Source organism: Ranitomeya imitator, chromosome 1, assembly GCF_032444005.1.
Source record: "Ranitomeya imitator isolate aRanImi1 chromosome 1, aRanImi1.pri, whole genome shotgun sequence".
In the NCBI taxonomy this organism is placed as follows: Eukaryota; Metazoa; Chordata; class Amphibia; order Anura; family Dendrobatidae; genus Ranitomeya; species Ranitomeya imitator.
Genome location: NC_091282.1, coordinates 1,205,120,595 through 1,205,192,683, shown reverse-complemented (window position 1 = coordinate 1,205,192,683; position 72,089 = coordinate 1,205,120,595).

Below are 72,089 nucleotides of genomic sequence, written 5' to 3'. Positions count from 1 at the left end.
CAATCAGTGCTGCCGCACACATAATACACATTTAAGCCCATCTCTATGTTATATATAAGTAAAATAAGGGTGATACGTGACCTGCACACGCTGTGAAGAGCCCCAACGCGCGTTTCGCGTTAGCCCCGGACGAAGCTAACGCGAAACGCGCGTTGGGGCTCTTCACAGCGTGTGCAGGTCACGTATCACCCTTATTTTACTTATATATAACATAGAGATGGGCTTAAATGTGTATTATGTGTGCGGCAGCACTGATTGACTACCAGCATTGGGCTAACACTTGAGAGACAGACCTGATAGGGCTCTTTGAGAACTTCATCTGTGTGCACTGGCATATAATGTGATGAGGCACAGCATTGTTCTGGCCTCATTTGCAGATGTAGATGAGATGTTGATATAGCCTATATATATCATTCAGTTCAACTTTTTGTATTTATTTTGGATGGTATGTGTAATAACTCTATATTCTCTATGTATACTTATATTGAGACTCACCAATAGATGTGATACTGTTTCTGTACCTGCTGTGATGTTGCATGTGCATCTCCATTTTTTAATACTATTTTTTACCATTTGTGGATAAATTTGTTATCCTTAATAAAATTATTTTTTGGATTATATTTATGACTAGTGCTTCCGTATTTGGTACATGTTGGATTTCCAGAGTAAACATCGGGTTACTAAGCGCAGGGCCGCGCTTAGTAACCCGATGTTTACCCTAGTTACCAGCGTAAACGTAAAAAAACAAACACTACATACTTACCTTCCGCTGTCTGTTCCCGGCGCTGTGCTTCTCTGCTCTGGCTGTGAGCGCCGGCCAGCCGGCCGCTGTGCTCACAGTCAGTGCAGAGAAGCACAGCGCCGGGGACAGACACCGGAATGTAAGTATGTAGTGTTTGTTTTTTTTACTTTTACGATGGTAACCAGGGTAAACATCGGGTTACTAAGCGCGGCCCTGCGCTTAGTAACCCGATGTTTACCCTGGTTACCGGCATCATTGGTCGCTGGAGAGCGGTCTGCGTGACAGCTCTCCAGCGACCAAACAGCGACGCTGCAGCGATCGACATCATTGTCGGTATCGCTGCAGCGTCGCTGAGTGTGAAGGTACCTTTAGTGTCCGTGAGATAAAGCTGAATATGAAATGTCTAAAGCTAAAGCTGCAACTTAATGTCACCGGTTGGTGCCTATTGAGTTCTATGAAGTGTATATGATGAACTATGCATAATCAGGTTTATGATGCCATAATAAACCGTGCGGACTGTTTAAGTAGAAAAAACGTGAAAGTGCTTGAATCCCGTGCCAAGCGAGTGTCCCCCAATACGCTCAGTAAGTGCAATCTTACAATATATATATATATATATATATATATATATATATATATATATATATATATATACTGTATATACCCTTTTTTATACAGGTCAATTGGACCCACTCATATGGCTTCAGTTTACAGAGGACAAGGAATGGGGTTATTAAATGTTTTATAGTTAATACGGAAAGGTAGCCAGGGTTTATAACAAAAAATATGAAAAGATGTTAGAAGATGAGAATAAAACACTATGGTATATACAATCACACAGAATAAAAGGGATAGCAAAAAAAAGGTAGTAAATCTATGTCACAGACGTGGCTCAGTGCTCAGCAGAGGGAAGAACTCTTTTTAGGAAAACTAACAGAACCACAGCGAGCTGAACCTTCCAGGACTGACAAAATACAAAAACCCAAACTGAATTTTATTCGATGAAGGTTACGCCAACATACCACCCCTTGGTGGTTAGATGATGTGTTAGGTCTTTAGAAGATTATGAGATCCCAGACTTTCAGGATATCTTCACCCCTGGAGGTCCCAGGTGTGGGATATTGTTGTCATATTTTCTCTCACGATTTTACCTTTCTATAGAGATGAATTATTGTATGGATCCATCTGATCGATATTAAGTTGGAGGTGTTCAGCTAGACTTACAGTGATGTGAGTGATTGTGTTATGTTCGTCCCTTCGCTACGATGCCAAAAATATATCTACCATAAATATTGGATCGATTTAAGCCTCAATTTTCATCAAGACCACTAGCTCCAGAGTGTCATAGATAATTCTTTAGAGCAGAGTAAGTCCCTGTACTGAGTATATGAATCCTATACTTGATGGCTGGTTCTCAGCAGATACGTTGTTGTAATTACCTGCTCACAGCAGGAGGATCTACTGCAACAGAGGTTGAAGTGTCAACTTTTTCTCACTTTGTCAGTTATATTTAACTTCATATGTTCAATGTGAGGGTGATATGTCTCCCCTCCTGCAATGTCTTTATAGATTTTACAATTTTTCTCTATGACAGAGGACTATGTGGTGCCCATAATACTATATTGAGGACTTTGTGGGGCCCATTTTGCTGTATGGAGGAATATATGGGGCCCATATTACTGTATGGAGGACTATCTGGATTCCATTATACTATGTGGAGGAATACATGAGGTTCATTATACTGTTCGGAAGAATATGTGGTGCACATAATACTGTAAGGAGGACTATGTAAGGGGTCATTATATTATTAGGAGGACTATGTGGGGGGGGTTGTTATACTGTTTGGAATACTAAATGGGGCCTTTATACTATTGTGAGGGCTATGTGGGGGTCATTATACTGTATGCAAGCAATTATACAGTGTGAGTTTTTTCAGGGGTCTATCATACTGAATAGAGGGCTGTGTAGGGGTCAGTGTGCTGTTTGGAGGGCTATGTAGGGGCCAGTATGCTGTTTGGAGGGCTAGTGGAGGCCATTATACAGTGGTGATGATTGTGTTGAGATCATCAAGCTGAGTGAAGTGGTGTAGGGGTCATTGTACTGTATGGAGGGTTGTATGGAAGGTTTTGGGGTGACCGCAGTTGGGGCATCATACTGTGTTGGGGTCACAATACTTTGCTGGGGGAGGGTTAAGGGTGATGGGGGGTACAGTAGGGTCATCATACTGTGTGTGTGGAAGGTAATGTAAAAGATTTCACGGTTGGGGTATCTTAAAGTGTTTCGGGGGGACACTATTGTTGGCATCATACTTTATGAGGGCAATGATAGGGTAATCTAGGGGATTCAATAGGAGGAAAATTCCTTTGAGGGCAGCAAAGTTGTCAGATTTGTTCTTTTTTGACGTCACCAAATATTTAGGTGTTTTTTTGTTGGGGGGGTGGCAATTAGAACTTCTGTAATGGGGTCCCATGATTTCTATGTACGCCCCTGGGACACAGCCAATCCTTGGTTGAGATGGGTCATTTCTGTGGCCACTAATTGGCTGGTCGAGCATTTTCAGTCACTTCTGGTTCAAAATAATTAGATATCCACAGATTGGAAATCGCTGGGCGAGATTGGAATAGACTTTTAACTGCTTGGCTCAACAGCTGACTATCCCATACAAAGGAGGACATGCTTGCCCAGCGAAGAACAATGCAATCATCAGTCTGAAATCAGACATGCACAATCAACATTTTCCCTGACCATCAGTCGGCCGGTGACGCCAACACATTAGACTGTGGACCGAACCTGTCAATATCGGTGGTTTCACCCAACATTAGTCTAATGTGTATGGAGACCTTTAGTGTTGGGCATGGGGAGCTGGAAGCCCCTGTATGGAGGAGGCCCCCGGATAATTGCTACCTTTGCCCATACTATAATATGGTTGCGCAGACAACATACGTCCTCCATACATAGTGTTTGACCCATGATCCCAGTCAATAAGGTAAATCTTCGACCTACTGAGCTAAATGAGTTATAATCAAATATTTTCCGTGGTGTAGTGCCTTTTACTCACCGAGCTCTACACAGAGGCTCTATGTGCCCCCTTTATAGCTGCAAGGAGTAATCGACCGGTGAAGAACATGACCTCATAGACAAGCGGAGCTCCGAGCTCATTAGGTTGTGGTTATAATCCCAGATGTGACCATTCCGATTTAGGAAAACTATAGATGTCATTGTTCCCGACCCCCTCCCTCACCGCACGTCTGCAGCTTTATGAGGTTCTACTTCTTACAGAAAAACAAATATTTAATGGAGAAGGCGGCTGTCACCGTCCACACACTGACTTCCATAAAGAGGTCTTCTCAAATAGGTGTTTTATGACGCGTCAGTAGGACATCATAAAACAATGATTGGCCGGGATTTGGTCCTGAATTAGCAACACTGGTTGAGCTACTCCCATTTTCTCTTACCTGACTGAACCTGTAGCTCTGTTAACCATGGACATGCTGGTTGATGAATAGAATGCCATGGCTACCGTGAAGACTGACTCACAATTCTAAAGACAGATGGAAAATGGGTCCATAAAAATGGAGGTTTATATCATATTGATCAATATATTTGGATAATTACTTACTTTTCTGCATGTTTTAAAGGGGTTTACCAATTTTACAAAAATGTATTTAAAGTGCACAAAAGTGTCCAATTTTTGCTCCTATTATTTTCCTGCATCTCCCTTGATTATTCTGTTTTTTTTCTTCAATGGTTCCAGAGATATGGGCCTTCTGATTTATTGGTAATTTTTATGGTCCATACAAAGGAGGCGTGGCTCGCAGGACAATAATGTAGAACTGCCTAAAGACACGCCCCAGAGGATCCTGCGAGCCACGCCTCTCTTGGTAAAAACCATAAAAAATTACAACTAAATAAGAAGGCGCATATCTCTGGAACAGTATGGCGGATTTAAAAAAAAAAACACAAAAAAAAACAGAATACTTAGGGAAGCACAGGAAATAAGAGCAAAAAGAAAATATGTTTGATCTGTCGAAAGGTCCTTATTAAGTGATACAATTTTTCCTGCATGCAGTCACTGTTAGGGGGGCCCTCTGCTAATGAATTTATAAAGCTGGTATTGAACTCAGTGGGGAAATCTACATGCAGTAAGACCACTATGGTAGCATCTGCAGGCATGTAATGGGGTCCAGTCACAAATCCCTTAACAATCACATTGTTTTCCTTAAAGATAGGTACGCCACTTACAGGAGTAATACCAATATTTATAGTTATCTATATAAGGGATAACTTGAGTATCTATGGGGGTCCGGGATCCTCACTGATGCTGAGAATAGTGCTCTGACATGCCACATCAGAATCTTGAGACAAGAGAGGGGGTCCCATTGATAAGAACGCCATACACCTGTATATTCTGTGGATTATTATTATTATTATTATTTATTTATATAGCACCATTGATTCCATGGTGCTGTACATGAAACCAATAATAATATATTATAATATAATAATAAATAAAAAATAAATAAATATCGTATATATTTACTATATATATTATTTATATATATATATATATATATATATATAGATATAGATTATATGTAACCAAGTGGTAAATGTAAAAGGGATTAATGGGATGTAAAGATGGGATGAAGGGGCGACACCAGGAATGTTCTGATGTTAGTGATGGACATCTGTTATCTGTAGCGCCCCCCACTGTTAGGCGGCAGATAACACTAACCTCTCTTATCTTCTTAAGTAACCCATGGAAGATAATGCAGGCAAACTATCAGACACTTGTCACCCAGGACACTGAGGTGTCAGCCACCTCCATTAAATCCTCATTAATCACTAAGGTAATCATAGCTGCCTGGGATCAAAGGCTTCCTGACACCAAGTACTCAACTATTTGGGGATTGAATTATCCCCGGTTGGGAAGCTTTCATTTTCAATATGATAAGCATGGTATAAAGGTAAGTTTTTCCAGAAGCTTTTAAGGCACTTCACATTAAGCGACGCTGCAGCGATACCGACAACGATCCGGATCGCTGCAGCGTCGCTGTTTGGTCGCTGGAGAGCTGTCACACAGACCGCTCTCCAGCGACCAACGATGCCGGTAAGCAGGGTAAACATCGGGTAACTAAGCGCAGGGCCGCGCTTAGTAACCCGATGTTTACCCTGGTTACCATCCTAAAAGTAAAAAAAACAAACACTACATACTTACCTAACGCTGTCTGTCCCCGGCGCTGTGCTCTGCACTCCTCCTGTACTGGCTGTGAGCACAGCGGCCAGAAAGCAGAGCGGTGACGTCACCGCTCTGCTTTCCGGCTGACCGACGCTCACAGCCAGTACAGGAGGAGTGCAGAGCACAGCGCCGGGGACAGACAGCGGTATGTAAGTATGTAGTGTTTGTTTTTTACTTTTAGCATGGTAACCAGGGTAAACATCGGGTTACTAAGCGGGCCGCGCTTAGTTACCCGATGTTTACCCTGGTTACCAGTGAAGACATCGCTGGATCGGTGTCACACACGCCGATCCAGCGATGTCCACGGGAGATCCAGCGACGAAATAAAGTTCTGGACTTTCTTCAGCGACCAACGATCTCCCAGCAGGGGCCTGATCGTTGGTCGCTGTCACACATAACGATTTTATTAACGATATCGTTGCTACGTCACAAAAAGCAACAATATCGTTAACAATATCGTTATGTGTGAAGGTACCTTTAGACTCCATCTTTGCATTATGAAGTCAGGACTGGAGAAATCTTTACCTTTTCTCAAACCTGCTTAGATAATACAATCACTATGAGGCCGGGGTCACACTAGAGAGAAATACGGGCGAGGGAGAGGCGCAAAAACTACGCATTGCACACGGACCAATGTTTCTCTATGGAGCAGCTTCCATCAGCCGTAAATTTCTCAGCAGTATTTTACGGGCTGAGAAAATGGCAGCATGCTGCGTTTGTCAGGGTATTGCGCAAAAAATCCACCAATGAAAGTCTATGGGGGTAAGAAAAATACGGATTACACACGGACCACACGTGTGACTTGCGAGAAATACGCTAGACTTTTCCAGGTGACAGGTAATGTGCCAAGCCCTCGATCAGGAAGCTTAGACATGCTAATTAGCTCAAAAACCGCTCCAGACATCGCAGATGAACTCCGCACGCCTCCACGGAGTCCTGCAGCATGGCTTCACTGATTAATGTGGAAATGCTGCTGGTTCTGGGGCAAGAAAGGACAGATATCTGGGATCAGAGAGATGCCCACTATTCAAGCCAGGCCAGAAAAGAGGCGCATAGAGGAGCATATGTGGCCTCCTTTTTCAGGATTTTGGACAGCGGCCACGTGAGGGACAGAAGCAACGAGGTAAGTTCACTCATGTTTCTTAAATAATATTCTAAACTGCAGTAACTAACATGTTTTCACACTATCCCCTTAAATCCTATTCTGATGTTTGTAAGCAAATTATTATGAAGATAATGTTTTAAAAATCCACCTTACTAGGCCACATGACTATGTAAAATCTCTGTAAACTTGTCGTCCCACTAAAAACCTGGGAGACCTATTAGTGCATAATAGATTACCAACAATGCAAAATAACTGGTTAACAAGAGATATACCTAAGGGAAATTTTAAATGTAAAAATTGCAGATTTTGTCATTTGCGCATACTAGATAATCCATTAAAAATCGGAAGTATATCCCACCATATACGCAATTTCGTTACATGTTAGGCTGTGTTCACACGTTGCGGTTTTTTCACGGTTTTTCCCGATAAAAACGCTATAAAACCGCAAAAAAAACGCATACAATAAGCATCCCATCATTTAGAATGAATTCCGCATGTTTTGTGCACATGATGCGTTTTTTTCCGCAAAAAAAACGCATACCGCACAAAATCCAGACATGCTCTATCTTTTTGTGTTTTTTTTGCGGATTTCCCACTCCAAACTGCATTGGGAAGTGTCCGGAAAAAAACGCGGCAAAACCGCGGCAAAATCGCGGCAAAAATGCACGCGGTTTTCTTGCGGATTTCTTGCAGAAAATGTCTGGAATTCTCAGGAATTTTCTGCAAGAAATCCTGAACGTGTGCACATAGCCTAAAAGTAGTTTTGTCGTCTATGTGATTTTTTGTCCCTGTAATTATTTCTATATTGGAAAAACAATACGTTCTCTGGCTACTAGATTTAGAGAGCATTATCACTCAATAACGTCAGGCAAGGGCTTCATGCAGCTTATTAAGCATATGCAGGAACAGCACAATAGTAACCCCGAATTATTGCGATTCGCAGTCCTAGATATCATTAAAATCCCACCTCAAGGAGGTAATCGTAACAGACTCTTATTAAGGGAGGAAGGGAAATGGATTATTAAGACGAACGCCCAGGGACCATTAGGCCTGAACGATAAATTAGACATGGCCGTTTTCCTCTAAATTATTTCGTCACTATGGAGTTAGCATCTGATTATTTATACTGACATGATAATTGGAGTATAATTTCTGTACTATTTGTAGCAATATGTCAGTATTTTGTTTGTTTGTTTAACTGTTGATGTGCATACAGCCTGTATAAAAGGAAATGACATCATCTTATCCCACATGGACCCGTAGAAGTGCTGATTGCACGAAACGGCCGTCGTCCACATGCACTCCCCGCACCCTCGCTACTTCTCAGTATGTGTTTTGAGATAATCTGCATATTGGATTAAACACATCGAAATCAGCAAACTGGTGAGTGCCGCTGTCTTCTATGTTTTCGTTTGATATTTCTGCGGAGCATCTTATGGGGCCATAATCAACGTTTGTGCAGTATTATATGGGGCAAAAATCTCTATGGAGCATCTTATGGGGCCATAATCAACGTTTGTGCAGTATTATATGGGACAAATATCTATATTACTATAATGAGCGGTACCATGTGACCGCTCAACTCTGGAAGAAGCTGTCAGTGCCCGGAGACTGGAGATGCAGGGACCTCACCAGGAGCAGGTGAGTATGTCACAGCCGCCGCTCCCCCCTGGGACAATGACTCGAGTATAAGCCAAGAGGGGGACTTTCAGCCTAAAAAAAGGGGCTGAAAATCTCGACTTATACTCGAGTATATACGGTAAATATTCTCCACAGAATAAATCCTCCTCACAGAATACATTTCCCCCCACAGAATAAATCTCACCTCAGAGTAAATCCTCCTCACAGAATAAAGTCCTTGCCCCTGAATAAATTTCCCCCACAGAATAAATCCCCCCCACAGAATAAATAAATTCCCTGCCACACAGTAAATTTCCCCCACAGAACAAATCTCACCCCACAGTTACATTTAATCTTTGGTGTCTTCAGCTCCAGAGAGGAGCACTTACCACCGATGCTCTTCGCACTTCTGGGTGCCGATGAATGACGTCAGCAGCGTGATCACATGACCTGATCACGCTGCCGGAGTTGCTCTGACCCGGCGGTCAGAGCTTCAATTGTACTTGTGTCTGAAAGATGCGAGTACAATTGAACACTGGGAGCCAGGGCTGTCACTAGGAATTTTGGGGCCCCACTCTGGTGAAATTTTTTGGGCCCCCTTGAGACTCCGCCCAGGCTCCTCGAACTGTCCACAACCCCACCTCTCTCTCTTGGAAAAGCTCCACTTCTCACCAATCACACATTAAGGCTGGGATCACACTTGCGAGTTCAATGCGGGAAACTCACGCGAGTCTCTCGCATCAAGTCTTGGCACTGCCGCCGGCACTCGGGATCGGAGTGTGCGGCTGCATAGAGTTACATGCAGCCGCAAACTCTGGTCCAGAGGGCCGGCGGCAGTCCCTGGACTTGATGCGAGTTTCTCGCATTGAATTCGCAAGTGTGACCCCAGCCCAACAGTTTCCCATCACGAGATCACACACATATAGCCAGTAGCTTTTGTTTTGGCCAAAAGATTTTTTAAGCTTCCACCATGACAAGGTAGACTCTTTTGGCCAAGCTCTACTCTACTCTAACCAATTAATCATTTGTTATAATATCTAATACAATTTAGGTGTATTTTTATTTATTTTTCAATTTTTAAAATGACCAATAATATCACATACAAGGGACAAATACCACCGCACCATGACCAGATGCCATATTACCACCACATAATGACTATAAGGGTATGTGCACATGTTGCGGAAAGGTGTGCGGATTTTTCCACACTGATTTTGGTAAATCCGCAGGAAATCCACACTGCGGATTTACTGCAGAATTACCGTGGATTTACCGTGTTTTTTCAGCGGATTCCACCTGCGGTTTTACACCTGCGGATTCCTATTGAGGAGCAGGTGTAAACCGCTGCGGAATCCGCACAAAGAATTGACATGCTGCGGAATGAACAATGCAGCGTTTCCACACGTTTTTTCCACAGCGTGTGCACTGCGGATTTTGTTTTCCATAAGTTTACATGATTCTGTAAACTCATGGAAAACTGCTGTGAATCCGCAGCTGCCAATCTGCTGCGGATCCACAGCAAAATCCGCAGCGTGTGCACATACCAGGAACAAATACTGCCAGACAATGTTCAGACCATCTGTCCCATTTGTCCCATGATCCTGCCCCATCGTATCCATCCTGCCCCATGATTTTGTACCATCTTTCTCCATCTTGCCCCATGATCCTGCACCATGTGTCTCCATCCTGCCCCATGATCCTGTCCCATGTGACTCCATCCTGCCCCATGATCCTGCCCCATCTGTCTCCATTCTTGCCCCTTGTGTCTCTATTCTTTCCCATGTCCCTATTCTTGCTCCGTGTCTCCATTCTTGCCCGTGTCTCCATTCTTGCCCCGTGTCTTCATTCTTGCCTCTGTGTCTCCATTCTTGCCCCTGTATCTCCATTCTTGCCCCGTGTGTCTCCATTCTTGCCCCTGTGTCTCCATTCTTGCCCCTGTGTCTCCATTCTTGCCCCTGTGTCTCCAATCTTGCCCCCTGTGTCTCCATTCTTACCCCTGTGCCTCCATTCTTGCCCCCTTTGTCTCCATACCATTTGTCTCCATTCTTGCCCCCTGTGTTTCCATTCTTTCCCCGTGTCTCTATTCTTGCCCCCTGTGTCTCCATTCTTCCCCCTGTGTTACCATTCTTCCCCATATATAGTTAAATAAATAGGGCAGCACACTGCAGCGCCAAAACATGCAAACTTGAAAAAACGAAATTTGAACTGCATTACTGCACTAGAAATATGAAAAATGAGAGCTTTTAGCGCACAAAAATGGCCAATTTTATGTGTACCTCGTAGCCACGTTAAGGCATCTCTCTTATACGAGGTCCTACGCTTGACCTACCTCACTGAGAATAAACGTCTCCATCTGAATGGGTACATGTAAAAACCTCTTCTTGGACTCAAATTCTCTCTCTATGTGGAGGGGTATTGGACCTACTATAATTAAAACACCTGAAGCTAGGAGGCGGGGAGTGCACGATCAGAAGGCTAGAGAATACATTTCAAAAACCTGACCTGCACATCCAAACATAGACTGAGTGTGAACAGGTGCTGAACCCAGAGTCGCCAACTCGTATATAGTTAAATAAATAGGGCAGCACACTGCAGCGCCAAAACATGCAAACTTGAAAAAACGAAATTTGAACTGCATTACTGCACTAGAAATATGAAAAATGAGAGCTTTTAGCGCACAAAAATGGCCAATTTTATGTGTACCTCGTAGCCACGTTAAGGCATCTCTCTTATACGAGGTCCTACGCTTGACCTACCTCACTGAGAATAAAGTCTCCATCTGAATGGGTACATGTAAAAACCTCTTCTTGGACTCAAATTCTCTCTCTATGTGGAGGGGTATTGGACCTACTATAATTAAAACACCTGAAGCTAGGAGGCGGGGAGTGCACGATCAGAAGGCTAGAGAATACATTTCAAAAACCTGACCTGCACATCCAAACATAGACTGAGTGTGAACAGGTGCTGAACCCAGAGTCGCCAACTCGTATATAGTTAAATAAATAGGGCAGCACACTGCAGCGCCAAAACATGCAAACTTGAAAAAACGAAATTTGAACTGCATTACTGCACTAGAAATATGAAAAATGAGAGCTTTTAGCGCACAAAAATGGCCAATTTTATGTGTACCTCGTAGCCACGTTAAGGCATCTCTCTTATACGAGGTCCTACGCTTGACCTACCTCACTGAGAATAAAGTCTCCATCTGAATGGGTACATGTAAAAACCTCTTCTTGGACTCAAATTCTCTCTCTATGTGGAGGGGTATTGGACCTACTATAATTAAAACACCTGAAGCTAGGAGGCGGGGAGTGCACGATCAGAAGGCTAGAGAATACATTTCAAAAACCTGACCTGCACATCCAAACATAGACTGAGTGTGAACAGGTGCTGAACCCAGAGTCGCCAACTCGTATATAGTTAAATAAATAGGGCAGCACACTGCAGCGCCAAAACATGCAAACTTGAAAAAACGAAATTTGAACTGCATTACTGCACTAGAAATATGAAAAATGAGAGCTTTTAGCGCACAAAAATGGCCAATTTTATGTGTACCTCGTAGCCACGTTAAGGCATCTCTCTTATACGAGGTCCTACGCTTGACCTACCTCACTGAGAATAAAGTCTCCATCTGAATGGGTACATGTAAAAACCTCTTCTTGGACTCAAATTCTCTCTCTATGTGGAGGGGTATTGGACCTACTATAATTAAAACACCTGAAGCTAGGAGGCGGGGAGTGCACGATCAGAAGGCTAGAGAATACATTTCAAAAACCTGACCTGCACATCCAAACATAGACTGAGTGTGAACAGGTGCTGAACCCAGAGTCGCCAACTCGTATATAGTTAAATAAATAGGGCAGCACACTGCAGCGCCAAAACATGCAAACTTGAAAAAACGAAATTTGAACTGCATTACTGCACTAGAAATATGAAAAATGAGAGCTTTTAGCGCACAAAAATGGCCAATTTTATGTGTACCTCGTAGCCACGTTAAGGCATCTCTCTTATACGAGGTCCTACGCTTGACCTACCTCACTGAGAATAAAGTCTCCATCTGAATGGGTACATGTAAAAACCTCTTCTTGGACTCAAATTCTCTCTCTATGTGGAGGGGTATTGGACCTACTATAATTAAAACACCTGAAGCTAGGAGGCGGGGAGTGCACGATCAGAAGGCTAGAGAATACATTTCAAAAACCTGACCTGCACATCCAAACATAGACTGAGTGTGAACAGGTGCTGAACCCAGAGTCGCCAACTCGTATATAGTTAAATAAATAGGGCAGCACACTGCAGCGCCAAAACATGCAAACTTGAAAAAACGAAATTTGAACTGCATTACTGCACTAGAAATATGAAAAATGAGAGCTTTTAGCGCACAAAAATGGCCAATTTTATGTGTACCTCGTAGCCACGTTAAGGCATCTCTCTTATACGAGGTCCTACGCTTGACCTACCTCACTGAGAATAAAGTCTCCATCTGAATGGGTACATGTAAAAACCTCTTCTTGGACTCAAATTCTCTCTCTATGTGGAGGGGTATTGGACCTACTATAATTAAAACACCTGAAGCTAGGAGGCAGGGAGTGCACGATCAGAAGGCTAGAGAATACATTTCAAAAACCTGACCTGCACATCCAAACATAGACTGAGTGTGAACAGGTGCTGAACCCAGAGTCGCCAACAACAAAAATGGCTACGAGGTACACATAAAATTGGCCATTTTTGTGCGCTAAAAGCTCTCATTTTTCATATTTCTAGTGCAGTAATGCAGTTCAAATTTCGTTTTTTCAAGTTTGCATGTTTTGGCGCTGCAGTGTGCTGCCCTATTTATTTAACTATATACGAGTTGGCGACTCTGGGTTCAGCACCTGTTCACACTCAGTCTATGTTTGGATGTGCAGGTCAGGTTTTTGAAATGTATTCTCTAGCCTTCTGATCGTGCACTCCCCGCCTCCTAGCTTCAGGTGTTTTAATTATAGTAGGTCCAATACCCCTCCACATAGAGAGAGAATTTGAGTCCAAGAAGAGGTTTTTACATGTACCCATTCAGATGGAGACTTTATTCTCAGTGAGGTAGGTCAAGCGTAGGACCTCGTATAAGAGAGATGCCTTAACGTGGCTACGAGGTACACATAAAATTGGCCATTTTTGTGCGCTAAAAGCTCTCATTTTTCATATTTCTAGTGCAGTAATGCAGTTCAAATTTCGTTTTTTCAAGTTTGCATGTTTTGGCGCTGCAGTGTGCTGCCCTATTTATTTAACTATATACGAGTTGGCGACTCTGGGTTCAGCACCTGTTCACACTCAGTCTATGTTTGGATGTGCAGGTCAGGTTTTTGAAATGTATTCTCTAGCCTTCTGATCGTGCACTCCCCGCCTCCTAGCTTCAGGTGTTTTAATTATAGTAGGTCCAATACCCCTCCACATAGAGAGAGAATTTGAGTCCAAGAAGAGGTTTTTACATGTACCCATTCAGATGGAGACTTTATTCTCAGTGAGGTAGGTCAAGCGTAGGACCTCGTATAAGAGAGATGCCTCAACGTGGCTACGAGGTACACATAAAATTGGCCATTTTTGTGCGCTAAAAGCTCTCATTTTTCATATTTCTAGTGCAGTAATGCAGTTCAAATTTCGTTTTTTCAAGTTTGCATGTTTTGGCGCTGCAGTGTGCTGCCCTATTTATTTAACTATATACGAGTTGGCGACTCTGGGTTCAGCACCTGTTCACACTCAGTCTATGTTTGGATGTGCAGGTCAGGTTTTTGAAATGTATTCTCTAGCCTTCTGATCGTGCACTCCCCGCCTCCTAGCTTCAGGTGTTTTAATTATAGTAGGTCCAATACCCCTCCACATAGAGAGAGAATTTGAGTCCAAGAAGAGGTTTTTACATGTACCCATTCAGATGGGGACTTTATTCTCAGTGAGGTAGGTCAAGCGTAGGACCTCGTATAAGAGAGATGCCTTAACGTGGCTACGAGGTACACATAAAATTGGCCATTTTTGTGCGCTAAAAGCTCTCATTTTTCATATTTCTAGTGCAGTAATGCAGTTCAAATTTCGTTTTTTCAAGTTTGCATGTTTTGGCGCTGCAGTGTGCTGCCCTATTTATTTAACTATATACGAGTTGCGACTCTGGGTTCAGCACCTGTTCACACTCAGTCTATGTTTGGATGTGCAGGTCAGGTTTTTGAAATGTATTCTCTAGCCTTCTGATCGTGCACTCCCCGCCTCCTAGCTTCAGGTGTTTTAATTATAGTAGGTCCAATACCCCTCCACATAGAGAGAGAATTTGAGTCCAAGAAGAGGTTTTTACATGTACCCATTCAGATGGAGACTTTATTCTCAGTGAGGTAGGTCAAGCGTAGGACCTCGTATAAGAGAGATGCCTTAACGTGGCTACGAGGTACACATAAAATTGGCCATTTTTGTGCGCTAAAAGCTCTCATTTTTCATATTTCTAGTGCAGTAATGCAGTTCAAATTTCGTTTTTTCAAGTTTGCATGTTTTGGCGCTGCAGTGTGCTGCCCTATTTATTTAACTATATACGAGTTGGCGACTCTGGGTTCAGCACCTGTTCACACTCAGTCTATGTTTGGATGTGCAGGTCAGGTTTTTGAAATGTATTCTCTAGCCTTCTGATCGTGCACTCCCCGCCTCCTAGCTTCAGGTGTTTTAATTATAGTAGGTCCAATACCCCTCCACATAGAGAGAGAATTTGAGTCCAAGAAGAGGTTTTTACATGTACCCATTCAGATGGAGACTTTATTCTCAGTGAGGTAGGTCAAGCGTAGGACCTCGTATAAGAGAGATGCCTTAACGTGGCTACGAGGTACACATAAAATTGGCCATTTTTGTGCGCTAAAAGCTCTCATTTTTCATATTTCTAGTGCAGTAATGCAGTTCAAATTTCGTTTTTTCAAGTTTGCATGTTTTGGCGCTGCAGTGTGCTGCCCTATTTATTTAACTATATACGAGTTGGCGACTCTGGGTTCAGCACCTGTTCACACTCAGTCTATGTTTGGATGTGCAGGTCAGGTTTTTGAAACCATTCTTCCCCATGTCTCCATTCTTCCCCCTTGTCTCTATTCTTGCCCCCTGTGTCTCCATTCTTGCCCCTTGTGTCTCCATTCTTGCCCCTTATGTCTCCATTCTTGCCCCATGTCTCCATTCTTGCCCCCTGTGTCTCAATTCTTGCCCCTGTGCCTCCATTCTTGCTCCGTGTCTCCATTCTTTCTCCCTTGTCTCCATTCATGCCCCCTGTGTCTCCATTCTTACCCCTTCTCCATTCTTGCCCCCTGTGTCTCCATTCTTGCCCCGTGTCTCCATTCTTCCCCCCTTGTCTCCATTCTTGCCCCCTGTGTCTCTATTCTTCCCCCGTGTCTCCATTCTTGCCACCTGTGTCTCCATTCTCCCCCCTGTGTCTCCATTCTTCTCCCTGTCTCCATTCTTCCCTGTGTCTTCATAATTCCCCCCTGTGTCTCCATTCTTCCCCCGTGTCTCCATTCTTCCCCCAGTGTCTTCATTCTTCCCCCATGTCTCCATTCTTGCCACCTGTGTCTCCATTCTCCCCCCTGTGTCTCCATTCTTCTCCCTGTCTCCATTCTTTCCTGTGTCTTCATAATTCCCCCCTGTGTCTCCATTCTTCCTCCGTTTCTCCATTCTTCCCCCAGTGTCTTCATTCTTCCCCCGTGTCTCCATTCTTTCCCCATGTTTCCATTCTTCTCCCCTATTCTCCATTCTTGCCCGTGTCTCCATTCTCGCACCCTGTGTCTCCATTCTTGCCCTGTGTCTCCATTCTTGCCCCATGTCTCCATTCTTGCCCCTGTGTATCCATTCTTGCCCCTGTGTCTCCATTCTTGCCCCGTGTCTCCATTCTTGCCCTGTGTCTCCATTCTTGTCCCCCCATGTCTCCATTCTTCCCCCTGTGTCTTCATTCTTCTCTCTGTCTCCATTCTTCCCCTGTGTCTTCATAATTCCCCCCTGTGTCTCCATTCTTCCCCCGTGTCTCCATTCTTGCCCCATGTTTCCATTCTTGCCCCCTGTGTCTCCATTCTCGTACCCTGTGTCTCCATTCTTGCCCCGTGTCTTCATTCTTGCCCCGTGTCTCCATTCTTGCCCCGTGTCTCCATTCTTGCCCCGTGTCTCCATTCTTGCCCCTGTGTCTCCATTCTTCCCCCGTGTCTCCATTTTTGCCCCGTGTCTCCATTCTTGCCCCGTGTCTCTGTTCTTGCTTCTGTATCTCCATTCTTGCCCCCTGTGTCTCCATTCTTGCCCCCTGCATTTCCATACTGTTTATCTCCATTCTTCCCCTGTGTCTCCATTCTTGCCCACTGTGTCTCCATTCTTCCCCGTTTCTCCATTCTTCCCCCCATGTCCCCATTCTTTTCCCGTGTCTCCATTCTTCCCCCTTGTCTCTATTCTTGCCCCCTGTGTCTCTATTATTGCCTCCTGTGTCTCCATTCTTGCCCCATGTCTCCATTCTTGCCCCGTGTCTCCATTCTTGCCCCTGTGCCTCCATTCTTGCCCCCTGTGTCTCCATTCTTGCCCCCTGTGTCTCTAGTCTTGTCCCTTGTTTCTCCATTATTGCCCCTTGTTTCTCCATTCTTGCCCCTTCTCCATTCTTGCCCCCTGTGTCTCCATTCTTGACCGGTTTCTCCATTCTCTCCCCTGTCTCCATTCTTGCCCCCCGTGTCTCCATTCTTCCCCCCGTGTCTCCATTCTTCCCCCCGTGTCTCCATTCTTGCCCCCTGTGTCTCCATTCTTGCCCCCTGTGTCTCCATTCTTGCCCCCTGTGTCTCCATTCTCCCCCTGTCTCCATTCTTCCCCCTGTGTCTCCATTCTTCCCCCCGTGTCTCCATTCTTGCCCCCTGTGTCTCCATTCTTCCCCCTGTGTCTCCATTCTCCCCCCTGTCTCCATTCTTCCCCCTTTGTCTCCATTATTCCTCCCGTGTCTCCATTCTTCCCCGTATGTCTCCATTCTTCCCCCTTCGTCTCCATTCTTGACCCTGTGTCTTCATTCTTGCCCCCAGTGTCTCCATTCTTCCCCCGTGTCTCCATTCTTCCCCCTGTGTCTCCATTCTTGCCCCTTGTGTCTCCATTCTTGCCCCTTGTGTCTCCATTCTTCCCCCTTGTCTCCATTCTTTCCACCTTTGTCTCTATTCTTGCCCGTGTCTCCATTCTTGCCCCCTGTGTCTCCATTCTTGCCCCCTGTGTCTCCATTCTTGCCCCCCGTGTCTCCATTCTTTCTTCCTGTGTCTCCATTCTTGCCCCTGTGTCTCTATTCTTCCCCGTATCTCCATTCTTGCTCCCTGTGTCTCCATTTTTCCCCCTGTGTCTCCATTCTTGCCCCTGTGTCTCCATTCTTCCCCCTTGTGTCTCCATTCTTACCCCTTGTCTCCATTCTTTCCACCTTTGTCTCTATTCTTGCCCCCTGTGTCTCCATTCTTGCCCCCTGTGTCTCCATTCTTGCCCCCTGTGTCTCCATTCTTTCTTCCTGTGTCTCCATTCTTGCCCCCTGTGTCTCCATTCTTTCTTCCTGTGTCTCCATTCTTGCCCCCTGTGTCTCCATTCTTTCTTCCTGTGTCTCCATTCTTGCCCCCTGTGTCTCCATTCTTTCTTCCTGTGTCTCCATTCTTGCCCCTGTGTCTCCATTCTTTCTTCCTGTGTCTCCATTCTTGCCCCTGTGTCTCCATTCTTTCTTCCTGTGTCTCCATTCTTGCCCCCTGTGTCTCCATTCTTTCTTCATGTGTCTCCATTCTTGCCCCCTGTGTCTCCATTCTTTCTTCCTGTGTCTCCATTCTTGCCCCTGTGTCTCCATTCTTTCTTCCTGTGTCTCCATTCTTGCCCCCTGTGTCTCCATTCTTTCTTCCTGTGTCTCCATTCTTGCCCCTGTGTCTCCATTCTTTCTTCCTGTGTCTCCATTCTTGCCCCCTGTGTCTCCATTCTTTCTTCCTGTGTCTCCATTCTTGCTCCCTGTGTTTCCATTCTTTCTTCCTGTGTCTCCATTCTTGCCCCTGTGTCTCCATTCTTTCTTCCTGTGTCTCCATTCTCGCCCCCTGTGTCTCCATTTTTTCTTCCTGTGTCTCCATTCTTGCCCCCTGTGTCTCCATTCTTTCTTCCTGTGTCTCCATTCTTGCCCCCTGTGTCTCCATTCTTTCTTCCTGTGTCTCCATTCTTGCCCCCTGTGTCTCCATTCTTTCTTCCTGTGTCTCCATTCTTGCCCTGTGTCTCCATTCTTTCTTCCTGTGTCTCCATTCTTGCCCCCTGTGTCTCCATTCTTTCTTCCTGTGTCTCCATTCTTGCTCCCTGTGTCTCCATTCTTTCTTCCTGTGTCTCCATTCTTGCCCCCTGTGTCTCCATTCTTTCTTCCTGTGTCTCCATTCTTGCTCCCTGTGTCTCCATTCTTTCTTCCTGTGTCTCCATTCTTGCCCCCTGTGTCTCCATTCTTTCTTCCTGTGTCTCCATTCTTGCTCCCTGTGTCTCCATTCTTTCTTCCTGTGTCTCCATTCTTGCCCCCTGTGTCTCCATTCTTTCTTCCTGTGTCTCCATTCTTGCTCCCTGTGTCTCCATTCTTGCCCCCTGTGTCTCCATTCTTTCTTCCTGTGTCTCCATTCTTGCTCCCTGTGTCTCCATTCTTTCTTCCTGTGTCTCCATTCTTGCCCCCTGTGTCTCCATTCTTTCTTCCTGTGTCTCCATTCTTGCTCCCTGTGTCTCCATTCTTGCCCCCTGTGTCTCCATTCTTTCTTCCTGTGTCTCCATTCTTGCTCCCTGTGTCTCCATTCTTTCTTCCTGTGTCTCCATTCTTGCCCCCTGTGTCTCCATTCTTTCTTCCTGTGTCTCCATTCTTGCTCCCTGTGTCTCCATTCTTTCTTCCTGTGTCTCCATTCTTGCCCCCTGTGTCTCCATTCTTTCTTCCTGTGTCTCCATTCTTGCTCCCTGTGTCTCCATTCTTTCTTCCTGTGTCTCCATTCTTGCCCCTGTGTCTCCATTCTTTCTTCCTGTGTCTCCATTCTTGCCCCCTGTGTCTCCATTCTTTCTTCCTGTGTCTCCATTCTTGCCCCCTGTGTCTCCATTCTTTCTTCCTGTGTCTCCATTCTTGCCCCCTGTGTCTCCATTCTTTCTTCCTGTGTCTCCATTCTTGCCCCGTGTCTCCATTCTTTCTTCCTGTGTCTCCATTCTTGCCCCCTGTGTCTCCATTCTTTCTTCCTGTGTCTCCATTCTTGCCCCTGTGTCTCTATTCTTCCCCGTATCTCCATTCTTGCTCCCTGTGTCTCCATTTTTCCCCCTGTGTCTCCATTCTTACCCCTGTGACAATGATGTCTCTGACACAGGTTCAGTTACTGAAGCATTAGGGCCCTGCCGCTGGGGCCCGATGACCAGAATGCCACCGTTAGGGGAAACTCTTTGGACCACCGCATTAGGCAGCCCCGGGACACATGCCCCGGCTGCCCCCCTAGATACGCCTCTGTACAGTGGGGAAATAAGTATTTTATGCACTGCCAGTTTTACAAGTTTTCCCACCTACAAAGAATTAAAAGGTCTGCAATTTTTATCGTATGTACACTTCACCTGTGAGAGACCAAGACAAAGGAAGATCAACAGTCATCTTGTGTTTCTTCCATTTTCTAATAATTGTGTCAGCAGTTGTTTCAGTCTCACCAGATTTCTTGCCTATTGTCCTATAACCAATCCCAGCCTTGTGCAGTCATACAATTTTGTCTTTGGGGTCGTTAGACAGCTCTTTGGTCCTGGCCATGGTGGAGAGGTTGGAGTGTGATTGAGTGTGTGAACAGGTGTCTTTAATACAGGTAATGCGTTCAAACAGGTGCAAATAATACAGCTAATGAGTGCAGAGTAGGAGGGATGTCCATCGAAGGAAGCAGAAAAAAAAAAAGTTACGGATCACAGAAAGTGACAAGTCATTTTTTTGTTGTTTTTTTTTTTTACAGTTCAGAACTTTTGTTCGCATACTAAAAATATAAAGAAACCTCTAAGTTGGTATCTCTGTAATTGTAGTGACCTGGAAAAATCACTGTAGAATGAAAACAATAGGGCAATGAAAGGAATTGTTTGTTGCTGTTGTTTTTTTAACCCTTTCACCACATTGGGATTTCTTTTTCTTTTTTTTTTGCAATGCAGTAACAGGTGAAGTGAATGATGTCAATCACAACATCTTGAAAAAAAAAACAAAAAAAACCCCCCAGAAAACAAAAACCATCATATGGGTATGTTGATGGAAAAATAAAAAAGTTATGGCTCTTGGAAGAAGGAAATGAAAAATGAAAGCTCGAAAGGGAAAAAAAGCCCGTTCGTCAGCCTTGTTTTTGTTTTCTTTTTGTATACAGAGCTATAAATCTCCTTACAAGGGTATAGAGGTTACAAATAAAAATCTTCCTGCCGGCAGCCGACACTAGAGGTAGCTCGTGAACCATTTTATTTTTTTTTTGTTTATTTTGTTTACATTTTGTTTTGATTTGATTTTATTTATTTTTTGTTTCTATTTTATTTATTTGTTTATCTGTTTTGTTTTATTTTGTTTTTATTTTATTTTTTTTTTAATTTTGTTATTTTATTTATTTATTTTTTTTAGAAAAAGCTCTTTTATTATCTTGCGCTGTTCACACTGGCATGCGCAGGGATATTCCGATCCCCACAACCTGGACACAACCCTAACTGATCGCATTATAGCTAAAAGTATCTGTCGTAGCTGTGAATGCGCCAAACAGTGACACGAGAGCCTTTAGGGGTTTGTACAGAATTTAGAAAAAAAAAATGAGCGTCACACCTGTCCACAGGTTGGTGTAGTATTGCCATTCAATTATAGAGCCAAGCTGCAATACCACACACAGCCTGTGAATTGGGGTGGTGCTGTTTCATGGAAGAAAGCAGACTTTTTTTTCGATGAACTAAAGAAAAAACTGACCAATTCAGCATAAAGGGATATTTGAAGGTGGGGCATTCCCTTTATTCATTATATGATTTTGTTTCTATTTTCCTTCATTTTTCTCACATTCGTTCCCTGTTTTTTTTTCCATCTTTCTTTCTGGAAAGCTTCTCCTGTGAGACATATTTAATCTGAAGACAAGTCCTGCGCAGATTCTCCGCTTCCTTCCAGCCTTGGCTTGGGTTGCAGAATCCCGCACAATAACACATGTAACATAAACAAGGGTGAGATTTTATAGCCGGCCGTACAATATCTAATGGAGAAATGTTCTAACATCTGTTATTGTTTGCAGCCTTCCCCGTGTCTGCGGGATACACTTGTTCTCAGTCGTCGCTACTCTTAGGCCTTCGCTCCCCATATACGTGAGGTTTCTAGCTAGTAGACATCATAAAATTGGACTTTTACATTTTTCAGATTTTCATACAGCTGCCAGGTTTTATAGGAAATATGATTATTCTCTCCAGCATTCAGTGGGGTTTGTGTTAGGATATGAATTTCTGCTTTCATAGAAACGGAATTGACAGTGCAAATTAGACTCTATCTGTATTGTAGGCTGAGGATAAGCAGGGGTGGGGCTTAGATAGGGTGTGACTTAAAAGGGGGTGGTCTCAAAGGCATAAAATACAGTTGTGCTCAAAGTTCACATACCCTGGTGATTTTGGCTTGATAATATGCACAGAAGTTGACACAAATGGGTTTGAACGGCTACTGAAGGTAACATACTCACCTGCGACCTGTTTGCTTGTAATCAGTGTGTGTGCATAAAAGCTGAGTGAGTTTCTGGGATCCAGACAGACTCTTGCATCTTTCATCCAGCCACTGACGTTTCTGGATTGTGAGTCATGGGGAAAACCAAAGAATTGAAGTAGTGAAAACACGGCACTCATACAATATAAGATGGGAGGTGCTCAAGTAGGGTTGTCCAGCCCAAAATTGTCCAAAAATTACAAAAAACTTGACACTCAAATAGTATTGTGGTTTGAAAAAAAACAAATTATTTATTGTGCATCCATAAAGCAAAAGGTTTAAACGTTTTCGGTCCACATCCGGACCTTCATCAGAACAATTTTACTGGTATAGAGGATTTTATCAATCTCCTGCCGTTTGCAGATCCAAAGGTTTTAAGTTGCCTGGATGCCTTGAAATGTCCTGTGTGCAGCACTGTATACTGGTATGTGACCGAAGTCGCGGAGGGGAGCGCTCCCCTCTACTGTGGTATGTAAACTTTTGAGCATAACTGTAGTTGCATTTTTGAGGTGTTAGGGCCCACTCTCCAATTAAGTCCCACCCCTACTTTTCTTTAGCCTACAATGGAAATAGAAAAAAATTGCTAGTACAAACAGGATTATAACGTATTACCATTGTAGGTTGAAGATAACCAGGGTTGGGGCTTAGATAGGATCGAGACTTAGGTTGGAGGTGCACTTAAAGCACCATTTCTACGTTTTGTTTTTTGCTACTTTAAGAGTTAGGCCAGGATCACACATGCGCAAGATATGGCCGAGTCTCGCAGGTGAAAACTCAGCTCTGGCGCCAGCACTCCGGAGCGGAGCGTGCAGCTTCATGTATTGCTGTGCGGCTGCATGCTCCGCTCCGGAGTGCCGGCGCCAGAGCTGGGTTTTGACCTGTGAGACTCGGCCATATCTTGCGCATGTGTGATCCCGGCCAAAGTCCCCTGTCACCGGTCATATACTCACCCTTTGGCGTCTTCATTTTTTTTTTTTCGGGCTTGTCTTGCGGCACCATCTTGTGAGCGCAGCTTCTGACTGGCAGGAACTCAGAAGCTATATCACAAGGTCTCAATGCTAGTCTATAAGAGGTAGAACGAGGCTCTCATAGGAGCAGTGGACTTGGATTTTAAGCACCACTCCAGCGGTGAAATAAAAAAAAATTGGAGTGGTGCTTAAAAAAGAAAATACTGTATCCTTAAGGCCTAAAATAGTTTCATCATTAAGGTGTTAGGGCTATTGTGAATTCTGTTATCGAACTCCCTCCTGTGGTCATGAATGGTACTTCGGCGAGTTCTGTCCATGGACTCTCTCTGGTGGTTGTGAGTGGAGCTGCTGGTTCTGAGATTCCTTCCACAGGTGACCTAGTTTATTCTTAGGCTGGCTTCTCTATTTAACTCCACTCAGATCGTTACTCCATGCCAGCTGTCAATGTTCTTGTACTGGTTCAGTTCGCTCTTGGATCTTTCTGGTGACCTGTCTATTCCAGCAAGAAGCTAAGTCCCTGATTGTTATTTTCTGTTTATTGTTTCCTTGTCCAGCTTGCTTTCATGATTTTGCCTTGCTAGCTGGAAGCTCTGGGATGCAGAGTGGCACCTCCGCACCGTGCGGGGGTCTTTTTGCACACTCTGCGTGGTTTTTTGTAGTTTTTTGTGCTGACTGCAAAGTTACCTTTCCTATCCTCTGTCTGTTTAGTTAGTCTGGCCTCCCTTTGCTAAAACCTGTTTCATTTCTGTGTTTGTGACTTTCATCTTAACTCACAGTTAATATTTGTGGGGGGCTGCCTTTTCCTTTGGGGAATTTCTCTGAGGCAAGGTAGGCTTTATTTTCTATCTCTAGGGCTAGCTAGTTCTTAGGCTGTGACGAGGCGTCTAGGTCGAGTCAGGTACGTTCCACGGCTATTTCTAGTGTGTGTGATAGGATTAGGGGTTGCGGTCAGCAGAGTTCCCACATCCCAGAGCTTGTCCTGTATCGGCTTAACCATCAGGTCTTTTCAGGTGCTCCTAACCACCAGGTCCATAACATAGGGCCCACCCACAAGCAATTTCCCACCCCTCCCTAAGCCCCACCCCTGCTTATTCTAAGCCTGTAAGAAAAATAGAAAAAAACCTGTAAGTACAAGCAGGATTATACTACCATTGTAGGCTGAGGATGAGGAGGAGTATGACTTGTGTAGGGGTAGATCCTAACACTTCAATTATTTTAGGTCTTTAGGACAAAGTATTTGCTTTCAAGGACACAGTGTTTTTTTTATACACCACGTTTTCAGAGCCATAATTGAGAGGTGTACATTAGGTTTTTTGATTATATCAGTGTTTTTTATAGATATATGTTATGTTCATTGTCCCTCCACACTGAAGCACCCCTTTGCCATACTGGGCCTTTTCTTCACACCGTCCCTACTGTCCAGTCTGTGTACTCTGCAGCTTCCTCACACTTTTTCTCCCTCTACATAATTTCCCCCGTACTGCACCCTCACACTGTCTCCCCATACTTCCCCTTCTCTATACTGCTCACCATACTGACTCCTCACACTATGTCCCCCATATACTGCCCTGCCAAGACTCTATACTATGCCCCTGTGAAGAATATTGTAGATATGATTTAATGTTAAGAAAATATATCTTATCTGGCATGGGATTATAAAACCCCCTTCAGTGTGCAGCTGTATGAGAAAGCTGGCACCTAGATCAGCAGGGGGGCCAAGCCTCAAAGGCTGTGAGTGACAGATCCCACAACTTGACCAGCTTAAACAGGACACAGACTTGCTTGCAATAGAGTACTGCTGAAGCTGTAGACCCCTTCTAGAATATTCCAGAAACATAATTCCATAAGCAGTTATGGAAATACTATAGGTCCTAGCAGTACATTTTGTATATTTCCGAGATCCCCAGAACATAGTGAACGCCTGTCTGGGTCTCGACCTGTTCAAGCACCCAGGGTTCCTGATTGGGCGCCGGCGTCACGTTTCATAACACCGCATCACAGCAACGGGGAGAGCAAGTTCCGACACCGCTGGAACAGTGCCGGCATGGGAGGTGGATTTAATACACTAAAATACTTCTGTATTAATTGTCTCTTAGTGTAAAAGTATAGTAAATATAAATACTTGAAATACCTAATAGTAGAAGCTGAGCCTCCATCGAGGGTGTCCAGACCAGGTCAGGCTTCAATTCTGTAGCCGACATCCTCACCCGCATGCTAGACACCTTTTGATGTTGTGCCTAATAAGTACAAGAGGCACCCAGGATGTCAGGCTGAGTATGCAGAAGGGGGAAATCCCCTGGCACAAATACCTCTTTGAGCTCCGTTGGACCCCAAAGTAAAATGTTTCACAGATTTGCCCACATCCCACGTGTCGTCTAATTATCAGCATACAGTCAGTCTACGAGAGGCAAAAGGCTTCCCCATTGTCTCTTCTTCATTTTCGGATTTTGTGCAAGAATTTGCCTTTTGTGAATCACCTTGAATGACCAACTCCGCAGGCAGCGAAGTTATGATTTATCAAAGGAACATGAACAATTACAGTAAGTGTCAGGGTTCGGCTCATGAACGACTGCTCTGGGTAGTGTCATTATCAGACAGACACTGAGTGGGAACAGTGATATCTTACATATAAGAGCAAGTAAGAAGAGAAAAATTCTAGAAAAACTACATACAGTCATGGGCGAAAGTGTTGACACCCTTCAAATTCTTCCAGAAAATGAAGCAATTCTCCCAGAAAATGATTGCACTTACACATGTTTTGTTATACACAAGTTTATTTCCTTTGTGTGTATTGAAACAACACAACAAAACAGAAAAAATGGCAATTTAGCCATAATTTCACACAAAACCCCCAAAATTGGAAAAATAAAATTTCTGGCACCCTCAGCTTAATATTTGGTTGCAAACCCTTTGGAATAAATAACTGCAATCAATCACTTCTTATAACCACCAGCAAGCTTCTTACACCTCTCAACTGGAATTTTGGAGCGCTCTTCTTTTGAAAAGTACTCCAGGTCTCTCATATTTGAAGGCGCCTTCTCCCAACAGCAATTTTAAGATCTCTCCACAGGTGTTCAATGGGATTTAACTTCAGACTAATTGCTCCCTAGTTTGTTTTCTTCCATTTCGGGAGACCCGTGACCTAGGTCGCAAACCCAGGTTTCTGACACTGGACACTACATTGTGATCCAAAATTCTTCGATAATCTTCAGATTTCATGATGCGTTGCATACAGTCAAGGCACCCAGTGACAGAGGCAGCAAAGCAACCCCAAACATCTTTGAACCTACACCATCTGAGACTGTAGGTATTGTATACTTTTCTTTGAAGGCCTCATTCCATTTTCTGTAAACAGTAGAATGATGTGCTTTACCAAAAAGCTCTATCTTGGTGTCATCTGTCCACAAGACACTTTCTCAGAAGCATTTTGGCTTACTCACATACGTTTTTGCAAATTTCAGTCTAGCTTTTTATGTCTTTGTGTCAGCAGTGGGGTCCTCCTGGGTCTCTTGTCATAACGTTTAATTTCATTCAAATGTCGACAAATAGTTTGTGCTGACACTGATTCCTCCTGTCCCTGCAGAACAGCTTGAATTTCTTTCGAACTGGATTGGGGCTGCTTATCCACCATCCAGACTATCCTGTGTTGCAACCTTTCATCAATTTTTATTTGCCTTCCACGTCAAGGGTGGTTACAACCCATGGAGTTGTAGCTAAACTTCTTGATAGTGTTGTGCACAGTGGAGAAAGGCGTGGAGAAAGGAACATCAAGATCTCTGGAGATGGACTTATAACCTTGAATTTGTTGATATGTTTCAACAATTTTGGTTCTTAAGTCCTCAGACAGTTCTCTTCTCCTATTTCTGTTCTCCATCCCTAGTGTTGCACACACCGACACACAATGCACATAATGAGTTAACTACTCCCTTTTTATCTGGTTTCATATGTTATTTTCATATTGCCCACGCCTGTTACTTGCCACGGATGAGTTTAAACGAGCATCACATGCTTGAAATAAAGTTGTTTACCCACAATTTTGGAAAGGTGTCAACAATTTTCTCCAGCCTATTTTTGAGGTTGTTTGTGAAATTTTGTCCAAATTGCCTTTTTTTTCTCAGTTTGTTTGTGTTGTTCCAAAACACACAAAGGAAATAAACATGTAACATAGTAACATAGTAACATAGTTAGTAAGGCCGAAAAAAGACATTTGTCCATCCAGTTCAGCCTATATTCCATCATAATAAATACCCAGATCTACGTCCTTCTACAGAACCTAATAATTGTATGATACAATATTGTTCTGCTCCAGGAAGACATCCAGGCCTCTCTTGAACCCCTCGACTGAGTTCGCCATCACCACCTCCTCAGGCAAGCAATTCCAGATTCTCACTGCCCTAACAGTAAAGAATCCTCTTCTATGTTGGTGGAAAAACCTTCTCTCCTCCAGACGCAAAGAATGCCCCCTTGTGCCCGTCACCTTCCTTGGTATAAACAGATCCTCAGCGAGATATTTGTATTGTCCCCTTATATACTTATACATGGTTATTAGATCGCCCCTCAGTCGTCTTTTTTCTAGACTAAATAATCCTAATTTCGCTAATCTATCTGGGTATTGTAGTTCTCCCATCCCCTTTATTAATTTTGTTGCCCTCCTTTGTACTCTCTCTAGTTCCATTATATCCTTCCTGAGCACCGGTGCCCAAAACTGGACACAGTACTCCATGTGCGGTCTAACTAGGGATTTGTACAGAGGCAGTATAATGCTCTCATCATGTGTATCCAGACCTCTTTTAATGCACCCCATGATCCTGTTTGCCTTGGCAGCTGCTGCCTGGCACTGGCTGCTCCAGGTAAGTTTATCATTAACTAGGATCCCCAAGTCCTTCTCCCTGTCAGATTTACCCAGTGGTTTCCCGTTCAGTGTGTAATGGTGATATTGATTCCCTCTTCCCATGTGTATAACCTTACATTTATCATTGTTAAACCTCATCTGCCACCTTTCAGCCCAAGTTTCCAACTTATCCAGATCCATCTGTAGCAGAATACTATCTTCTCTTGTATTAACTGCTTTACATAGTTTTGTATCATCTGCAAATATCGATATTTTACTGTGTAAACCTTTTACCAGATCATTAATGAATATGTTGAAGAGAACAGGTCCCAATACTGACCCCTGCGGTACCCCACTGGTCACAGCGACCCAGTTAGAGACTATACCATTTATAACCACCCTCTGCTTTCTATCACTAAGCCAGTTACTAACCCATTTACACACATGTTCCCCCAGACCAAGCATTCTCATTTTGTGTACCAACCTCTTGTGCGGCACGGTATCAAACGCTTTGGAAAAATCGAGATATACCACGTCCAATGACTCACCGTGGTCCAGCCTATAGCTTACCTCTTCATAAAAACTGATTAGATTGGTTTGACAGGAGCGATTTCTCATAAACCCATGCTGATATGGAGTTAAACAGTTATTCTCATTGAGATAATCCAAAATAACATCCCTCAGAAACCCTTCAAATATTTTACCAACAATAGAGGTTAGACTTACTGGCCTATAATTTCCAGGTTCACTTTTAGAGCCCTTTTTGAATATTGGCACCACATTTGCTATGCGCCAGTCCTGCGGAACAGACCCTGTCGCTATAGAGTCACTAAAAATAAGAAATAATGGTTTATCTATTACATTACTTAGTTCTCTTAGTACTCGTGGGTGTATGCCATCCGGACCCGGAGATTTATCTATTTTAATCTTATTTAGCCGGTTTCGCACCTCTTCTTGGGTTAGATTGGTGACCCTTAATATAGGGTTTTCATTGTTTCTTGGGATTTCACCTAGCATTTCATTTTCCACCGTGAATACGGTGTAAAATGTATAAAAATGTTGTTTTGTGTATAACAAAACAATTTTCTGGGAGAAATACTTCATTTTTTTAAAACAATTTTAACATAAGTAAGGGTACTAACACTTTTGTCCATGACTGTATTTCTCAAGATGCAGCTTTGTGGCAAAGAAAACAAAAAATGGCCACTCAATAAACAGTTCCTAACTAAATGTCCTGTTTAGTAATATAATTCTAATTTTTGATTAATTTCTCCATAATGGGGTCTTAACGTCGTTGTCCTCTTTAAGGCTAGGTTCACATTTGCGGTTGAGTCCGTAGTGCATCGTGTGCAACCGCAAACGCATGCAAAAACGCAGCATTTTTTTTATCCGCATCAGCTTATGCATGATGGCAAAAAAAAACCACATTGTTTGCATGCATTTTTACATGCGTTTGTCCTTTTTATGCGCATGCGTTTGATATTTCCAGGAGGGCGTGTCTCTATGGACGTGTCTAAATCAGTTCCTGGACATGCGCAGTCCGAAGTACGCAAGAGCATTGAACGCATGCGTACGCAAAGACATGCGTATGCATGCATTCCCATCCACAGTAATGCGTTTTTAAGCACACTCATCCGCATGCGCATGCCTAGGCTTATTCAACTGAAATTTGCTGCCTCAAAAATTCCAACATGGTGCGTTAGCCGTGTCCAGCCGCACACCTCGAAAAAACGCATGTGTAAGCAAACGCATGCACCCGCGTCTACAATCTTAAAGATAGGAAATCAAGACGCATGTGGATGTATGCATCAGAAACGCTGCGGACACAACTGCAAATGTGAAAACAGCCTTAGAAAATATTTTACTATATATTTGCGATTTTTATAAAAAGCAAGTTGAACTTTACATACCCTTCCCAGGTCCAGCACTGAGCCTCCTCTATTGTCCCAGTGTTGCAGGCCAGATTAACCCCCCGGGTATATTCTGGCCTAGCCCAAACTATACCCCGGGGTACAAATTGGACTTGTCCAGTTTATACCCCTCCAGGTCAGAATATACCCCAGCTACTGTAGATCAGATTTTTCAGGCTTTTGAGAACCATTGAGTGACATTCTTAATAACCGGGCCCCAGGCAACACCCAGGGCCCCAGGCAGCACACAGGGGCCCCAGGCAACACACAGGGGCCCCAGGCAGCGCACAGGGACCCATGCAGCACACGAGGTCCCAGGCAGCACACAGGGGCCCCAGGCAGTGCACAGGGCCCCAGGCAGCACACGGGGCCCCAGGCAACACACGAGGTCCCAGGCAGCACACAGGGGCCCCAGGCAGCACACGGGGCCCCAGGCAGAGCACGGGGCCAGACAGCGCACAGGGGCCCCAGGCAGCACACAGGGCCCCAGGCAGCACATGGGGCCCCAGGCAGCGCACAGGGCTCCAGGCAGCACATGGACTCCAGGGAGCGCACAGGGGCCCCAGGCAGCACACGGGGCAGATACAGCTAATGGGGCCCCATGCAGTGCACAGGGCCCCAGGCTGAACACAGGGCCCCATGCAGCGCACTGGGCCCCAGGCAGCGCACAGGGCCCCAGGCAGCACACAGGGGTCCCAGGCAGCGCACAGGGACCCATGCAGCACACGAGGTCTCAGGCAGCACACAGGGGCCCTAGGCAGTGCACAGGGCCCCAGGCAGCACATGGGGTCCCAGGCAACACACGAGGTCCCAGGCAGCACCCGGGGGCAGAAACAGCTAATGGGGCCCCAGGCAGTGCACAGAGCCCCAGGCAGCACCCGGGGCCCCAGGCAACAAATGGGGCAGAGACAGCTAATGGGGCCCCAGGCAGCGCACAGGGACCCATGCAGCACACGAGGTCCCAGGCAGTACACAGGGGCCCCAGGCAGTGCACAGGGCCCCAGGCAGCACACAGGGGCCCCAGGCAGCACACAAGGGCCCCAGCCAGCGCACAGGGATGCATACAGCACACGAGGTCCCAGGCAGCACACAGGGGCCCCAAGCAGCACACAGGGCCCCAGGCAGAGCACAGGGCCCCAGGCAGCACGCGGGGCCCCAGGCAATCCCAGGCAGCACCCGGGGCCCCAGGCAGCACACGCGGGCAGAGACAGCTAATGGGGCCCCAGGCAGAGCACAGGGCCCCAGGCAGCACACAGGGACCTATGCAGCACACAAGGTCCCAAGCAGTACACAGGGGCCCCAGGCAGCGCACAGGGCCACAGGCAGCACACAGGGGCCCCAGGCAGCACACAGGGGGCCCAGGCAGCGCACAGGGACCCATGCAACACACGAGGTCCCAGGCAGCACACAGGGGCCCCAGGCAGCACACGGGGCCCCAGGAAGAGCACGGGGGCCCTGACAGCGCACAGGGGCCTCAGGCAGCACACAGGGCCCCAGGCAGCACATGGGGCCCCAGGCAGAGGCCCCAGGCAGCCCACAGGGGTCCCAGGCAGCACACAGGGGCCCCAGGCAGCGCACGGAGCCCCAAACAGCGCACGGTGCCCCAGGCAGTGCACAGGACCCCACGCAGCCCACAGGGACCCCAGGCAGCCCACAGGGCCCCAGGCAACACACGGGCCCCAGGCAGCACACAGGGGCCCCAGGCAGCGCACGGAGCCCCAAACAGCGCACGGTGCCCCAGGCAGTGCACAGGACCCCACGCAGCCCACAGGGACCCCAGGCAGCACACAGGGCCCCAGGCAACACACGGGCCCCAGGCAGCACACAGGGGGCCCAGGCAGCGCACATGGACCCATGCAACACACAAGGTCATCCATCCATCGATCATCCTTCCATCGTTCCTCCATCCATCGATCATCCTTCCGTCGGTCCTCCATCCATCAATCATCCTTCCGTCTTTCCTCCATCCATCGATCATCCTTCGATCGTTCCTCCATCCATCGATCATCCTTCCATCGTTCCTCCATCCATCGATCATCCTTCCATCGTTCCTCCATCCATCGATCATCCTTCCATCTTTCCTCCATCCATCGATCATCCTTCCATCATATTCTTCATCCATCAGTCTTCTGTGGATTAGATTCAATTTAATGAGGCTGTGAAAAAAAGACATTTGTGTGTCATCCGATTGCTGTTTTTTTACTATTTATAGGGAATCCGTCAGAATATTTTTGCTATGTAATCCAATACGAGCATGATGTAGCTACAGAGACCCTGATTCATGCTATGCATCACTTGTGTGCAGCATTTGTGATAGAATCACAGTTTTCTCTGCTGCTGATCTAGCAGAACTCAGAATACTGAGCTGTGTAAAACCCTGCCCACACCACTGATTGGCAGCTTTCAGTGCTGGGGGTGTGGTTGGACTACGAGGCACAGGACAAATAGTGATAATCTCCTGCTGATAAAACACTGATTTTATCAAAAAAGTCCAGTAAGTGATACATGGCCTAAATGAAGCTCTCAGTCCCTACATCATACAGCTGTCAGATTACATAGCAAAGACCTGCTGACATATTCCCTTTAATGGGTAGGAGAAAATAGAAAACCTCAATGTTTGGGGCAACTAGTAAGCGGGATTTCTGATGGTTATTCTCCTCCGTGGACTGGTTTAATAAACAATACCATGGAAAAAACTTTCAAGATCCAATCGGATATAAATCAATCCCAACATTTCCATTTGTTACGACTCTAATATAAATCTGTCAAAAAAAATCTCCTTCCATCCATCACGACTTCATTCTAGTAACTGTGTTTTCTTAATTTTTTGCACTCCCTCCCCCCCAAGAACTACGAAATGTAACATTAATAATCTGCCTTCAATGTCGTCTTTATATTCTTCATCCGCCCGGACAGTTTTGAAGGAAATCTTTGTTTTCTTTGGCAGAAGCCATTATAGCCAATTACTACTCTGCAATGATTTCTCATTTTGTGCCCCACATAACACAATAGTATCTTTTTCCTTTGCCATAAATGACATCCGGTAAGCGGGAAACCGGCCAGAAATCTATTTTATTGCACTGAAATTTCCCAAATAAGTCAGCTCCTGGCTACGAGAATTAAGAAGTCAGCACTCTCTTTCCATGAGCCGCTCTGTTCCACATTCTACACCTCAGTTTCTCACAATCCGAAAAATGGAAGAAAAATATTCATGATGAGAAACTTAACCTCCCATTAACCTTTCTGCCACTCAGAGATGTCACCTCATCACCTACCATACCTCCCACAGCACTCAGCCGGGGCTGGGGCCAGCGCCAGGACCTACTGGTAACTGGAAAGTCATGGGTGGATGGGTAAGTATGTGCTCTGCTTTTATAGAGCTGAGGAAAGAGAGAGAAAAATACAGAGAGAGAAAGGTAGATATGAGAGAGATGGATAGATCATGGATATGGATCTTCTGTATATATCTAGCTCATATCTATGTATTTTTTGATCATCCATCATGATCTATCAAAATGATCCTTTATCACTAAATCCTCCATCTATCGAGCATCCATTCATCGATCCTTCACTGACGATCTATCCATTGCTCCTCTATTCATCGATCCTTCATCAATCGCCCATCTATCGATCATACCTTCCATCAATCTTCCATCCATCGATCCTCCATGGATCAGTCATCCATTAATCCTTATCCATCCATCCTCCATCCATCGATCCTCCATCTATCAGTCATCCATCAGTCATCCTTTTATCAATCCTCCCATTGATTCTCCATCTATTGATCATCCATTCATCGATCATTCATCGATACTCCATCTATCGATTCTTCATTGATCAATACTCCATTGATCATCCATCCATCAGCTGTCCATCATCTGTTTATCGATTGCTCATCCATCCATTGATCATCAATCATTCATCCATAGATTGATCTTCCTTCCATCAATCATCCATCCATTGATTATCAATCCATCAATCAATCTACCTTGCATTGATCATTCATCGACCATCCTACCATCAATCCTCCATCCCTTGATGATCCATTCATCCATCGATCCTCCATCAATCGTTAATCGATCATCCATCTTCCATCCATTCATCATCCACTCACAATCAGCAATCAATCATCCATCCATTGATCAACAATAGATCATCCATTGATTCTCCATACATCTATCCTACATTATCCTTCCATCAATTCATCCATTCATCCATCACTCATCCATTGTTCCTCCATGCGTCAATGATCCATCCATTCATCATCCTTCCATCCATCATCAATCCATTGATTTACCTTCCATTGATCCTCCATCCATCGGTCACACTTTCATCAATTTTCTATCCATCGATCATCCATTAATCGATCATCCGTCAATCTTCAATCCGTTAATTCTTCGTCCACCATCCATTCATCGATACTCCATCCATATTCCATACATCCATACATTGATCATCAATCATTCATCCCTCGATCATCCATAGATCATCCATTGATCCTCCATCCATCCATGATGGACCATCCATCAATCCTCCATTATCCATCTATCCATCAATCATCCATCCATTGATCATCCATACGTAATGTCATCAATGTTCACCATGGTCCTTTTGCAGTACTCTATTCTGGTGTAAAACTCTATACTTTTGGGTGCACCTCTTGGTTCCTCCATGTCTCAATTTCTCAGGACATCCCCACACGATCGTGTCGCAGTAGCAGAACAATCCCTTTAAATATAAAGCATGGCATCCTGGAGATTTAGCCAAGAAGAGGATGGTACAACTACACATATGACCACTAAACACCTGGGCGTTGGGTGGACGTAAACTGACCGATCCGCTCATGGAGATCAGGAGAACATGTGCACAATACAAAACTAGAGGAGGATTACAGCTATGGTTATTCCTTATCCCTATACTAATGTAGTGGGAAAAGTCCCCCAAAAATATTAAAGTGTCGGTGAAAGCTGAATTTTCAGTGTTACCTTGGAATCCTATTGTCCTTTGATCTATTAAATAGGGATTTGAATGATTACTTGACTTTTATGCTGCCACTTTCTTGACATCTATTTTAGGAGCCCTGTGCAATATGGTTCCCAGCCCGATGTGTATTTTCAGTAGCCCCGCTGTTTAATATTGTAGTCATGCTCCTCGGCATACATTTATTTTACTACTAAACATGTCCTCAATCATGAATCGTCTGTAACTAAGTACCGGGCTACAGGAAACGCGATAAATCACAGCACCAGCAGCCTCACTTAGCGGTAGCGTAAGTACAATACACAAGTCTATAGCGCCAGTGACCCGTATCACCACCACTGGGAAACCACTAAGAGCTTTCCGGGGCTGTACCGTCAGGGCAAAGCAGAAACAGACACACATGTGTTTTCGTAACAAGAAACCAATTCACAACATTTTGCTACATTAAAGAAACGTTTAAGAAATTTATTGTCCTTCGTCAGGCTTCACGGAAAGAGACCGGGACCTACAACTGGTTCAAAGACTCGGCAAATTATGTTTTACTTAGTGCATGTGCACAGGATAAAAGTTCACATGGATGACTTTGTAAATTTGGACACTTTGGGGGCCGATGCATCATTTGTGGAGAAGTTTTAAGTCACTTTTTTTTTTGTCTAGTGCTATTTATTGATATTTTTGTTGAAAAATGACTACAATACGCTCTTTGTCTTTTTACATTAGACTAAAAGGTTGCTAAATTTGCAGAAATATTTTAGGCGTAGATAAAATCACTCCAGGGGATTTGCGGTGTGGGAGACTGGAGGACATTTCGTGTAAAAATTTGTAATTAACGTCAGTCGAAAACATCTGAAAACCCCAAAGTTTGCTTAGAATAATGAACTTAAAAAATATATACCGTAATCTTAAAAGAAGTGATCTCATAAAATATAGTTTAAAAAAAGGTGCGTGGTGCAAATGAAAAAGAAGCAGAAACATCAAAAACTAGACAAAAAAAAAGGTGAAAAATGCAATAACGGATGGGATTTGGAAACATTTACAACTTTGTGGTAGTCGCGGAATGTTGCAGGTCACAAGGCAACACCATAGGAAATCAATGCACTCATTGCTGCATTGGTGTACCTCCAGCCTGATTCTACATCTGGCATAAATGAGCCAATCACCTGACAAATGAACAGTTGGCTCATTTTTTGGGTGGTTCCTAGCAGGTTTACACCAATAATCAGGAGCTAATGTTCCTATGCGCACTCATCTGCAATACTGGCATTGGTAAACTAGTCCAGCTCCATTCCTGGCCGGCTCTTCCCAGCACCTCTGCAGGTGATTGACAGGTCTCTCCCTATTTAGTTTTCATCACGGCAGTTGAATGATTTACAGCTACTAGCCAGGCTGAGTACATGTGAGGATTCCCTAGCAACCAGGCAACTCCCACATGTACTCAGCCTGGCTAGTAGCTGTAAATCATTCAGCTGAGGTGACAAAAACTAAATCTCCGAGTACTAAAAAATACTCGGAGGTCACCTGAGCGTGCTCTGGAAAACCCGAGCAACGAGTACACTCGCTCATCACTAATTATAACATAACTGGCTGCAATTAGCCAGACTCTCATTCGTGCTGCATGAATCAGGTGACAGTTCCCTATAATGGACGTTGACAGTACATGATTACACGACATTCATTCGTCAGATAAAATTATGTTTTGGTTTTCCAAAAACATCTCCATTCTCTGCAGCACATCATATTGTGTTAACAGAAATCGTGCTAGCGAGAACATGTGTACAGAACTTTGTATTACAGATTAGTAAGTGTGCATTTGAAGATCATTTAGTGCCCCAGGTCGACCAGAGTGAATGGACCAGTATATTTAAATGCAGTAAACACATACATATGTACGACAGATCTCAGTTGAGAAGTGGATCCAATCAGTGTCGGGTCAGAGTGGCAAGTAACATTGACATTGAGGTCCCCTGTTCAGCTACATGCAAATATTACATTCCTCTTTCACAGATTTTCCTATGCTGCCTTGTGTGTTAAATGCATGAAGAGATGTTGCCTTTGTCTGTACATTGTGAATCAAGCGTATTGTGTTGTGAATTCTGTTTTCGAACTCCCTCCTGTGGTCATGAATGGTACTTCGGCGAGTTCTGTCCATGGACTCCCTCTGGTGGCTGTGAGTGGAGCTGCTGCTTCTGAGGTTCCTTCCACAGGTGACGTAGTTTATTCTTTGGCTGGCTGTTCTATTTAACTCCACTCAGATCGTTACTCCATGCCAGCTGTCAATGTTCTTGTACTGGTTCAGTTCGCTCTTGGATCTTTCTGGTGACCTGTCTACTCCAGCAGAAGCTAAGTCCCTGCTAGTTATTATTTGTTCATTGTTTCCTTGTCCAGTTGGCTAGCATGATTTTGCCTTGCTAGCTGGAAGCTCTGGGATGCAGAGTGGCACCTCCGCACCGTGAGTCGGTGCGGAGGTCTTTTTGCACACTCTGTGTGGTCTTTTGTAGTTTTTTGTCCTGACCGCAAAGATACCTTTTCTATCCTCAGTCTGTTTAGTAAGTCTGGCCTCCCTTTGCTGAAACCTGTTTCATTTCTGTGTTTGTGACTTTCATCTTAACTCACAGTCAATATATGTGGGGGGCTGCCTTTTCCTTTGGGGAATTTCTCTGAGGCAAGGTAGGCTTTATTTTCTATCTTTAGGGCTAGTTAGCTCTTAGGCTGTGAAGAGGCGTCTAGGTCGTGTTAGGTACGCTCCACGGCTATTTCTAGTTGTGTGATAGGATTAGGGGTTGCGGTCAGCAGAGCTCCCACTTCCCAGAGCTTGTCCTGTGTGAGTTTAATCATCAGGTCGTTCCGGGTGCTCCTAACCACCAGGTCCATAACAGTATTGGGCCAACTACTGCTTATATTGAGGGTTTGTGAACCCATTCCTGCACAATGGCCTACCAGGGGATTCTCCTCCTGCCTGTCAGCCAGTCCGAGCCTCGATCCAATACATCCAGTCTAGACATTGTTCTATGTGATAAACCACAAGGACTGTAATCTGATGCGTTGTGGCAACTAGCAGACAATTGTGCAGCACCTGCCGTGTTTCTCTCACAGAGCATTGTCCAAAGTGGATAGATCTGTATTCGCTTCTCAGCCGAGAGCAGAACTAGATACATACAGGATAACAAGAGTAAAACGTAAGATAAAAACAAAATGAGCAAATACCCTATATTATTTTATTTATTTACTTATTTTGCGAAAGATTTGGAATGTTTTCATTCACTGGGAATCTTGCACGTGGCAAATTGGCAAAATAATATCCCTTGAAATTCTGTTCCATTCATTCTCCAAACTGAAAATCACTCTGACAAATTGATTGTACTATGTCTAATTGCACCAGACTTGACATAATATCCAGAAGTATTCGATGGAAGCTGCTTGTACCCGCTGAAGCATTTCATCCACACTTTAGTAAGATTCCCTGAGCTGAGTTTACTCTGAACAAGATACGGAGGAATCCTTTAGATTGTCAGATACACAAAAAAAAAAAAAAATCAGTTCCTTCATTGATCATAAGTGTCCTCTGAAAGACGGAGCAGCCAGTAAGAGCTTTTTGCTTACATCTGAAAATGCCAACAAGGCTGTCAGTTTTCAGATGGGGCTGATCTAAGGATCAAAGACGCCTTAGGATGTGTAGAATGATTACTTGGACTAATCAGTTATTTTTCTGCTGAAATCTGTACAAAAGCCTCTTCTTTCACATGGGGTGGTCTGTCCTGGTTACTGTACTATGTAAAGCTATTTTATTGTAACGTGACTATGTATTGGTGGGAGGCAATGGACATCATCTTGTCTGAGATACTTCATTTAGGGATGGAGTCCTGAATGACCGAATGCTTATAGGGAACCTGTCCAGTTATTGGTGCAGTCCTATAGTAAAGAGCAGGAGGGGTTGAGCAAATATATAGGTTTGTTCAGAGGCATCCAAAAATTAAGGTTGGTGCCCCCTCCTATACACAGCTTAAGCAATTCGAGTAGTTGTCATGTGACCGCTCATATGGAATTTGCATACTTACAATCACGTGCCGATGATCTTTTCTACATAATTCTTTTCATGTTCGTTTATAGACAACAGCTGCTGCTTCACTGAGAGGAGCAGGAAGGGAAGCTAGTCAGCACGTGACCTATAAATATGAAAACTGCATATGAGTGGTCATGTGATGACCACTGGAACCGGCAAGCATAGCCGAATCCTGATTGTATGCTGGGATGATTTGGCATGCTACAATGCTTAATGTTATAATTAATGCTTCCAACACAAACAGATATGTAGGAGCCATTAACTTATCAGACAGCACAATATTTTATCAACATGACCATGCATCATGCTGTCTTACTAGTTATAGATTGTTATATGTGCACAGCACCAGTACCACCAACAGTACAGAAATACATCAACAAAACCAAAATCAATACAACACCAAAACCATAAACAGTAAAATAGTACAGAAATACATCACCATAACCACAATTAGTACAAAAATACAGCATCACAACCATCATCAGTACATGAATACATCACCAGAACCACCAAGAGTACAGAAATACATCACCAAAACCACCAATAGTACAGAAATACATCACCAGATCCACCAACTGTACAGAAATACAGCATCACAACTACCATCAGTACAGAAATACATTATCTGAACCATCATGAGTACAGTAACACATCACAAGAACCATCATCAGTATAGAAATACATCTCCAGAACCACCATCAGTACAGAAATGTATAACGAGAACCACCATCAGTACAGAAATACATTACTAGAGCGACCATCAGTACAGTAATACATCACCAGAACCATAATCAGCACAAAAATACATTACCTGAACCCCTTCAGTACATTACATACAGTTACATAGGTTGAAAAAAGACCTAGGTCCATCAAGTTCAACCTTTCTCCACCATTTGTTTATAAATACATCACCAGAACCACCATCAGTAAAGGAATACATCATCAGCACTAACGTCAGTACATGAATGCAGCACCAGAACCACCATCATTACATGAATACATAACCAGAAACTCCATCAGTATATAAATACATCATCAGAACCACCATCAGTGCATGAGTACATCACCTGAACCACCTTCAGTACATGAATATATTACCAAGCTTAGTACAGCAATCAATTGTAATGTCAGGTCAGCCCCATATACAATTGTATCGCATGAACCTACAACTCCCAGTATGTTTTTAACAATGGTAAGGAGATAGTCTGATTTGTTTTTACCAGAGCTTACCTTACTACTGACTACCTCATCTGCGGTGGAAGAGTTACATCAGCAGTGTGAAAAGCTGATCTGATCACTTGGCTGATGTTGATCTGATCCGTAAATGATGGCGATCAGAACATTAATTTTACTTTCTTATGAACGATGTGAGCACAGTTGAGTCAGGGAGCTGGCTTTTTACAGGTTGACAACCGGATCAGAGAATGGTTGAACTCTATTCCCAGGGGAGCGGCAAACATTGAAAACTGCATATGATGCAGAAAACTGCATATGATGCATATATGGCGATCAGAACATTAATTTTACTTTCTTATGAACGATGTGAGCACAGTTGAGTCAGGGAGCTGGCTTTTTACAGGTTGACAACCGGATCAGAGAATGGTTGAACTCCATTCCCAGGGGAGCAGCAAAATTCTGCTACCCAGACACACAACCCTGCTTGCCCACCCTCAGATATGCCACTGGTTTGTGGGTAAAAATGTAGTACAGTTTTATCCTGTTAATTTTAATCCTTGTTAATTCCTTACCTAGGAGTCCAGTGGGATGCATAGGTTGATTGGGCTAGAAGAACACATGAGCGTGGTGGACAATCAGTAACTACAGAGACCAGCAGGGGACCCTGGAAACTTTAGAATGTTAGCAGTGGGAAGCAGTAAGGTGGGGATTACTTATTGTATTAGTTTACATCATTCTGATTCGTTCTTTTATAAATATTTCAGTGATCTGACAAATCCGTTAAATAACATAGAAAAACAGTGTCTAAATAGCAATACCATATACACCGACGAGTAAAAGGGTATCAATGTTTTGAACTTTTGACTTTCAGGCCCAATATCTCACCATCCACTACTGCTTCAAATGTGGGACTGCTATCAAAGTCAGTGCAAAACATTGTTACCCTTTAGCTTGTCAGTGTAGTTTCCAAATAAAACTGCCATATGGTGCCAAAATAAAACTGCCAAATAAACATACGAGTGAAGCTGCCTCCATTGCAGCTGCTTTTTCACAGGTTCCTGAACAACAGATGTGTTTGGTGGTGTCGGTTCCAGGTGTCCGAGGAGTCAGCAGGTACAAGTCCTGTTTAATGCACTGATTGCACGCCACATGATTAATTTTGTGCTTTTCGCAAACAGCGGCAACTGTTTGCATTAGCAAGAATGTTGTGATAGATGAAAAACATCATTCAGTTGTCTCATCAGAAATCTCAGACTCAAAGGTATAAAGGAAGTGAATAATGAGACATGAATGGAGCACAGCTATCCAAACATGAGCAAAAGACAACAGTGGTCTCCGGATAAACATCTCACAACCCACTGCAGCCCACACCTGGACAGTCACGCTTCATCACTGTGCCATTCCGGAATATACGGTCCAATTCTCCATTGTTTTCAAGATCTCCCCTCGCTGACAGAAGGTGACAACATCCTTATTTCCATTCGGAAGAGAGCCCAAGTATTTAGGTCACAGAGAATTGTGTGGATGGTATTGTAGGAAAGTCTCAGTTCTAGGGTGGTCTATTATTATTATTTAATGACCTTCAGCTCGATCTCAAGCCATGGAGACTTGATGGATGAACGCTCTTTATGAAGTTCAATCTTGTGCAAGCCTAGATAGATCCATCAGGGTCTTCTCCACCGTTATCTTGATCGCATCAAGCCATTGGGTTGGGTCTTCGCCGTCTTCCTTCTATTCTTTCGACAATGATGTCTCCAGTGATTGTTCTCTTTGTAAGCAAACTAGGCAAGTTGTAGCTTCTGACATATCTGACTTTATTTGTTCCATAATTGATTTATTTGTGCTTCTCGCCATGCATGGTAAAGGATCTCTCTAGCAAATAATGGTACAGTGCCCATTTAATCCTCCAGCGCCTGGGGATCCTACTCTGCAATTTGGGCAGGCTGTGGAGCTGCCCACATCAGATGCACTGATTCTGTTTTTTTTCGTGATGTATTGTACTTCATGAGAGTGGTAACATTTGTTAGATATGACTTGCGTTTATTTCTGAAAATATCGAAAATTTCTTGAAAATTTAGTAATTTTCAAACTTTTAATTCTTATGCCATTAAACCCCTGATAAGTGATATAATTTTACAAGCTACAACTCTCAATTCATCTAGGGGTGCAGTGAGCATGTTGACACCACATGTGCCTCACAGACATTTATACCATTGGGCGGTAAATAAAGAATAATTACATTCTTGCCTCAAAAATGTTATTTTTAGCCCCAAATGTTTAATTTTTATATGGGCTAATAGGAAAAAATGGACCTCTCAGTTTGTTGGGCAATTTTTCTTGATCGTGCCAATACCCTACATGTAATCGCAAACTATTTTTGAGGCACAGTGTAATGCTCAAAAGGGAAGGAGCGTCATATTATAGATATTGGAAGATCCCCTGAGGTGACAGAACAGCTGAACCCCCAATAAGTGACCCCATTTTACAAACTACACCTCTCAATGAATTTATCTAAGGGTGCAGTGGTCATATTGACACCACAGGTGTGTCACAGAATGTTATACCATTGGGCAGTGAAGAAAAAATAATTATATTTTTAACACAAAAAGAAAATAGTTTTTTAGCCCCAGATTTTACATTTTTGGGGGAAATGGGTAAAAAAAGGCACCAAAATTTGTCATACAATTTCTGCCAAACATGGAAATACTCCATATGTGGATGTACAGTACTGCTTAGCCACACGGCGAGACTCAGGAAGTAAGGAGCGCTATTTGACTCCTGGAGCTCAGATTTTCCTAGAATAGTTTGCGGACTCCATATACAGAGACCCTAAGAGCTAAAAGAGCAGAATTTCAAATCTGCTATTGTAATGACCAGTATGTTGTAGTGACCAGCTCGTAATTCTGGAGACATGCACTTTTAAGTTAGGTGGGCTCTCATCGCTACAGAAATGACAAACATGTGGACGCTAAGGCCGGCCTCACACTCAGCGTATAAAAATACGGTCCGTTATTTACGGCCATAATACGCAGAAAAGTCCCCAAAACAGTGGTCCATATGTCATCCGTAGGCAGGGTGTGGCAGCGTATTTTGCGCATGGCATCCTCCGTATGTAATCCGTATGGCATCCATACTGCGAGATTTTCTCGCAACCTTGCAAAACGGACCATGGGCTCAAATAATCATAAAAACATACATACTGTCTATATATATATATATATATATATATGTCAGTGAGACACATATATGTATATATATATTAATATTTCATACAGCGCGAGATAGCTTAAAAGCCGGTAATTCAATTGCCGGCTTTTCATTTCTCCTTCACAAACCCGACATGATATGAGACATGGTTTCCATACAGTAAACCATCTCATATCCCTTTTTTTTTGCATATTCCACACTACTAATGTTAGTAGTGTGTATGTGCAAAATTTGGGCGCTATTAAATTAAAGGGTTAAATCGTGGAAAAATTGACGTGGGCTCCCGTGCAATTTTCTCCGCCAGAGTAGTAAAGCCAGTGACTGAGGGCAGATATTAATAGCCTGGAGAGGGTCCACGGTTATTGACCCCCCCTGGCTAAAAACATCTGCCCCCAGCCACCCCAGAAAAGGCACATCTGGAAGATGCGCCTATTCTGGCACTTGGCCACTCTCTTCCCATTCCCGTGTAGCGGTGGGATATGGGGTAATGAAGGGTTAATGTCACCTTGCTATTGTAAGGTGACATTAAGCCAGATTAATAATGGAGAGGCGTCAATTATGACACCTATCCATTATTAATCCAATAGTAGTAAAGTGTTAAAAAAAACACAAACACATTATTAAAAAGTATTTTAATTAAATAAACACAAAGGTTGTTGTAATATTTTATTGTACTCTCAATCCACCTGAAGACCCTCGCTCTGTAACAAAGAAAAAATAATAAACCAACAATATCCATACCTTCTGAAGATCTGTAATGTCCAACGATGTAAATCCATCTGAAGGGGTTAAAATATTTTACACCCAGGAGCTCTGCTAATGCAGCGGTGCTCGTGGCTGCAAAACCCCGGGGAATGAAGGTAAAGTAGGTCAATGACCTATATTTACCTTCATTTGCGGTGAGGCGCCCTCTGCTGGTTGTCCTCATATGAACTCGAGCCTGGGAGCTTTCTAGGAAAGTTCCCACGCTCGAGGAACAACCAGCAGAGGGCGCCTCACCACGAATGAAGGTAACTATTAATCCAATAGTATGAAATGGTTAAAAAAACACACACACATTACAAAGTATTTTAATGAAATAAATACACAGGTTGTTGTAATATTTTATTATACTGGTAATCCACCTGAAGACCCTTGTCACCTGTAACAAATGTAAAAAAACAAACAACAATATTCCATACCTTCCGATGATCAGTCTCGTCCCACGCTGTAAATCCATCTGAAAGGGTTAACTAATTTTACAAGCAGAAGCTCTGCTAATGCAGCCGCCACTGCCTGTAAAAACCCGGCGAATGAATGGAATGTAGTTGAATGACCTGTAGTTACCTCGAGTTGCAGTGATGCGCCCTCTGCTGGATGTCCTCATATGAACTCGAGCCTGGGAACTTTTCTGAATATTTTCCCACGCTTTATCAGTTCTGATAAAGATCCAATTTAGGATCAAAACATTAATTTAATATAGATTGCCTAATAAAGAAATTATCTATTTTTTTCACCACAACCTCCTGAGTGCCAAGTTTTCGCTACTAATAATATATCATAATATTTATGCCATATGGTGAACGCAAAAAAAAAAAAGTAATCTATATGGCTGAATCAAATTTTTTTTTATCACTTCACATCCCCAAAAAGATGGAATACATTTTTTTTAAATCATATAAACTCCAGAATGGTAATGATGGAAACAACAGCTTGTAACACAAAAAACAAGCCCGGATACAACTCTATTGAGTGAAAATAAAAAAGGGTAGCTCTTGGCTGGCGAGTAGGAAAAAATCTAAATCAAAGGGGGTCCGTCTGTCGCATAAGCCTGGTGCTAAACTTATACGGGTCATAACACTACAAAACGTATAGCTTTGTGCCATATCTCTTATTCAGCTGATCACGGGGAAAGTTTGGAGTTGGACCCTTATTGATCTGTTATCGATCCCCTTCCTGAGGATAGGTCGCCAATTAATAGAGTGATTATTGGGCTATCTTATAATAAAGCCTACTTCTGCAGTGCTTGGGCAATAGGACCCCTTGATGGCCCAACGTACAAACAATGTAATTTCCTCATGGTGATGAATGGCCAATAAATATATCATAGTCTGGTTCTCCGCTTCTACAGATCCACTCTCGTGTCTCGGTCTTTGTTTTAGTCCGCTCTGATGTACTTTCATGTAGGCGAGCATGGAGGACAACCATTACGGCTCAGAACCACATTCCCCTTCGACAGAGCAGAACACTCTTGAAGCTACGCTTCTCCTACATCTTCCTTTGATACATGTTTCTCCTTGGGATACAAAGCATAAAAGGCTTCCTGTAATAATCCGGGAGATATTGTGTCTGTTTAGTATGTCATCCATGGAGGCACAGTCCTCTAAACACACATCTATCGGAGGCACGCGGAGGATTTGTATTTCTGGCAGATCGCTAAACATTTGGATATCTTAATTCCAGACCTTTGTATGAGCAGTGTGGAAAATTAACCCTTCATTTAATGGAAAATTACACTTACTTTTGCATGGACATGACGAAAAGAAGAAGCAGAAATTGATCCTTTATTGGGTACCGGATCTAAGACTCGATAATCTGCATTGACTGCAGTTGGGCAACCAGTCATTTAATCCAATGTCCCGGCCCGCTGGCAATGGGCATAATGTCAGCTAAAATCCTACAAAACAGAAGCGGTCTCTAAATTGCTTACTTATATTATCAAGTTGCCAATACGGTTTTCCCTAAATTGCAAGTTTCTCCTATACATAGAATAGTGTATAACTTGATTATCGCAAAGGTCTAACGACTGGGATCCCCAGCAATTCCAAAAATTGGTTTCTGCCGATGAAACTATGGACAATGAATATGCTGAAGATATTTCTTGATGACATTGGCTGTATGTTTGGGGTCACTTTTCTGGTGCTTGGAGTCAATCAGACACCTCCCTGATGGTATTACATGATGGGCAAGTATCTGCCTGTATTTCTCTGCATTGAGAACACCAAGAAATGGGCAACAAAGAGGAATGTAGACACAGCGGTCGGCCAATTAACTTAGTTCAGCAGATGAAAGACACTTAATGCATACTTCCCTTTGAAACTGGAAGATGTCCAGCAGTGCCATCAGCTCAGAACTGGCAGCAACCAGTGGGACTCAGCTACACCCATCTAATGTTCTGAGACGTCTGTCTAGAAGTGGTCTTTATGGAAGAATTTAAGTAAAAACTAGAAATGAGCAGATCTTTTGAAGGATGAATGGACAAATGTACTGAGACATTCTTTATAAAAATCTGCTGCCATGTACCAGGATGATGAAGATGAAATGAGGGTGAACATTTCAGTAAGACAATGATCCCAAACACACTGCCAAGGAAACTCTCAATTGGTTTCAGAGAAAGAAAATAAAGTTGCTACAATGGACTAGCCAATCACCGGACCTGAATCTAAAAGAAAATTTATGGAAGGAACTAAAGCTCAGAGTTCATAGAAGGAGTCCACAGGACCTTCAGGGTGTGAATAGCATTTGTGTGGAAGAATGGGCCAAAATTCTCAACTGAGCAATGCCTGTGACTAGTTTCTCCACACAGGAGGTGTTTTGAAGCAGTCATCACCAATGTAAGCTTTTGTACAAAGTAATAAATACATTTCAGTAATTGTGTTCAATAATTTTTCCCTGTGTAATTTCTCATTATAACTGTATATATATGTATATTGTAGGGATTCCTCTCACTCTGGCAGTAGTTAAGGTAAACGCAAAGGTGCAAAGTCATACACTGCTGCAAAGTTAACAGGAGCAGAAAGTAGCCTTTTTGGCACAGAAAGACAGAACTAAACAAAATAGTTTTTGATATAACTGAACACAGACTCACCCACTTAATGTCTTGTCTGTTTCTAGTCAGGCTCTGGCAGGGTCTGACCAGTATATAACAGGTCTTTTCCACTTCACACCACAAACATCATTTGAGACACCTGAACTGCCTTATCTAGGCCACTCCAAGACCTTGACTCGAGATACCGTCATTTTCGGACTATAAGACGCACCGGACCATAAGAAGCACCCCAAATTTTCAGAAGGAAAATAGGGAAAAAATGTGTCAAAAAGGGGTCCATCTTACAGTCTGAATTCAGTTTACCAGGGCGGGGTTTTGGCACAGGTGGAGGAGTAGTCACAGGGGTTGTTCGGTGGTCCAGGCTGGCGCGGTGGCTTCCGGGAAATCCCATCCCAGGCTGGTGCAGTGGTGCTGCTCTGTGGTCTGGTGGGGCTCCGCTGGCATTTTGTGACAGGTGCTCTGTGGGGTTGCGGTGGCATGTGGGGCTGCAGTGGCCTGTAGGGTGGCGGTGGCCTGTTGGTTGGCGTTGGCCTGTGGGGCTGCGGTGCTCTGTGGGGCTGATGTGCTCTGTGGGGCTGCGGTGGCCTGTGGGACTACAGTGGCTCTGTGGGGCTGCATTGGCCTGTGTGGCTGCAGTGTTCTGTGGGACTGCAGTGCTCTGTGGAGCTGCGTTGGCCTGTAGGGCGGCGGTGGCCTGTTGGGTGGCGGTGCTCTATGGGATGGGGTGGTGGTGGCAGTGGCCCGTGGGGAGACGGGGCTCCGCTGACATTTCGTGAATGCCCAAAGGCCCTTGCAGATCTATTCCGGCGATGCGGTGGCTTCCGGGAAAATGTCCTAGCTCCTGTTTCTTCACAGCATGATTGACCTCACTAATTGATCTCCATACTGCTATTATTTTGAACACATGAACTTTCAATTATTTTAATACACAGACTCAAAAACATTGCGATCATAAATGTGAAGTTTGTTGGTTTTCTTAGAATCTACTGCACCAAATGGTAAATTGTTTGACATGTGATGATATAATTTATACCAAAATAGTGATTCATCTGGTTAGTCATATTGGACTGCTAGTATTTTGAACATTACTGTAGATGCAAAAAAAGTGTGGACTTCATTTAACCCATATGTCAACATTATGGTTCACAGAACCTTTCTGAAGCAAAATACAAGTGTAACAGGAAGGTCTATATCAGGGGTGGGGAATCATTTTTTTGCAAAGGGCCATTTGGATATTTATACCATCCTTCGGGGGCCGCACAAACTCGGCCCACAAAGTACATCCTGACTCTGGCACTGGTTTCAGGACGTAATCTTTCATTGCATGCCCTTCAGTGTTCAGTAGTGAACACTGTGTGTTTGCTAACAGAGCAAGAAGAAAGTAATGAACTGGTTGTAATCAAAATACAAAATTCAACTCCCAAGAATTCGGTCCCTGAGAATCTGCTCGGGGGCCTGATAAAAGGTCATCGAGGGCCGTAAATAGCCCTGGGGCTTGAGGTTCCCCACCCCTGGTCTATATAGACACATAAATTAGTTATGCAATTTAATTCTCTTAAAGGGATACACAAACCTATGATTTTCATGCATACAGTGGGTACAGAAAGTATTCAGACACCTTTAAATTTTTCACTCTTAGTTTCATTGCAGCCATTTGGTAAATTCAAAAAAGTTCATGTTCTCTCTGGAATATCAGTGAGACTACATGTGATGTTAAAACACAAATGAATCCCCACCGATATACCATTAGAAATAAAATATTGGACCTACCAGTCTCAAAGCATTTTGTGGAGGCGGGACATACAGAAAAACAATTGAGGTTTAGAATTACTGATATTGTCCCTCCTTAAAGAAGAAGTGGGTAAACGAAAAGAACTTGAGTAGATTCATTGATTGAATACCCTTAAACCAAGTAGTCTGAACATTGAGTTCAAAATGTTGAATATTGTTTAAGTTTATTGTCAGATAGAAAAATTGTAAAATCCATAAAGACATCTTTGGAAAGGGGACATATCACCCTCACATTGAACGTATGGGATTAATTATAGCTGGGGAATTGAGAAAGAGCCGACACTTTAACCTCCATTGAAGTAGGACCTCCTGCTGTGAACAGGTATTTATAGCAAAGATCTGCTCTGAGAACTAGCCTCCAAGACTAGGTGTCATGGGGTTACCGTGGCAGTGTGAAGCCAGAAGACCGCAGCATTTGAGAAGAAGCACTTCTTCATTTTAAATGTGTTTTTTTTTTCCTTCTGGCAGAACAGGGGTTAATCGGCCTTGTTGGAAATCCTTGTGCTCACAGCTGAGCTCGGTTAGCCACTCCTTTCCCCTTTATAATCTGGGCTCTGATACCAATCCTTGTCAGAGCTAGCATTTGCTGCATGGCTAATGGAGGGAGAGGAGTTCATATGAGAAGGAGAGTTGGAGGAGTTATCAGTGGCTGTTGCTTGGTTTATATGTGAGGTAATTCCCTATCCTTCTCTATTTTGGTTTATTCCCCTACCTTCACACCCTGGTGCATTTCTCTGTTACATGTGAGTGAATATTTTTTATAAGTTTTAGGGTTTTTTGTTAAAGGGAACCTGTCACCCCCCCCCCCCCCCCCAGGCATTTTTAACTAAAAGAGCCACTTTGTTCAGCACTAATGCTGCATTCTGTCAAGGTGACTCTTTTAGTACGGATCCTTGCCAACACTGAAATAATCATTTTTAGAATTGCCCCTCATACCTGCAGTTTGTCAGGGGGGCATGTCTTTTCCCCCCTGCACAAACGCCTCCCAGCCATCACTCAGGGCCTCCGGGCGCCGCCTCCATTTCCTTCCTGAACATCCTTGCCGCCTGCGCTGTAAGTTTTTTTTTTTCTGTAATGCGCAGTTTGCGCTGCCCTTCGACTCCCATCACATGACGGGAACTAACAGCGCAGGCGCCGGGGACGTTCAGGAAGGAAATGGAGGCGGCGCCCTGCGCACGGAGGCCCTGAGTGACAGCTGGGAGGCGTTTGTGTCAGAGGGGAAAAGACATGCCCCCCTGACAAACTGCAGGTATGAGGGGCAAATTCTAAAAATGATTATTTCAGCGTTGGCAGGGACCCGAACTAAAAGAGTCACCTTTACAGAATGCAGCATTAGTGCTGCACAAGGTGGCTCATTTAGTTAAAAACGCCTGAGGGGGTGACAGGTTCTTTTTAACACTTGTTTGTATTGCCTTGTTTGTCAGGTTAGAGTACTACAGTGCACAGTAGCGCCCCATCTTCCCTGGGTGGGGGAAGAGAACAGATGGAGGGCTAACTCAGGAGATAAGGCAAGGATGGAGGCCCCAGCATCTTCACTTTCAAAAGTATCCCGGAGAGTAGGGAGAGCTAGGGTGCCCCCTAGTGTTAGGGACAGGTAAGGAGCCCCTAGCCACGGGTCACCCGACAGTTGTGTCGTGACACTAGGATTCATATACTCAGAGGCAGAAAAGTACACTTTTGAGGCAAGAGCTTCCTGTGTTCAAGGGACTTGTCTTGTGGGCCTAACTTTGATATAATAAAAATCAGAGTTTGGGTTTTGGTAATTTGTCAGTCCTGGAAGGTGCAACTTGCTGTGATTCTGTCCTTTTCTCAAAGAAAAGCCATTTCCATGACACGTGTAATAATTTTCTTTTGTTATCCATTTTATTTTATATGATTGCACATATCGAATTGTTTTATTTCCATTTTGAAATATCTTTGTATATTTTCTATAAATACGGCCTACCTTTCTGAATTAAATATATAAAATTGCAGAACTCTGCTCTATAAACCGCACCCTTGAAGCCAATACGCAACCTGTTAAGTCGGTCGGTATAAATGATTGATGGTGGCAGCTAGAGATGAGAGAAACCTTTCACGTTTCGATTCAGTTCAGCAAACACCCCAATGTTCGCCGAACATACCCGAGCGTCATTGAATTCAATGAGAGGCAAAACCAAACACATAGACAACACTTTAAGGGGGGCCAAATAGATGACAAAACAACTCAAATTAGGGGCAGACACAAGGAAGAATGGCATAAATTGACTGAGAGTACAAATAGTATAATTGCGCAGCATGGATGTATGGGACGGGGCCTGGGACAGGGCTTGGACCAGCATTTCTAGCTGAAACATTGATCAGCAACAGGTTTAGGCCTGGTGTTCTGAGAGCCCTGCCAAATTCAGGCAACAAACAAGAAGGAGACTCAACTTGGAGTCCAAACATTTCCAAAAATTAGGGACGGATAACAGGAAAAGTAGCATCAATTACCCCACATTAGAAATGTTATAATAGCACAGCAGCAGTCAGACATGGGCCATCTATGAGGTATCAGAGTTTGGGCTGTCATTTTGAGCTTTGAATTGAAGTTTTAATTAAGATGAGGTGGGTGATGGACCGGTGTAAGCCTTGTTTTCTGGGAGCCTTAATACCTCATGCAACAGCTCAAACTACTTTTCTTCACAACCACACTCAGGTGGCACAAATGTCAGCACTGTAGACCACTAATGTTAGAAAAATGTAAGGATAGTAATAGACAGTTGATTGAAAGTAAATGCAGGCCTGCTGCTCTGGGAGCCTTACTGCAACAGGCAACACACATGAAGGAGACCCAACTTGGAGTCTCCACATTTCAAAAAAATTATTGGCACACACTAGTAAAGTGGCATCAATTTTTCCAGAGTAGAAACAGTATAATGGGCCTCTGACACCCCTTCCACTACAGGGAACTCACTAGATGGAGACCCAACTTGGTGTTTCCAGATTTACAAAATATGTTTGTAACATCAGCAGCAGTATCAACAGCAGGCAAAGAAGCCATGACAAAGGTGTCACAGACTGCAACAATGTGAGATCAATGTAGCACAATAAAAACCACACCATCACCTAGTCTGCACTGTCTGCGACTGGGGTGCAAAAATCATTGGAGATGCATGACTTGTTCATCTTGATGAAAGTTAGGTGAGCTACACTTTCAGGGGACAGCTGAATGCGCTTATCCGTCAGGACACCACCAGTAGCGCAGAAGACACATTCTGAGAGAACGCCAGCTGTTGGGCATGACAAAACCTCCAAAGCATGACAGGTGAGCTAAGGCCTTCTTTCTTTTTCTTTTTGAAGATCAAAGTGCAAAAGGGTCTAAATTCCCCCTTATGGTATTGATATTGAGCTCGAGTCGAGATACTCCTGCACCATCCTCTCCAGTCTTTCACAATGTGTCAGACTTGTACTCTATTCTGCTGGTGCACGGGCTGATCTAAAAAAATGTGTGAAACGACTCTCAGAAAATGCTTCTGCCACTTACACTAATGCTGATGATGATTGTGCGTTGACGTTCATGGAGCTTGGAAGTCTATAGCTGTGATGCCTCACTACTGTCTTGGGGAAAACCGCTCTTAAGATTGTCTACAAATGTGTTTCAATAATCCAGCATGCGTGCATCCCTTTCAAGGAGGGGAAGCATCTGGCTAAATTTACTCTTGTACCGTGGATCAAACAGAGTGGCAACCCAGTAGTCAGCATTATTTCTAACCCTAAGAATATGGGCATCGTGTTGAAGATAGTGCAGCAAGAAGGCACTCAGAATCATGTGAAACTTTTCCACTGAACCTTTATCTTAAAAACGAGGTTAACATTAGATTTGAACAGTCCCTTTTAGTTCCATTGTTAAGATCCCCAGTGATCGGCAGCAATCTGAGAATCTGTCAGCAAGCATGTGTCTAATTTGTCTACAGCACAACCGCAGGAGAAATATGGTTTTACACGTTGGCTCATTGAAATCAATGGACTTTTTATATAACGAACGGTCATGTCAGGTCCTCCAGTGTGCGTGCCGCTCTTTGATCTTTATAGCTGCAGTTTATTAATGGAAGAACTAAACGGGATATTTGCAAATAGATTTTCTAAAAAAATTATTTCTTTTAATATTTTTTCAGCAAAAAGGAAAACAAAAATAACAATTCTTTTTTTTCCTTATACGTCTTGTATTAAACGCGACAAAGCTAGCGTGACAGCAGCGGCGATGCATCAAGGGACAGGATATCTGCTAAGGACGCACAAGGACAATACAAGAGTTGAAAATACTAAACGGGACTCCTGAAAAGATGCAGCAGACAATGAAAAGGGCCCATTGTATCAGGATGTAATGCCCGGCATTAGTATTCAAACATTCAGATGTATTGCACGCAGAAAATGGACGGTTCAATTGTGCAAGAAGAATGTATTTAACCTTGAATGAAAGATCCATCAATTCAAATAGGTCAACTTAAAACCAGCGCGGCGTATCGTATGATGGGGAATGTGCTGCGTCTGCTCGCCCCTGTCAGCTTGCCATTGTCCCCCGGAACAAAGTTAGTTTTGTCTTCTCTCCTGGGGAGCTGACGGTCTGAGAAAGGGTCATGACTCAGGGCTGTCACAAAGGCCACTAGCCCCATTAAACCCTATTATCTCCCAGTGACCTATTTTTTAGAGAAGCACAGGAGCTGCTGGTGGCTGAACTCCAGGGAGATGAAATTTAGGAGTAAAATATGCCACTGTTTCGAATACTAGGAATACTGGTCATACCGGGTCATGAAGAATTGACTTTTACCCTACAGAAACCGATTACAAAAAAAGACAAAAATATAGCAAAAATATTTCATGTATTTATTTCAATAGAAAAAAAAATGGGGACCCGACCCCAGGACCCTTGTGATCAGCACAATAAAGAGGAATAGGCACTTGAACATGACCCTTTGAATTCCAAGTAGTCCAGTGTCACCAATGCTGTGGTACCAGAAATGAGGCTTCCACTGCACCCAATCGCTAGTCTTCCTAGTGACTTTTGCATATACAGCAAAACTGACTGTAGCAGTCAGGCGGATGACTGATTGACAAGATTTCATTACTTTTACCATTGGTGGGGAATGCTGCAGTGATGGCATGGCAGAGAATTATGTTAATATTTTAGTATAAAACATAGGTGCATAACGATTGCTGTGAAGAGGTCGAAAGTTACCGCAGCCGGGCCCGTGCGGGTGAAAGTTATGCCAACACCAGCACAAACTTCAACTGGATGTGCGTCCTCTAATGCACATTCAGCTGAAATGTATTGCAGCGCAGGTTTGCAATACACGCTGCTGGCCAATCAAAGGCCAGCTGCTAAGCTTCCATTGCTTGCACGCTGAAGTCAGCTTCCAGCTTCAGAAGAGGACGTGGGGGAGCCGAGGGAAAGTGAGTATAATCAATTTTTTTTGCTATGTAGTAAAGAGCAGTGGCAGAATGGGGGACATATATACCAGGATGGGGATATATATATACTCAAGGTTCCCACGAGCAGAGTGGCATCCATAATCCTTAAATGGAAGAAGTTTGGGACCACCAGAAGTCTTCCTAGACCTGGCCATCCAGCAAACTGAGCAATTGCAGGAGAAGAGCCTTGGTGAGAGAGGTAAAGAAGAACCCGAAGATCACTGTGGCTGAGCTCCAGAGATGCAGTAGGGAGATGGGAGAAAGTTCCACAAAGTCAACTATCACTGCAGCTCTCCACCAGTCAGGCCTTTATGGCAGAGTGGCCTGATGGAAGCCTCATACCCCTTTAAATTTTTCACTCCTTGTTTCATTGCAGGCATTTGGTAAATTAAAAAAAAAATCATTTTTTTCCTCATTAATGTACACTCTGCACCCCATCTTGACTGGAAAAAACAGAAATGTAGAAATTTTTCAAAATTTAATAAAAAAGAAAAACTGAAATATCACATGGTCATAAATATTCAGACCCTTTGCTCAGTATTGAGTAGAAGCTCCTTTTGAGCTAGTACAGCCATGAGTCTTCTTGAGAATGATACAAGTTTTTCACCCCTGGATTTCGGGATCCTCTGCCATTCTTCCTTGCAGATCCTCTCCAGTTCCGTCAGGTTGGATGGTGAACGTTGGTGGACAGTCATTTTCAGACCTCATCATCCGGGATCCCAGCTGCGACCTGGAGGGCTGCGCACAGCTGAATGCCCCTGGCCGTCCAGCCGGCCCCCCTCGACCATCGGGTATAAGTTACCGCATCTCCAGGTCTTAAGTCGCGGTCTTCGACCGTCCCACAACACGGCTCCACCTCGCTCCGATCAACACGGACCTGCAGGGACTCTCCAATCTCCTGGATGACCCCCCTCTCCTCCTTGGGGTTGTAGAAGACCACCACTCCCCAATGCGATGGCAAGACCTCCACTTCCTCCGTGAGGTCGACTAGGATCGCGGGTTGAGGCTGCTTCTTCCGGGCCGCCACCAGGCGTCGCTGATGCTCCGTCACCGTCAAGATCTTCAGATCCGACCCCTGCGGTACACAATCCCCTGGCTGGGTTCGGGGGTCTGCCGTGGCCGGAACGGGTAAAGGAGGAGACATGGGCGACAGGCGAATCTCCGTCGGGTGGCCCAATCGGGAACTCACACGAGCTTGGGCCTTCAGGCAGCGCGCCAGCTGCCGGGCCTCGGCCGCGGCCATCTATATTATTAGTAACTATCAGGTCATTCCGTGTGCTCTTAACCACCAGGTCCATTATTGTCCTTACCACCAGGTCATAACAGCCATCCCACCGACGGGCATCCATCCGCCGGCTGCTCCGCAATGGGAAGTCTCTGCAGCGGTGATGACTCCGAAGTCGCTACAGTGGATGCAGGTCGCTGTCTGGCGGGGTTGTCGCCATGCGGTGGCCTGGACATCACCATCTTTGTCTCCTCCTCTGGGTCTTCTTCCCGGGCTCTTTTCCGAGGGCGGTTCCGTCTCCATTGTCTCCACCCTCCATGGAGAATGAGGAGGCGGATCTCAGCCGCTGATGGACATGCCCTCAGGATACAGCAATGCTTAGACTGGGCGGCCATTATCCTTTCCGCTCTCCAGCTTACTCACGCCCACTTCCATGCCCTTCTTCTTCTCCTGCGCCCCTCGTGGCGCGGCAATGGCGGCAGTCTTGGCGGGAATCTTGCGGTAGATAGCAATACACAGTCCTTGTAATAAACCACAGTCCAACACGTTTCAATCACAGTTCCAAGGCACACATGACCCAACTCTTCAGGCTTAAGTATGATCCTGTTCGTGACGCCAAGTGTTATGACCTGGTGGTTAAGAGGCCACACTGAAATGACCTGGTGGCTAAAACGCAATATGGAACGAGCTCTGAGAAGGTGGTATCTCTACTGACCGCAGTCCCTAATCCTAACAACACAACTAGAAATAGCCGTGGGATGTTCCTGACACTCCCTAGACACCTCGTCACAGCCTAAGATATAACTACCCCTAAAGAAGGAAATAGAAAGCTATCTTGCCTCACAGAAACCCCCAAAAGGAAAGATAGCCCCCCACAAATATTGACTGTGAAAGGAGAGGGAAATGACGAACACAGAAATTAAATTAGAATTCAGCAAAGGGGAGGCCAATACTAAACTAGATAGACAGAGAGCAAAGGATACTGTGCGGTCAGTATTAAAAACTACAAAATCCACGCAGAGTTTACAAAAATGAACTTCACACCGACTCACGGTGTGGAGGGGCAAATCTGCTTTCCCAGAGCTTCCAGCTAGCCTAAATAAGACATAGTAACAAGCTGGACAAAAGAAACAAAATGCAAAGCAATAGAGTCCAAACAAATGGACAAACAAACTAGCAAAACTTATCTTTTGCAGACAAGGACTGGCCATATGAGAAATCCAAGGGAAGAATCAAATCCAACCAAGAACATTGTCAGCAGGCATGGACTAAAGCCCAGAGCAGGTTTAAATAAAAAACCCAGGCAAGGCGATTAGTGAAGGCAGCTGCTACAGCTACCTAACGGAGCAACAGTTCCACTCGAAACCACCAGAGGGAGCCCAAGGGCAGAACTAGCAAACACACCATTAGCAACCACAAGAGGGAGCTCCAGAACGGAACTCACAACAGTACCCCCCCCCCTTGAGGAGGGGTCACCGAACCCTCACCAGAGCTCCCAGGCCGATCAGGACGAGCCAAATGGAAAGCATGAACCAAATCGGGAGCATGAACATCGGAGGCAACAACACAAGAATTATTCTCCTGGCCATAACCCTTCCACTTGACCAGATACTGAAGCTTCCGCCTCGAAAAACGAGAATCCAAAATCTTCTCTACCACATATTCAAATTCCCCCTCAACCAACACCGGAGCAGGAGGATCAACGGAGGGAACCATAGGTACCACATATCTCCGCAACAGGGATCTATGGAACACATTATGAATGGAAAAGGAAGCTGGAAGGGCCAAACGAAAAGACACTGGATTGATAATTTCAGAAATCTTATAAGGCCCAATAAAGCGAGGCTTGAACTTAGGGGAAGAAACCTTCATAGGAACATGACGAGAAGACAACCAGACCAAATCCCCAACACGAAGCCGGGGACCAACACACCGACAACAGTTAGCAAAACGCTGAGCCTTCTCCTGAGACAACGTCAAATTGTCCACCACATGAGTCCAAATTTGCTGCAACCTGTCCACCACGGAATCCACACACCAGGACAGTCAGAAGGCTCAAGCTGCCCTGAAGAAAAACGAGGATGAAAACCAAAGTTACAAAAAAAAGGCGAAACCAAGGTAGCAGAACTAGCCCAATTATTAAGGGCAAACTCGGCCAACTGCAAAAAGGTCACCCAATCATCCTGATCAGCAGACACGAAGCATCTCAAATAGGTTTCCAAGGTCTGATTGGTTCGCTCCGTTCGGCCATTTGTCTGAGGATGGAATGCTGAAGAAAAAGACAAATCAATGCCCATTCTAGCACAAAAGGACCGCCAAAACCTAGAAACGAACTGGGAACCTCTGTCAGACACAATATTCTCCGGAATACCATGCAAACGAACCACATGCTGAAAAAACAATGGAACCAAATCAGAAGAGGAAGGCAACTTAGGCAACGGCACCAAATGGACCATCTTAGAAAACCGGTCACAAACCACCCAGATAACAGACATCTTCTGAGAAACAGGAAGATCAGAAATAAAATGCATGGAAATATGCGTCCAGGGCCTCTAGGCAAAGGCAAAAGCAACCCGCTGGCACGGGAACAGCAAGGCTTAGCCTGAGCACAGGTCCCACCGGACTGCACAAACGAACGCACATCCCGCGACAAGGAAGGCCACCAAAAGGACCTAGCCACCAAATCTCTGGTACCGAAAATCCCAGGGTGACCAGCCAACACCGAACAATGAACCTCAGAAATTACCCTACTAGTCCATCTATCAGGAACAAACAATTTCCCCACAGGACAGCGGTCAGGTTTATCAGCCTGAAACTCCTGAAGTACCCGCCGTAAATCAGGGGAGATGGCAGAAAGAATCACCCCCTCCTTGAGGATCCCAGCCGGCTCAAGAACTCCCGGAGAATCAGGCAAAAAACTTCTAGAAAGGGCATCAGCCTTCACATTCTTAGATCCAGGAATATACGAGACCACAAAATCAAAACGTGAGAAAAACAAAGACCACCGAGCCTGTCTAGGATTCAACCGCTTAGCAGACTCGAGGTAAATCAGATTCTTGTGATCAGTCAAGACCACCACGCGATGCTTGGCTCCCTCAAGCCAATGTCGCCACTCCTCAAATGCCCACTTCATAGCCAACAACTCCCGATTGCCGACATCATAATTACGCTCAGAAGACAAAAATTTTCTGGAGAAGAAGGCACACGGTTTCATCAAAGAGCCATCAGAATTTCTCTGAGACAAAACGGCCCCTGCACCAATCTCAGAAGCATCAACCTCAACCTGAAAGGGAGAGAAACATCTGGCTGACGCAACACAGGGGCAGCAGTAAAACGACGTTTAAGCTCCTGAAAGGCCTCAACAGCCGCAGAGGACCAATTCACCACATCAGCGCCCTTCCTCGTCAAATCGGTCAGAGGCTTCACCACACTAGAAAAATTAGCAATAAAGCGATGATAAAAATTGGCAAAGCCCAAAAATTTCTGAAGGCTCTTTACAGATGTAGGTTGAGTCCAATCATGAATGGCCTGGACTTTAACAGGGTCCATTTCAATAGCCGAGGGAGAAAAAATGAAACCCAAAAAAGAAACCCTCTGAACTCCAAAGAGGCACTTAGACCCCTTCACAAACAACGCATTAGTACGAAGGACCTGAAACACCATCCTTACCTGCTTCACATGAGACTCCCAATCATCGGAGAAAACCAAAATATCATCCAAATACACAATCATAAATTTATCCAGATAATTCCGGAAGATATCATGCATAAAGGACTGAAATACCGATGCAGCATTAGAGAGCCCGAATGGCATCACAAGATATTCAAAATGGCCTTCAGGCGTATTAAATGCTGTTTTCCATTCATCACCTTGTTTAATACGCACAAGATTATACGCCCCTCGGAGGTCGATTTTAGTAAACCAACTAGCACCCTTAATCCGAGCAAACAAATCAGAAAGCAAAGGTAACGGATACTGGAATTTGACAGTGATCTTATTGAGAAGGCGATAATCTATACAGGGTCTCAAGGAGCCATCCTTCTTGGCAACAAAAAAAAATCCCGCTCCCAACGGTGACGAAGACGGGCGAATATGCCCTTTCTCCAAGGACTCCTTTACATAACTCCGCATAGCGGCATGCTTTGGCACAGACAGATTGAAAAGTCGGCCCTTAGGGAACTTACAGCCAGGAATCAAATTAATGGCGCAATCGCAGTCCCTATGAGGAGGCAGGGAACTGGACTTGGGCTCATCAAATACATCCTGGAAATCCGACAAAAACTCAGGAACTTCAGAAGAAGGGGACGAGGAAATGGACATCAAAGGAATATCACTATGTATCCCCTGACAATCCCAACCAGTAACAGACATAGATCTCCAATCCAGCACTGGATTATGTACCTCTAACCATGGAAAACCCAGCACAACAACATCATGCAAATTATGCAACACCAAAAAACGAATATTTTCCTGATGTGCTGGAGCCATGCACATGGTTAACTGAGTCCAGTACTGAGGTTTATTATTGGCCAATGGCGTACCATCGATCCCCCTTAAGGGAATAGGACTCTGCAAAGGTTCCAAGGAAAAACCACAGCGCCTGGCAAACTCTAAGTCCATTAAGTTCAGGGCAGCGCCAGAATCCACAAATGCCATAACAGAAAAGGACGACAATGAGCAAATCAGGGTAACAGACAAGAGAAATTTAGGCTGCACAGTACTAATGGTAACAGACCCAGGAACCCTCCTAGTACGCTTAGGGCAATCAGAAATAGCATGAGCTGAATCACCACAGTAAAAACACAGGCCATTCTGACGTCTGAATTTCTGCCTTTCTGCTCTAGTCAAAATCCTATCGCATTGCATAGGCTCAGGACTTCACTCAGAGGACACTGCCATATGGTGCACCGCCTTGCGCTCACGCAAGCGCCGATCAATCTGAATGGCTAGAGACATAGACTCGCTCAAACCGGCAGGCGCAGGAAAGCCCACCATAACATTTTTAATGGTTTCAGAAAGACCTTTTCTGAAAATAGCAGCCAGAGCCTCTTCATTCCATTTAGTGAGCACAGACCATTTTCAAAATTTCTGACAATATAACTCTGCCGCTTCCTGACCCTGACACAGGGCCAACAGTGTTTTCTCAGCATGCTCTACAGAGTTAGGTTCGTCATACAACAATCCGAGCGCCTGAAAAAATGCATCTACATTCAATAATGCCGGATTCCCTGTTTCAAGAGCAAATGCCCAGTCTTGAGGATCACCACGCAGTAAGGATATGATGATTTTCACTTGCTGAATGGGATCACCAGAAGAACGGGGTTTCAAAGCAAAAAACAATTTGCAGCTATTTTTAAAGTTCAAAAACTTGGATCTGTCCCCAAAAAACAAATCAGGAGTAGGAATTCTTGGCTCTAGAGCCGGAGTCTGAACAATATAATCTTGGATACTCTGGACTCTTGCAGCAAGTTTATCCACACGAGAAAACAAACCCTGAACCTCCATACCAGAGCATATATCCAGCACCACCCAGATATCAAGAGGAAAAAAAAGACAGAACAGAGCACAGAAAAAAAAATGGTTCAGAACTCTTTTTTTTCCCTTCTTTTGAGATGCATTCAATTCATTCTGGGCCTGCTGTACTGTTATGACCTGGTGGTTAAGAGGCCACACTGAAATGACCTGGTGGCTAAAACGCAACATGGAACGAGCTCTGAGAAGGTGGTATCTCTACTGACCGCAGTCCCTAATCCTAACAACACAACTAGAAATAGCCGTGGGATGTTCCTGACACTCCCTAGACACCTCGTCACAGCCTAAGATATAACTACCCCTAAAGAAGGAAATAGAAAGCTATCTTGCCTCAGAGAAACCCCCAAAAGGAAAGATAGCCCCCCACAAATATTGACTGTGAAAGGAGAGGGAAATGACGAACACAGAAATTAAATTAGAATTCAGCAAAGGGGAGGCCAATACTAAACTAGATAGACAGAGAGCAAAGGATACTGTGCGGTCAGTATTAAAAACTACAAAATCCACGCAGAGTTTACAAAAATGAACTTCACACCGACTCACGGTGTGGAGGGGCAAATCTGCTTTCCCAGAGCTTCCAGCTAGCCTAAATAAGACATAGTAACAAGCTGGACAAAAGAAACAAAATGCAAAGCAATAGAGTCCAAACAAATGGACAAACAAACTAGCAAAACTTATCTTTTGCAGACAAGGACTGGCCATATGAGAAATCCAAGGGAAGAATCAAATCCAACCAAGAACATTGTCAGCAGGCATGGACTAAAGCCCAGAGCAGGTTTAAATAAAAAACCCAGGCAAGGCGATTAGTGAAGGCAGCTGCTACAGCTACCTAACGGAGCAACAGTTCCACTCGAAACCACCAGAGGGAGCCCAAGGGCAGAACTAGCAAACACACCATTAGCAACCACAAGAGGGAGCTCCAGAACGGAACTCACAACAGTACCCCCCCCCCTTGAGGAGGGGTCACCGAACCCTCACCAGAGCTCCCAGGCCGATCAGGACGAGCCAAATGGAAAGCATGAACCAAATCGGGAGCATGAACATCGGAGGCAACAACACAAGAATTATTCTCCTGGCCATAACCCTTCCACTTGACCAGATACTGAAGCTTCCGCCTCGAAAAACGAGAATCCAAAATCTTCTCTACCACATATTCAAATTCCCCCTCAACCAACACCGGAGCAGGAGGATCAACGGAGGGAACCATAGGTACCACATATCTCCGCAACAGGGATCTATGGAACACATTATGAATGGAAAAGGAAGCTGGAAGGGCCAAACGAAAAGACACTGGATTGATAATTTCAGAAATCTTATAAGGCCCAATAAAGCGAGGCTTGAACTTAGGGGAAGAAACCTTCATAGGAACATGACGAGAAGACAACCAGACCAAATCCCCAACACGAAGCCGGGGACCAACACACCGACAACAGTTAGCAAAACGCTGAGCCTTCTCCTGAGACAACGTCAAATTGTCCACCACATGAGTCCAAATTTGCTGCAACCTGTCCACCACGGAATCCACACACCAGGACAGTCAGAAGGCTCAAGCTGCCCTGAAGAAAAACGAGGATGAAAACCAAAGTTACAAAAAAAAGGCGAAACCAAGGTAGCAGAACTAGCCCAATTATTAAGGGCAAACTCGGCCAACTGCAAAAAGGTCACCCAATCATCCTGATCAGCAGACACGAAGCATCTCAAATAGGTTTCCAAGGTCTGATTGGTTCGCTCCGTTCGGCCATTTGTCTGAGGATGGAATGCTGAAGAAAAAGACAAATCAATGCCCATTCTAGCACAAAAGGACCGCCAAAACCTAGAAACGAACTGGGAACCTCTGTCAGACACAATATTCTCCGGAATACCATGCAAACGAACCACATGCTGAAAAAACAATGGAACCAAATCAGAAGAGGAAGGCAACTTAGGCAACGGCACCAAATGGACCATCTTAGAAAACCGGTCACAAACCACCCAGATAACAGACATCTTCTGAGAAACAGGAAGATCAGAAATAAAATGCATGGAAATATGCGTCCAGGGCCTCTAGGCAAAGGCAAAAGCAACCCGCTGGCACGGGAACAGCAAGGCTTAGCCTGAGCACAGGTCCCACCGGACTGCACAAACGAACGCACATCCCGCGACAAGGAAGGCCACCAAAAGGACCTAGCCACCAAATCTCTGGTACCGAAAATCCCAGGGTGACCAGCCAACACCGAACAATGAACCTCAGAAATTACCCTACTAGTCCATCTATCAGGAACAAACAATTTCCCCACAGGACAGCGGTCAGGTTTATCAGCCTGAAACTCCTGAAGTACCCGCCGTAAATCAGGGGAGATGGCAGAAAGAATCACCCCCTCCTTGAGGATCCCAGCCGGCTCAAGAACTCCCGGAGAATCAGGCAAAAAACTTCTAGAAAGGGCATCAGCCTTCACATTCTTAGATCCAGGAATATACGAGACCACAAAATCAAAACGTGAGAAAAACAAAGACCACCGAGCCTGTCTAGGATTCAACCGCTTAGCAGACTCGAGGTAAATCAGATTCTTGTGATCAGTCAAGACCACCACGCGATGCTTGGCTCCCTCAAGCCAATGTCGCCACTCCTCAAATGCCCACTTCATAGCCAACAACTCCCGATTGCCGACATCATAATTACGCTCAGAAGACAAAAATTTTCTGGAGAAGAAGGCACACGGTTTCATCAAAGAGCCATCAGAATTTCTCTGAGACAAAACGGCCCCTGCACCAATCTCAGAAGCATCAACCTCAACCTGAAAGGGAGAGAAACATCTGGCTGACGCAACACAGGGGCAGCAGTAAAACGACGTTTAAGCTCCTGAAAGGCCTCAACAGCCGCAGAGGACCAATTCACCACATCAGCGCCCTTCCTCGTCAAATCGGTCAGAGGCTTCACCACACTAGAAAAATTAGCAATAAAGCGATGATAAAAATTGGCAAAGCCCAAAAATTTCTGAAGGCTCTTTACAGATGTAGGTTGAGTCCAATCATGAATGGCCTGGACTTTAACAGGGTCCATTTCAATAGCCGAGGGAGAAAAAATGAAACCCAAAAAAGAAACCCTCTGAACTCCAAAGAGGCACTTAGACCCCTTCACAAACAACGCATTAGTACGAAGGACCTGAAACACCATCCTTACCTGCTTCACATGAGACTCCCAATCATCGGAGAAAACCAAAATATCATCCAAATACACAATCATAAATTTATCCAGATAATTCCGGAAGATATCATGCATAAAGGACTGAAATACCGATGCAGCATTAGAGAGCCCGAATGGCATCACAAGATATTCAAAATGGCCTTCAGGCGTATTAAATGCTGTTTTCCATTCATCACCTTGTTTAATACGCACAAGATTATACGCCCCTCGGAGGTCGATTTTAGTAAACCAACTAGCACCCTTAATCCGAGCAAACAAATCAGAAAGCAAAGGTAACGGATACTGGAATTTGACAGTGATCTTATTGAGAAGGCGATAATCTATACAGGGTCTCAAGGAGCCATCCTTCTTGGCAACAAAAAAAAATCCCGCTCCCAACGGTGACGAAGACGGGCGAATATGCCCTTTCTCCAAGGACTCCTTTACATAACTCCGCATAGCGGCATGCTTTGGCACAGACAGATTGAAAAGTCGGCCCTTAGGGAACTTACAGCCAGGAATCAAATTAATGGCGCAATCGCAGTCCCTATGAGGAGGCAGGGAACTGGACTTGGGCTCATCAAATACATCCTGGAAATCCGACAAAAACTCAGGAACTTCAGAAGAAGGGGACGAGGAAATGGACATCAAAGGAATATCACTATGTATCCCCTGACAATCCCAACCAGTAACAGACATAGATCTCCAATCCAGCACTGGATTATGTACCTCTAACCATGGAAAACCCAGCACAACAACATCATGCAAATTATGCAACACCAAAAAACGAATATTTTCCTGATGTGCTGGAGCCATGCACATGGTTAACTGAGTCCAGTACTGAGGTTTATTATTGGCCAATGGCGTACCATCGATCCCCCTTAAGGGAATAGGACTCTGCAAAGGTTCCAAGGAAAAACCACAGCGCCTGGCAAACTCTAAGTCCATTAAGTTCAGGGCAGCGCCAGAATCCACAAATGCCATAACAGAAAAGGACGACAATGAGCAAATCAGGGTAACAGACAAGAGAAATTTAGGCTGCACAGTACTAATGGTAACAGACCCAGGAACCCTCCTAGTACGCTTAGGGCAATCAGAAATAGCATGAGCTGAATCACCACAGTAAAAACACAGGCCATTCTGACGTCTGAATTTCTGCCTTTCTGCTCTAGTCAAAATCCTATCGCATTGCATAGGCTCAGGACTTCACTCAGAGGACACTGCCATATGGTGCACCGCCTTGCGCTCACGCAAGCGCCGATCAATCTGAATGGCTAGAGACATAGACTCGCTCAAACCGGCAGGCGCAGGAAAGCCCACCATAACATTTTTAATGGTTTCAGAAAGACCTTTTCTGAAAATAGCAGCCAGAGCCTCTTCATTCCATTTAGTGAGCACAGACCATTTTCAAAATTTCTGACAATATAACTCTGCCGCTTCCTGACCCTGACACAGGGCCAACAGTGTTTTCTCAGCATGCTCTACAGAGTTAGGTTCGTCATACAACAATCCGAGCGCCTGAAAAAATGCATCTACATTCAATAATGCCGGATTCCCTGTTTCAAGAGCAAATGCCCAGTCTTGAGGATCACCACGCAGTAAGGATATGATGATTTTCACTTGCTGAATGGGATCACCAGAAGAACGGGGTTTCAAAGCAAAAAACAATTTGCAGCTATTTTTAAAGTTCAAAAACTTGGATCTGTCCCCAAAAAACAAATCAGGAGTAGGAATTCTTGGCTCTAGAGCCGGAGTCTGAACAATATAATCTTGGATACTCTGGACTCTTGCAGCAAGTTTATCCACACGAGAAAACAAACCCTGAACCTCCATACCAGAGCATATATCCAGCACCACCCAGATATCAAGAGGAAAAAAAAGACAGAACAGAGCACAGAAAAAAAAATGGTTCAGAACTCTTTTTTTTCCCTTCTTTTGAGATGCATTCAATTCATTCTGGGCCTGCTGTACTGTTATGACCTGGTGGTTAAGAGGCCACACTGAAATGACCTGGTGGCTAAAACGCAACATGGAACGAGCTCTGAGAAGGTGGTATCTCTACTGACCGCAGTCCCTAATCCTAACAACACAACTAGAAATAGCCGTGGGATGTTCCTGACACTCCCTAGACACCTCGTCACAGCCTAAGATATAACTACCCCTAAAGAAGGAAATAGAAAGCTATCTTGCCTCAGAGAAACCCCCAAAAGGAAAGATAGCCCCCCACAAATATTGACTGTGAAAGGAGAGGGAAATGACGAACACAGAAATTAAATTAGAATTCAGCAAAGGGGAGGCCAATACTAAACTAGATAGACAGAGAGCAAAGGATACTGTGCGGTCAGTATTAAAAACTACAAAATCCACGCAGAGTTTACAAAAATGAACTTCACACCGACTCACGGTGTGGAGGGGCAAATCTGCTTTCTCAGAGCTTCCAGCTAGCCTAAATAAGACATAGTAACAAGCTGGACAAAAGAGACAAAATGCAAAGCAATAGAGTCCAAACAAATGGACAAACAAACTAGCAAAACTTATCTTTTGCAGACAAGGACTGGCCATATGAGAAATCCAAGGGAAGAATCAAATCCAACCAAGAACATTGGCAGCAGGCATGGACTAAAGCCCAGAGCAGGTTTAAATAACAAACCCAGGCAAGGCGATTAGTGAAGGCAGCTGCTACAGCTACCTAACGGAGCAACAGTTCCACTCGAAACCACCAGAGGGAGCCCAAGGGCAGAACTAGCAAACACACCATTAGCAACCACAAGAGGGAGCTCCAGAACGGAACTCACAACAGCCAAGTTGGATCGCCCCCAGACACAGGGCCACGAGTTCTCGGTACCGGGCCTCTCTGGTTTGGTGCTGAGGCTGTCACGGTGGCTAGACCCGATCCGCGACCCTGCTAAGGGGCGTCCAGTAAAGGGGGAATAGTCTGTCAGGGGTTCGTGACGCCACCTGTGGTGTTCGGTCAGTGTGACCGACGCTGCTGTGGGGTCCGCTGGGGTAATGGAATGGCAGCTGGATGGTATAACTTCCCACAGGTAAAGTATGTCCCCAGGGCTTCCCAGTAAGGTGGATGGTGATGGTGTGAGGTGCAGGCAATAACGAGGACACAGGGTTGCAGTCTCTTTACCTCCTACTGAAGACTTCAGGATCCTCAATCCAGAGCACGCTTAACAGGGCTATCAGAGACCGGCCGGTCCGATGGGCACTTCCAGAGTTTCCCTCGCAGATGGAAATCGTTGCCTACCACTAGCGCCTGTGTGTTGTAGTCCTACCCTGCTGAGCATTCAGAATAGTCCTCACAACTGCTGTTCTCGTTCGTTCGTTCTCTACAGCTCTCTCTCATTCTTTGGTTCCAGTTGTTACTAGTTTCTAACGTCCCCCAGGTATGTTATGGCTAGGACGCCACCCGTATGACGGGAAGGCTCGGAGCTCTTCCGGGACCCTAGAGACACCCCTCTCCACGCGTTGCCCCCTATTTCTTCGTAGGTGTAGTAAGGTAGACAGCCAACCTATAATTAACTGTCCGGCGGAGTTTGAAGTAAGGCCTGAAGTCAGTTACTCCTGCGGTGTTCCGGCCACCGACTATGCGCCTCAGTAAGATGTTGCCTCTCTCTCGGCACGACTCCTACTGGTTCTCCTTTGTGCTTGATCTCGTTTCTCACTGTTCCAAAATATCCTTCCCTTCGTGTCACTTTCTTAGGATACCGCCGCGGGGTGTGCAGGCGCGGTTCTGTAACGTTCTGCTCTGTTCGCTAGGCACCTGCCAGGTTCCCACGCCTGACAGGGACACCCCTGTGCCTTCTCCCTGCAACACCCCCTGCCACGGGATGTTGCCTGAATCCAACCCAGTCAGCTTCTGACTAACTTCCCCCCAGCCCCTAGTTTTACCAATGTGAGGAGTGGCCCAATAAATAAAGCCTTTTCCTCCCCCTAGTGGCCGGAGTGTGAAGTGTAATGTGTGCTGGTGATACCTGGTCAGGAGAACTCCTTAGTGCCATCAGACGTACCGCCACTCTCCTTAGCAGCGGAGTGCCATACTGCAACGACCAGGTCTCTGGGGCACTGCAATTCTCATTTGGTCTGACATGCACTGTGAGCTGTGGGGTCTTATATAGACCGGTGTGTACCTTTCCAAATCAAGTCCTATCAGTATAACTAAACACAGCTGGACTCCAATGAAGGAGTAGAACCATCTCAAGGAGGATCACAAGGAAATGGACAGCATGTGACTTAAATATCAGTGTCTGAGCAAAGGGTCTGAAGACTTATGACCATGTGATATTTCAGTTTTTCTTTTTTAATAAATATGCAAAAATTCTACATTTCTGATTTTTTTCAGTCAAGATGGGGTGCAGAGTGTACATTAATGAGAAAAAAATGAACTTTTTTGAATTTACCAAATGGCTGCAACCAAACAAAGAGTGAAAATATTAAAGAGGTCTTCATACTTTCCGTACCCACTGTATACCAGGATGAGGCACATACATACCATGATAGGAGACATACAGTTGTGCTCAAAAATGTACATACCCTGGCAGAATTTTTGCTTTCTTGGCCTTTTTCAGAGAATATGAATGATGGACTCTGTGACAAACTTAACTCTTCTATTTTGCAAAGTCAACACTGCTGTAGCAGCTCTGCATTGGACTCTCAGCTCTGTTTTACCACTAAGGCAGCTTCAGTGCAGCACCTGCAGGCTCTAGACCACAAAGGCAGTATGCGCCATACATTTCTTACCTAGGTAAATGGCCACTTTGAGATTCACCACAAATTAGCTGCTGCATTTCCTGCCTCAGCTTTTATACAGGCTACAATAGTCCTTCCTGATTGACTGCACAACACCATGTGATCTGATAGCTGCAAGGTATTATGGGGAAGACCACGTAGTCTGAGGTCATAAGAGTCTTCTCTGTATAATGCAGTCTTTTGTTCTGTGTAAGATGATCGCAGACATTTTTTTTTTTCTGATTTGTGCAAATTTCATAGCAAATTGTTCGAATTCACCGGGTGGAGCGAATTTAATCATTGGAATACTCATCTTTAGTAAATTGCAAAGTTGCTTGTTTTCACTAGCACGTTGCAATTTTAACCATTTAGGAACTTGGGACAACAGCCTTTTTCAAGGGAAAGCGTAAAGTTTTCCCTAATTTTTCCACCATTTTTTATTGTTCTGACATCATGAAAATAAAGTATTTTTGCAATCATTCCTTACACAAATATTTCATTCTGCTCTGTGCCCGCAGCATTTATGCAGACCTATACACATCAATGGAAACTCCTGCACTCCATTCCCTCTACCTGCTCTTCTTGCTTCATTACAAAAAAGGAAAGCGCAGACAGAGGGATCAGACTACACAAGCTTTGTAGTCTGTAACCATGGAGATACATATCTTTGTATAGGAGCTGTAGTCACAAAATGAAAGAAGATATATATCCAAAATATTTGCTGATGATAAAATGGGCAATGCATAATTCACATTAAAAATAGTAATGCTTAGCCCATCATTAGCGGCTGGTGGGGGCGTATGATGATGTGAACCGTCAGCCCATGGGGAAAGGGGCATCTTTTAATTTTTGTTGCTATTTTAAACTTTTTTTTTTTAACTTTTTGTAAACCAAGAAATATTGTTTTTACTGAAGAACAGAATAGCCGCCTCTGACTATGGAGCAAGATGATATTTTACTCCTCAATTCCAGATGTTTTTTTGGGAATGTCATGTGCATGCAGCTTGTGGGTTTTATTCGGGGTGCAGGCAGGGACCGCTGCGGGCGATGAAACATTCAAGACGATGACATAAGGAGTTTTGGAATTTCCGTGGATCTTCTGAGATTCCCTTTTTGGGAAAAATTAAAAAATGATCCATTAGAGGGCGCCACTATCCACACCTATGTAATTCTACTGGTAGCAACAAGTGACCTATAGAAACGTAAATCTTTTTTCTTTATTTATTTTGTTTTTTAAATTTCCCTGAATTACGGTATAAAATAGTAACGTGGTTCATAAGATTTTAGAGGGTACAAATCCATCATTTTCAGCCTCTTTATTAAAGAGTTCAGCAACATTCTAATATTCTTTGCTTTTAATTTTTCTCCCTTTTCAAGATCTCTGCTTGTTGTCTATAATTTGGGCATGTATATATATATATATATATATATATATATATATATATATATATATATATATATATATATATATATTCAGAAAAACACATAAAAGTTGAGTTTTCTACAATCCTGTCCCTTCTAAACTAGTATCTTTTGGATAAACTCGGCATCAGATCCATCCTGTGCTGATAGTTTGCTACAATGTGTCAGTGCAGTGTAAAATGGTGAAACCAGGAGGAAAAGCAGAAATTAGCCCAGAAGATTAATAGAAATATAATAGAAATAATTCTTTTTTTTTTTTTTTCATTTGTCTAAGTAAGGGTCTAAATTAATTTTTGGGGGCTGAATTAATTTTGGAATCTAGTCTGAGTGGGGAAAAATACACAACAGAAACGCGTGGCAAAAAGACACGTATTTCTCGGCGCTTTTTTTCCCCAGATTTTTCTGTTGCAAATCCTGAATGCGTTCATATAGTCTTAGATGTATTCGATTAGTTATTTGACCAAGAACTATGAGGGCTGTGTGAAAAAAACATTCATCAGAACACATAAAAAATAGAAGAAAAAAAAAGAGAAAAGCATCTCAAATGAAAAAATGTCGACACTAAGATATTCCAATAATATAAAATGTAAATTTTCACTACATGATCCTGAGCTTTATAGGAGGCAGTTTTAGACAGTTCTGGATATGTTGTAGCCCGTCATTAGTTGTGTTGATCAGCGGAAGTCTGGATCCTAGAATTTAAAAAAACAAATGTTACTTAAATAAACTAAATAAAACTTTTAAAACAGTCAAAAAATTGAAATAAAAATTATTGTAATTATTATCTAAAAATACTAGAGGACTCCGACAGTTTTCGGTTTTCATTTCTTTGTATCCCTGCCTTGTAAAAAGCCATACATTTACATAGTTCTTATTGGTATAATTTTTGTTTCATCAGTTTCTGAATCTTTTTTTTTTATAGTTGTACACTACAATTTTTCTAAAATTTGGCCCAGCATTGTCTAACAATGATTAAAGAAATGTTTCACCTACCCATCTGACGGCAGTGGCCAGAATAAACTGGCTATGAATTATTTATTTTATCTTTTTTTTGGGGGGGTGGGGATCTGTTTGGCTCAAATTCATTGACCGAAGCGTTGATTTTTATGAGGGTTTTAAGTGTTAATTATTCTTGGAGTGTGAAGTCTGTGGGGTTTGGAATTCGTTTTTGCGATTTGAATGAATTTTGGAATCTGAAGTTTCTAATAATTTTTTGACGTGTAGAGACTGGAGATTGAATTATTTTTTAAGTTCGGGGTTTACATTTTGGGATCTGAGTTTATTTTAAAGTCATTTTATTTATTATAAACAGTCGTTGACCCAATCTCGAGACATGGTGCCTTGATGGATGAACGTTCTGTAGGAAGATCAATCTTGGGCAAGCCTAGATAGGTCCACCAGGGTCTTCTCCACTATTATCTTGATGTAACAACTCTGCTGGCATCACGTC